A 72,089-nucleotide genomic window follows, 5' to 3' on the forward strand; every position below is an offset into this window, starting at 1 on the left:
TTTTTTTTTAAATTATTATTAAGTATTTATTTGATCATTATTTATGTTAATTATATAATTAGGTTTTAAAAATTTAAGGTTTAGGTGAGGTTGGTGGGTTTTGTTGGGGTATAGGGTGGGAAGTAATTTGATTATAATTAGTTAATAATTATTTATTATTATAATTAATCACTTAATTGATACTTACTTATGCACATTTTATACAAATTTTCTATTTATTTTGTGTTGTTTATGTATGGGTATAGGGTGTGCAGGAAATTAATTATAGTATTTAATTGATAATTAATAATGTAAATTGTGTCATTAAGACATTGTTTGTGTTATATATTAGGTCAGATGTATTTGTAGAGGTAAAGTTTGTGGAGATAATTAAATATAATTAATTTGTTTTTAGTAGTGGCATTAGTAAATTTTACCCTTCCACAATCCAACACATTCCGTACAGTTGAAATTATTGGAGCGGTAATAGTAAATTTGACCCCCTCCCCACCCCCTGCAATCCAACAGTTTCCCAACTTTTACACTGACTGGAGAGGGAATAATATTTTTTACCCCTCTGCAATCCAACATTTTCCCTACTGATGACCTGACTGGAGTGTGAATATTAAATGTCTCCCCTCTGCAACCAACACTTTCTCTACTGTTCTAATGTGCGGAGTGGGAATAGTAAATTTAAACTTTCTGTAATCTGACACTTTCCCTACTGTTGCACTGACTTGAGTGGGAATAGTAAACTATACCCCTCCGTAATCCAAAACTTTCCCTACTGTTGCACTTATTGGAGTAGGAATAGTAAATGTAACTCCTCCATAATCTGACACTTACCCTACTGTTGCACTGACTGGGGTAGGCAGAATGAACTAAATAACAACTCTTGCAAGACAAGAGACAGGTCAGACCACATCTCTCGCTCCTCCACAACTTGCCAACAGGATCACCAACCGCCTAAGACTACTGGGTCAGAGGTCTAGAACCCAATTAGGCCAACCATCCCCCCTCTTACATCCCTGTCCTCCTCGCTCATGCCTATAGTACACACGACTCCCCTTCTCAACACACCAGTGTCGCGCCCACTTTCATACCTACCTAACCAGTCCAACAACATGACGCACAAAACCCCAGGTATCTCTTCATAACCAGACTCCTCCATTACCACTAAATGATGCATCCCTTATATCTATCACGACTACCAACCTTTCTAACCTTCCCTCCTCCCCCTACCACTTTCCTACCTCCCTAACAAGGCCACCAAGGCGCTCATAAACCCCTGGTACTTCCTCACAACCAGGTACCTCCACTACCACCGCATGATGCATCCCATATATCTACCCAGTCTATGAACATTACCCCCCGGTGCATCCCCTTCTCTAAGCACCTGTCCCCAAGGACCAGGAACATGTCCCCACGCCAGACTGAAAGCTAGGCTAGGTAATATCTCACTTACCCTTCAACAACTCAAGGCAGTTGTCCAAAGCCTCTTTCTCCTCACATTGGAACTGTCAGGCATTGAGAAGTCTAGGTGGTCTTGAAGTCTTTGCCAAATACCTACCCTCACTTCTCGAATTCCGGGACTAGGCTGTCTGTGTGTGCCATTCCCACTATGACTTCACCTCTAGGGGCTCCGACTCACCACATTTGGAAAATATCACACTTCCCTAACGACCCCTCTCAACCTTCCAGAGTCAAAGTTTCACTCCAAGATTCGGATATTAGAACCCTTCTTCACTCCTATGACCCATCATTTGTGTGAGCACAGACATGATGTGTCAAATTGAAACAATCCACTCTGACCTGTCTAGGGAACCTACGGATAATGCTAGATCTTTAAATAAGAACAACCTCACCTTAGTCCCCACCTCTATTCTTTCCTCAGATGATCCCAAACCACAGCTTAAATGCCTGCTTCTCAACTGCACAAGCTGCAGACATTGCTGCCCTCATCCTGGCACATGATTCAGACGTTTTAGTACTTAAAGGAACCTGGCTTAACAAATCTTCTGCACCAATAATCAAAATTCTAATGCCCCCTAACTATAACATAATCAGGCTTGATAGACTGAGTGGGCTTGGGGGAGGGATAGCATGTATTTATTGTACCAATCTATCAGTTAGACAACTACATACTGATTGCCTACATGTGTTTTGAGGTCTCATCCAACAACAAGTATGCATGCAAATTCCACTCATTCTATCACCCTCCATAAGACAATCCCCCTTTCATAGAACAGATCATGGTAATCACCTCGACAAATGTGGACGATCACGGCACCCAGATCTTCCTGGGAGACTTAAACCTTCACTGGAATGACCGGAATGACTCGTCAGTCAAATGTCTCAAATCTTTCATATCTTACCTCAACCTCGCCCAAATATGTGATAGCCCTACGCACATCAAGGGAGCTACCTTAGATCTGGTCATTACCAAGAGCAGCTCCATTCAACTGGAATCTATTGGATCATGTGACTGGACGGACTACCATTGCATCTCCTTTCTCATCTCAGAACCGGTGAGAACCATCAAATCACAACCGAAGAAACCAAGATGCTGTCAAAGAAACATGAGAAACATTACCTATATGACCTGTCCTCCGGACATGTCTGATGTCGGTGCCCTGACAGACCACTACAATCACTCGATGTCCAACATACTAGACTCTATGGCACAGCTACTACTAAAAAGAATGCCCTCCAAAATCTCAAAAACTTGTTATAACAGGAGCCTAAATATGGAGAAAAGAAATCTAAGACTAGCTGAACGGATCTGGAGATCCTCACCCTCCGTGGACCATCTTTCTCGGTTGAGAGCTTTGAGAAACTCATATACAAACACATTGGATGCTCTAAAGCTAGCTATTTCAGGGAACAACTAGATCAAGCAAAAAAATGGCCCAAAAAAGTTTTGAACTCATCAAGCTTCAATCTAACAACCAACCAATCACCCTTTCCTTAAAACCATGTCAGCAGCCAAACTATGAAGAGTGAGCTTACTTCTTCTGTGATAAATAAAAAAAAATTAACAGGAACTACTGGCAGCCTGTGAGAATCTTCATATCACCTCCCTCCATCCCCTAGGCTGGATTTCCCCCACAACAGCTGATTCTCCCTCCCAAAAACAATGCCTTTTGGCGCTTATTCCAAACCTTGGATGAGAGCACCATTCGAAAAACACTGGTTACTCTGAAACCTTCCAACCATTTTTGAGACCTCATACCACCGATCCTCTTCAAGGAGATAAGATCATCGTACTGCCTCACTGGACAAAGATAGTTAACCCCTCACTTCTCCAAGGGTCAATCCCAGATTTCCTAAAGTCAGGGCAGGTCACCCCATCCTAAAAAAAATGACTGCTGTTCAGACTAACCTCCACAATGTTCATCCAATCTCCGCCATTCCTACGCTGGCAAAGCTCCTTGAGAAATGCGTTCACACCCAACTATGTAGCCCTATTGAACAATTTCAACTACTTTCCAATCCGGCTTCAGACAGGGGCATAGCATGGAATCAGCTCTTACTCACATTGTAGATGATGCACTATGAATGCTGGACCAAAATGAGTCATGACTTTTGATCTTCCTCGACCTTTCGTCCGCTTTTGATACAGTCAAACACGTTGCCCTCATAGGTATATTGGAGCACAGGATGGGGCTATTAGAGACTTTTCTCAACTGGTTTTCGTGATTACTACACAATGGATGTATGTCGTTACAACGCACACTTTTACAACGCATGCACTTACAACGCATTTTTTACAACGCAACATCCACTACAACGCATTCCATTACATAGCATGACACTACAACGCATGTTTGAAAACTACCTTTACAACGCATTCCATTACATCGCATACTACCTTTACAACGCATACCATTACAACGCATAATATTAAATTGCATTTAAGGTAAGTATTGGATAGTATAGGGGTGCAACAGTAGGGTAAGTGTTGGATTGCATTGTAATGGTATGCGTTGTAAAGGTAGTATGCGATGTAATGGAATGCGTTGTAAAGGTAGTTTTTAAACATGCGTTGTAGTGTCATGCTATGTAATGGAATGCGTTGTAGTGGATGTTGCGTTGTAAAAATTTCGTTGTAAGTGTAGTGCGTTGTAACAGTTGCGTTGTAAAGGTTGTTCACCCTACACAATAGAACCCAAAGGCTGTAAGTGAATCAGTCTCTGTCCAACCCCTCTCCGCTCACTCTGGGGGTTCCTCAGGGGTCCATTCTTTCTCCCACTCTCTTCAATCAGTTCATGGAGCCTCCAACAGAAATTCTGAAATTGTCCAACATACATTATCACATTTAAACACAATGTTGGCTGACTCTCATTCATCTGAAATTGAATGCTCTCAAAACTAAATTCCTCCTCCTCGCCTGTGACACAAACAGTTCCCAGTCATTGCGAAAGATGTGCACCAATTAACAGCCCTCAACTGTACTCCAAACATCATTGATTCCATGAGCTCACTTGGAATAACATTGGACAAACATCTGAACATGCAGAATCACATTAGTGCTTTTACCAAAGGACCAAACGTCCATCTGAGCATCCTATGAAAAATAAAACCGTTCATTCCCCACAAAGACCTCAAGACCACAGTGCAAGTATTAGTGATCTCTAAACTGGACTACGGCAGTGCAACCCTTTGCGGATTTCCGAGATTGATGATGGCTCCACTTAAGGCTTCTCTCAATTCTGCTGCAAGGCTCATTACAGGCTCCAAACGCTATCATCTTATCTTGCCTGAGTTAAAAGCTCTCAACTGGTTCCTGTATGTTGCAAGGATTCATTTAAAAATTGCTTGCATGACCCGCAAAGCTCTACACTTCAACACCCCCTTAAAAATTGCACTAACACCTGAGCTCTCTGGAGGCTCCAGATCCTCTAGGGGATCCCGCACCTTACTACTTAAACCTCTGAAATTCCATAAAAAGAAGAATTCTCAGGTATTGCACCCATGATTTTGAACTCCTTACCTCCTGAAACAAGACTAATTCCACAGCATCCTTCAAAAGGGAAGTCAAACAGATTTTGATGAATAAATTCCTGATTGCCTCCCAATTGCCTCCATGATCGGTACTTTAGCAGGTGCGTTTTTTGGGAACCCCCCAAGCCCCCTTTTCTTTTCGCACACATTTTTGTTTTTTTGGGGGTGTAGACTCCCCAAGCCCCCTTTTTTAATTTTAGCCTTTACCACACATGCTTTTACTACGTATCTCGTAGTAAAGGTATGCATGGTAAAGGCTATTCGTTAGGGGTGGGCGTAATTTGCGAAATCCACTTTCGCAAATTATCGCGAAAATGTTAAAAATTATGGCAAACACGCGTAAATATCGCGAAGATGCAGAAGTTTTTTTCCCGCATGTTCGCAACATTCACAACATCTCATGGAGAACGCAACCGGATCAAGAAAACTTGTCGGCGAACGCATGGATTCAGGTAAGGCGATCGCGCACGCGCGAGAATGTATTATTTTACAGCGCGAGCAAGAAACAAATTATCGCCAAGCTGCGGAATGCGGAAATTTTGACATTTTCGCGCTCCCCGCGGAACGCGAAAATGTCAAATTATCGCAATTTCCGTGCACGGAACAAAATTTTCACCCAGGCCTACTATTCGTGTTAATCACGCATGCGTTGTAATGCATGCGTGGTTAATGTTATGCGTGGAAACGGCCGCGTTGTAATGGCCGTTTGCCGCAAGATATAGTTAACTCAGCTAACTATAACGGGTGAATTTCTCTGGTTTTGTACGAGTGAAATATCAGCCTAAATATAACGTCCCTGTAACCTTTGGGTTTTTAGGTGAATTTCAAACGTTTTTTAAATTCTAGTTGCTAACTATAACCCCCATGTAACCTCTGTTTTTTATAGTGAATATATATATATATTTATATATATATTTAAGAAGAATTGTTAAATTATATCATAATTTCAAATTATTAGTTTAGTAATATTTTAAAATTAAATAAATATAATTAAATGCATATATTAACATATATTTTTGTTTAATTTTTTTAATAAGTATAGCAGTTATATATTTTCGTAAATTAATAAAAATACATGTAATTTTTATTATATTACTGTTACTTTGAAATGTATTCAATGTTTATTTATATATATACATATATATATATATATTTTTACAACGATATTAGTATCATCGATATTTTTGTTTCAATATTTTTCTCATTTGAAGCAGAAGTATAGGATGTCGATATTTTTGTGGTCGAGATTTTGGTGTCAAAAATTTTGCAGGGCGATATTAATGATTTGATATTCTGTAAGTGAACCCTCACAAACAACGTTTTTAGTACCTATTAGATGTAATCAGAGAACCCAATGTTCTCCTAAATGGGAGGCAGACCTCTCAGCAGTGAAAATGAATTTGGGAATTTTTCACTACCTGTGTGGAAATTTAGTTCGTAACTGAACATTATCTGCGCCATTTTAGGCACCCTGGTCTCTCTCCCTGCTCATTTGCCGATCGCCAGCGCGTCCCCCTGGCGCTGCGAGCATTCCCCCACGTGCCGGCCACCCCCGCTCTCTCATACACGGGCCATAAACCCTCTCCTTCTGCGCAACCCTGCCATGGAACCACATCCCACGCCTAACCGACATCCCATACATGGTCATGCATCTCTTTGATAACCCCCTTCCTCTGCGCCCAATTGTCCGAACCGATCCCAGGCCATCACCTAGCCCTGCGGATGCAGTTTATTGCCCCTACTGTAAGGGAAACACCCCCACATCAAAGGGATTACAGTAGATCAAGGCCCCCCACCCCCTGAGACCCGACCGGTCGCACACACCCCCGGGAATTGGCGGAATGTCCAGCTGTGCGATAGCCATCTCCTACTGTGGGTGGGGTGGGGACTTCTACTATAGATATGTGTGGGAACGAGCTTGAAGTGGGGATTCCGAGGATGTTCTTTCATGTATCAAAGCGATCTCAAGAATGTGCCATGTATGATAAACCTGCAATAAAGTCATAAACCTGTGTATAAGAGGCCAGGCCTCAGAGATGCAGTTAGAGCACCTCATGACGATACCTTGCTGTCTGACCTGACGTGTTCTCCTCCGGAGAGAATAAAACTTTGTTTCCTGCCTTCCAGTCTCCGGCGCCTGCCTCTTTGTTGGTTTAGCATCGAATGGTATAAGAGGCGATTACCGCCGGGCAATACTTGAAAGGTTATCGACTACGACTGCCGCTACCATTTAACAATTGGCGTCCCAAGCGTGGGGCCCATCAGCGACACGTGGATCCAAAGAGAGAGGTCCCGACGACAGAGTGAACGACTGCAACGATCGGGAGAGCTCCTGCCCGATAGACCCTCGTCTGGCAGCCGATCATCCGAACTTCACTGGTTCCGAGCAGACCTCTCTCGAGTGATCTACGGTCCTGACTGGGAACAATCAGGAGTGCCGCGGCAATAACGGAGAGTAGAGGACGATCGGGCGCTGGAGGCGGAAGACGAGAAACTGTCCACGCGGTCCGGGTAAGGTCGTGAAACACGACAAATTGCAAAACGATTGATTGATTGATTGAAATACTAGTATTTGCTTATTGATTGTTCTCTTTGAGATATTCGCTGTCTACAAACGGGGAGGAGTAGAAATACTCTCTCTTCCTTTGCTGATAGTGAAGGGTAGGTAACGCAGACTTTTGTCCCCATTGTAACCCGTCGTACCTGTTTTTATCTCCCCACTGATTGATTGTCCGAATATTGATTGTTTTGAAGGATAGTGCTCTTTGAGATATTCTCTGTTTGCAAATAACGTAGAATAGAAATATTCTGTTTAGTCTTTGCAAATAGTGAAGGGTAGGTAACGCAGACTTTTGTCCCCATTGTAACCCGTCGTGCCTATCTCTTTCTCACCATTGATTGATTGATTGTCCGAACACTAGTTGTTCGATATTGGTTCTTTGGAGGTATTCTCTGCTTACAAATAACGAGGAATAGAGATATTCTATCTAGTCTTTGCAAGCAGTGAAAAGATAGGTAGTGCTGACTTTTGTCCCCGTTGTAACCCGTCATGCCTATCTTCTCCCCACTGATTGGTAGTTGGTTCTGCCCGGACCGCTTATTAGAGGCGAACCATCCAGCTCCACTGGAAGACACCCCTAATAAGGACATATTTACTAAATATGGATTAGTCGCTGTAGCTTACAGCAAGCTAGGGCATAAAAATCGCTATAAAGAAACAAAAATAATCTAGTGAGACCAGTAGACCGCTGATGGGACCCTTTTTGACCCTACAAACACAAGAAACGCTAGGAAATAGCCCTTTACGAGGAATATGAAACTAGGAGGAGGAGCCAAGCCCACGGTCGAGGTAGCCACGAGGTAGCTCGGCTCCGCCGCTCTCATTGCCTAAAACATGTCTGCCTTACTGCCCACCCCGCCTGGTAAACGCGACAAAATCCTGCACCAACGGAAGCCTGCTGGTACCCACTATCGACGTCACCGAACTGGGCTAGATCGCGCACAATTGGGCTATGTTATTTTCCGGTTGCACAGTAACATCCTCGTGCTCGTTGCCAGATTGCAAATATATGCAACACTCCAACAAAGTAGTACAATTATAACATTTTAATAACTTATAGGTATAACAACACGCCAACAGGGTAAACACATTAAAACATGTTTTTAAACAACTATTTACATGACAGTCCTCGCCCCTCCTTCTTCGAAATAGCAACATTGGCCTGTTTTGGGCGGTCCTTTTAGTTGGCTTTGGGCTATAAAAGACCTGCAAAATCCATCGGCCTGTGAGGCGGCATCAGTGGCGGACGATTGTGCGAACAGGCCGGAGGCTACACGCAGCGCCGAGGCCCTGGCAGCGCCAAGGTGGAGTCCACCACGTTGTACTGGTCTTCCCGTTCTCTGCTTCGACCGGCAGCGAAGGGTGCCCTGGCAGGGGGGAAGCGACGCGGACGGGCCTCCCCCGCCTCCCCAGGTGGAGGCTCGCCAGCAGAGAAGGCACCCCTGCCGTTTCATTCGCCGGCCAGCTGAGTTGCACCCTGCCGTTTCATTCGCCGGCCAGCTGAGTTGCACCCAGCCGTTTCACTCGCCGTCCAGATGAGTAGGCGCCCCTGCACTCACCGGCCAGCTGCAGCAAGACAGCCATTCACGTCTCGTCTGCCGGGCAACCACTCAGGCGCGAGTCCACTAAGATTGCCATTAGCGTTTGACTCGAGAGGTGGGTCCCCGCAGCAGAGTGATCGGGGGACCCACCCCGGTGGCTGTAACGAAGAGCTGCTGCTGCTGCTGCCTCTGGACTCTGGCGGTCGGTTCTTCGGATCCAGGCCTGGCCCACCGAAAGACGGCCCTGGACTCGGAAGCTTGTCTGCTCGGGCGTGGGCCCCACCCTTGAAAAACACCCTCTCAACTTTGCAGATTCTGCGGGAGTCATTGACGTTCGAGTCCCGTGGACTTCCGGTGGGGGCAACCTCCGGTATTGCTCGATCATTCCACATTAACTTGTCTTTGCCCCGGGCAGCAGCCATCTTGCGTCCCTTTGGTGCCCTGAGAGAGACTGATTCAAGGCGTCGGCAGCGAGACCCGCCTACTGTCCCGCCCTGAGAATGGATCATGGCATTGCTGCGAGACCGTGGTGACGCCATGCTGACGCCAGCTTCTGTTTGAATTATCAAGAGACACTGTAGCCTAGCCGCTCGGATCAGTTCCGGTGGAACCTCAACATGACCCGGTAGGAACAAAAACTGTGCTTCCCCACCCCGAATCACGATTCATGCTGTCTGTTCTTTCCATTGGCTCTAACGAAAGTTCTCGAACTACCGAAAGGGATTCTGGTCTGGCAGCTAGTTAGTGGAAGGACTTAGACTGTACACTGGACCCGCCCGACCTCGCCCCAAAATGGCGCCGATGTAGGGAGGGCCTACAACTCCTTATGGCGTTTCAGTTATTTGACATTTATGTTAAAAGGATATGAACGCGATGTTTTCACACATGATGGGCGGAGGGATGGGGAGGGTACTGATCGAGCATACAAACAACCTTATTGATGCTGGCATTTCCATTTTTATTGTCATTTTTTTTTTTTTTTTTTATGTTAAGGTAGAGTTGCTCATGATACCCAACGCCTCGCACACCATGGCCGGCCTGTAACGGTTGTAGACCCGTATTTGTATACTGACATTGTTTTAATTAAAGGCTCTTCGAAGGAATTACGGAATTGGCGTCATAACTGATCATCTAGGTTGGTAAAGGTTTTGAATAAATGATTGTCACTCTCAAGCAATAGAAGGCAGATAATGCAGACCCTTTTTCTTTTTGCCTAAATTTTGAATTAATGAAATTTGTACCCATCACGCCTGTCTTTTTTTTCAGACTTGTTAGAAAATGGTTTACTATAGCTTAAGGTATCTGCCGAATGCAAGGCACGGTACCTTACCTTATAATATGCGACCAATTGAGAAACAGATACACGACAAGGGAACCCGAATTTAGGAGACGAATAAAATGGAGCGTTTTGTATAGTCGAAGGGAAGGATATAGTAGGTCTGTGGTATTACCCGCCCCTGCAACTAGCCTGGTACGTGGTAAGTAGAGCTTTTTCGTGTCTACGCGCGCTAACGTACTTTGAATGCTGCACATCCCCCCCCCTCTTTTTCCTCTCTATAGGTCACAACGGAGTTCCGACTGAAGAATGGAGTGAACATGGACCGCACCGTGCTCAATATAGGGAAAAACATAGACAAATGTTGTGGGATAGTGCGCGAAGTGCAGACCACCATTGGGAACGTGAAAAACTGTATGGTATGACTGTGCGTGTGTGCGACGATTATACGGTATGAATGTACATGCATTTCATATGCTTGGGTCGCTTGAGGAGAACGTCATCGTATGATTGAAGTGCTTGTCTATCGATCAAAGGGAGGGGAGTAAAAGGTCCAACACCCCCCCCCCAAAATAAATTACGAAAAAAAATACTGAAAATACGCAGCGTGCATAGGAAAGAGGACAGGAAAGGAGAGGTCCCCATACTCAACGTAGCCCTGTGTCTCCGTCTTAAGTTTCTGCGCTTGATGTATGTACTGTCACGCCCTATCTGGTATTTGTGTGTACGTGATCACCGAATTTATGTCTTTCCCCCGCTTGTGTTTTCTTACATAGAACTGACCCGTGCTACTCCATGTTGTGTGTGCACCAAGTAGCCTATTATCGTACACATGTCTCTCTCTCTCTCTCTCGTTTTGTGTCGTACGTATGCCAAATAGCCTACTTGGTGCGCACGTCTCTCTCTCTCTCTCTCTCTCTCTCTCTCTCTCTCTCTCTCTCTCTTACTCTCTCCCCCTCCCTCGCTGAAGGCTCTCTTGCCCCCTTTCTTTTTGAATAAATTAACGACACTATACCTCCTCAGTATGTGTATAATTGGTATCAAACACGGCGGTGTTCGAACAAATTGACAGAAACAAAAACGACCGTACTTTACCACGTTACTACCTCTCCTTTCTGCAAAATGTTGAATTTAATTGGCTGAGAAAGAAAGGACAGGTCAGACGACTGATGTCTCCCAATCTGGCCCTCATCACGGGGACTATATGTCAGTGGTTTTCGTTTTTAGAGCTTTAACGACACCATCGCCACCGCCCAGAATTGCCCCCACCCAATTGTTCCGAACTAGAATGTCCAAGCACCCCGTCCTCCCAGAATCACCCCAGCTCTGTACTAGCCGTCCCAGAGTATTTCGAACAAAACAGCTGATGACTTTATTTTCTAAAGGTACATCGCCTAAGCTGATGAGGGTTACCTATTGTCTCCAGCAAGAAAAATGTTTAGCTTGTGTCCCTCCCCGAAATAGATATCCGTGAATCCATGACAGTAGCACCTCGCACTTTTTCATAAACTTAGCAGTCCTCGGAGGAAAATGTGTATTAACAGAACTTGTGTTAAGAAGAACAAGTCTCTACCGGAGAAGCCGGTTCGAATTTTTGATAGACCAGAAAGTTGACAGATGTCAGGCTTCCTGCAACGATTATAGGGCACAGGAATCGACACCTAGCAGGCCAGACGATGGACAGGAACACCCACAGAAACCTGCACCACAGCAATGATTAATAAATTAGTAACACACACCGACATAAGAGTTAATAGACATCAATCATACAGCGACCGATAAAAGCATTTCCCCAACTACTCGGTGGTCGGGAGAGAGGATGAAGTGTGTAAATGTCTTCCCTGCCAACTCTCTAAGATTTTGTTTCTTGTACTCATTCAAAGATAACCTGCGGCCATCGGAAGAGAGGGGTCGGACGTGACGCACAGCCTGGCTGCGGACCATGGAACATCTATGGCATCGGCCAAGGGGGGAGCAACGAAGCAAAAAGGGCGTGAGACGAGGCACCATTATCAGCATGATAAGCGATAGAACGAAGGGCTATCTCGAGGCCCCCTGCTCGCTGACCAGCGTGCCTGAAGTCCCAACCCGTCGGGCCCGATTGATGGGCCCAGTGCTGAAAGATTCTGCTCTCCTTGGTCCGCTTTTTGATCCGATCCCACTCCACCCCCTCTTCCCTCAGCATCCCAAAGCACGCCACACCCCTCCTCTCTCTCTCTCTTTTATATGGGATTTTGAATTTGACTTAACAACAGAAGAACAAAATGCGGGTACCCCGTCTCAAGGTACCTATGATAAAATGAGTTAGGGAACAGGACTGTGATCCGAGAACAACGAATGGTCACACCCTGCTACGTGAAAACTTGGATTTGAGCTGGACCTTAGCTCCACCGCCGGTGCTCAACAGTGCCAACAAAAGAAGAAGAACAATAAGAGCTTACCAGTGATGGCTCGTTATAATAGGACACTGGAAAGAAGAACTCCCTTCCCTGACTGTAACTCATGTTAAGTTGAATTCCTCTCCCAACCGCTTTTATATTGACTATCTTCCAATCGAGTTTTCGTGATATTGCATCAGTCACTTCCAACTGTACGCTGATAAGTTAAGAAACTCTAACTTTGTATAATGACATTTGTATAACACCAGCCGTGCACATGACTATGCTGACTATTTTTGATCCACACGAAGTCTGGGCCTTAAGTAATATACGAAATATCCCTTGTTTTGCCAGAAACATTTTTACTTTACGGTATCATGTTGGTGCTCAAGCAAGCTTCCCTCCTCCTATCTCTGGGTCTGACATGTGGCGCAGCTGATGTAATTTTGTATGCACTGCCTCCTCGCCTATCCCATCAACTACATGTAATTATGTACAAATGTGTCAGGTTATTCCCGTCCGCCCTAAAACTCGGAACTTTGAAGCGGAACATATGAAAGCTTTATACAAGGTAGAAGCTCGCGGCATTATGGGGATAGATCCGAACTATACAAGCTGGCGAGATATGTTAAAAGGGAGGACTGTGGAAATTTAGTTCGTAACTGAACATTATCTGCGCCATCTTGTCTCTCCCCAGCGCAACACACAGGAATGCGCACGGCAGCCATTTTAGGAACCCTGGTCTCTCTCCCTGCTCATTTGCCGATCGCCAGCGCGTCCCCCTGGCGCTGCGAGCATTCCCCCGCGCGCCGGCCACCCCCGCTCTCTCATACACGGGCCATAGACCCTCTCCTTCTGCGCAACCCTGCCATGGAACCACATCCCACGCCTAACCGACATCCCATACATGGTCATGCATCTCTTTGATAACCCCCTTCCTCTGCGCCCAATTTTCCGAACTGATCCCAGGCCATCACCGAGCCCTGCGGATGCAGTTTATTGCCCCTACTGTAAGGGAAACACCCACACATCAAAGGGATTACAGTAGATCAAGGCCCCCCACCCCCTGAGACCCGACCGGTCGCACACACCCCCGGGAATTGGCGGAATGTCCAGCTGTGCGATAGCCATCTCCTACTGTGGGTGGGGTGGGGACTTCTACTATAGATATGTGTGGGAACGAGCTTGAAGTGGGGATTCCGAGGATGTTCTTTCATGTATCAAAGCGATCTCAAGAATGTGCCATGTATGATAAACCTGCAATAAAGTCATAAACCTGTGTATAAGAGGCCAGGCCTCAGAGATGCAGTTAGAGCACCTCATGACGATACCTTGCTGTCTGACCTGACGTGTTCTCCTCCGGAGAAAATAAAACTTTGTTTCCTGCCTTCCAGTCTCCGGCTCCTGCCTCTTTGTTGGTTTAGCATCGAATGGTATAAGAGGCGATTACCGCCGGGCAATACTTGAAAGGTTATCGACTACGACTGCCGCTACCATTTAACAATTGGACATAAAAATCATAAAAGTACATGTCCAACATTTCAATTACATGGCACTCTGCCCTATTTGCTATTTAAGGCCTACCCTAGAGCCAATTTATATGTTTTAAAAAGGAAGTTCTAGGCTTGGCAAAAGGTTTATTTTCCCAGTTTAAACAGTACTACAGGCTGCACATGGCAGACCTGAGACATGTTTATGGACCTTCTAACGTGGGTGGCACAATAAGTGCTGCACGCCCACTAGTCAAAGAAACACAATTGATGGATGGAATGCTGAACAAATCAAAACTTTCACCCACAGTCAAGAGATCTGGGTTAAATTCATCATTCTTTTGCTCACCATGCCACCCCAGTTTAGACCTGGTCATATGCAAATCAGTCTTGACCCTGCGCCTCATGGGAACAGTCCAGCCCGAACTGCTAAGCCAGGTCCTTCCTGGACCGGAAACAAGCATCCTAGGACCGGTTTCGGGGTTTCACCCCTCACCAGCCAGGATAGCTTGAATCCAGTAGCACAGTGAGGCCGGGACCCACGTCTGGGCATACCCAGCGTACTTAGGGCGGGGAAGCAAAAGAAACACAATTGATGGACGGAATGCTGAACATATCAAAACATTCATCCCCAGTCAAGAGATCTGGATTAAATCCATCATTCTTTTGCTCACCATGCCACCCCAGTTTAGACCTGGCCATATGCAAATCAGTCTTGACCCTGTGCTTCATGGGCAGAGTCCAGCCCAAACTGCCTAGCCAAGTCCTCCCTAGTTGCATTTAATTTACTGGCCGGGGGTATATGGTATACCACTGTACTATGGACTTATAAGTAAATTAAATATGCCAATCAGGTGTAAGCCAATTTTACCAGAATTTAGGGACTGAGCACAAACACTTTAGCATTGGTTAGCAGTCATAAAGTACAGTTGTAAAGTCCTAAGGCTAACAAAACAAATTCAGCAAAACAGGAGGGTAGTAGGCAAAAAGGTGGGGAAAGGACAACCTAAGGCTGATAGGTCTAAAAATGGCAACATGTAATCACCTATAAAATTGCAGGCTGCATTTTTCTATGGTTTTGCATTATTGGATCTGGTTGTGTTTTTGATAGAGCATGTGTGTGTGTGCCCCTGTTGGACCAGACAGCCTTAGCATGGTCTTTCCTCCAACTTTTTGCCTACCTCCTCCAATTTTTCTGACCTCGTTCCTGCTGGCTTTACAACTCTGTGTTCTTTACCATGGCCAACCAGTGCTAAAGTGCCAGTGCCCTTTCCCCTAAACATGGTGATATTGGCTCATCCCCAATTGGCATATTTAATTTATATATAATTCCCTAGTAAATTGCACTACATTTGCCCATGTCCTGTAAATTAAATGCTACTAGTGGGCCAGGAGCACTCACTGTGCCACCCACTTAAGAAGCCCATTGCAGAGCCTGTATATGCCGTTTACACTGCCAATTCGACCTGCAAGATAAAGTTCTTGCCAGGACTAAACCATACTTTTATACATATAAGTCACCCCTAAGGCATGCCCTGGCCAAACCAGGGTGCAATGTATTTAAAAGGTTGAGCATGTAATTTTAAGTATTGCATGTCCAGGTAGTGAAAAACTCTAATTTTCATTACTGGAAGGCCTATCTCTGCCATAGGATAACATTGGGATTACATTTTTCAATTTTTAAGTAAATGATAGCATGATCTGGGCCCCAAAATTCATCCTAAATAATAGTTTATTTACCAATTTACCATCACCTGCAGGGTTAGCCCATAATTCCATGCTGGAACTTTCTCTCCTTCGGAGATGGATCATTTAATATCGTATTATGAGTCAAAAAGCAAATAAGGCATCATAAACTTACATTTCAATAATCATTTAAGTTTAATCAATAATGAGAGTTTAGATAAATTTCAAAAACCTTTATTCTCATTAAGAGATTAGTACAGTTCTTTTGGTCGTTTTTATTTCGATTAGTCCATAAATCAAAAACCTATACAGAAATCTCATTTAAAAAAATGGTTAGATTCATAAGTCAAGTAATACATTTAAGCACATTCTGTAAAGGACTAAGGGGATAATTATGAGTCCGCCAGACTCGTGGGGCGTGGTGGCGGCGGTCTTCCGACCTCCCTATTGCAACTAATCTGGTCAGCCACCCTGGAACCACCACAACTGCTAGGGATCAGAGAACCCTCGTGGTGGCACAGCAGGCTTGAGGCCGCATTATGCTTGGCAGGACCGCCGTTGTCCCACCAAGCATATTACTATTTTCCTCTCTACCGTGTTTTTCTTGGCAGTTCCACCTTCATGAAAACCGTGGTGGAGAGGAAACAATGGGAGCCCTACAGGGCCCCCTGTTTCCTCTAAGCATGTTGATGCATGCATCGGGCACTTGTTGTGCCCGTCTGTGTCCATGCACCCCAGTACCTGCAATGCATGGACTGCAGCAATCAGAGTTGTGCAGGTACTGATTTTGATGTTCCCGTTGCGTTGCCTATTTCATACGCACCGCGTGGGAACACCAGAACCTGGGACCGTGGGCTGACCAGGAGAAAACTCCTAATCTGGGGGTGTGGGAAACTTGTAATCAGACCCTAAATCCCTATTCTAAAGATCAGATCAGAGTATTAGATGCATAGACCCCATAAAAGGTTTGGATTCAAAGGGAAAAGAGTGAGATCAGAGAAGCATAGCGCTCACATCCGAGCTAAAACAGCAGAACTTCCCATAAAGAGTAGCTCATGAAACTCAGCAGAGTCTCAGTAAATCCAAAATAGTTAACATATAGTTGCAATAGCAATCTGTAAAAATCAAATGGCAAGAGTAGGGTGATAGGGGAAACAGCAGCAGCTGCAGTGTAGCCACAACCGATTAGAGTCTGATAAATGGAAGGAAAATCCCTGCATCTATCTAGGAGCACGCACTAATATTAAAGACAAGTAAGGCGTGTTGCAGCCATTGTATCAGGCGCCTTCATCCGCTGACCAACGAAATGCATCTCTCGTCATTGAGCAGGTTTAGCTTCTCCGTTCCCACAAAAAAATACATGCGGCTTAGAAGTTATGACAAAGTTACCTGCATGCATCCTTGCATAGTTAGATTCTGAGAACATGAACCTTAGTTCCCATAGGCATTCGAGCACAAGTTAGCCTTCTACAACATTTTTGTTTCACTGCGAGAACAATGCACTATACTAACTAAGAGACCAAGATTAATGTTAGGTAATGCATTCCATGTAATATGAACAAGAATTATTGTCAGTAACGTACAGCTATCATATTCAAGCATTTACATGGGAACATGAGAAAATAAGGATAAAATGTTGTTTATAAAGTGATACATTTATTAAATTTTGAAAATGTCACTTTTAGAAAGTTAATCAACTATGGGGTTCACTAAAAAAGAACAAAGGTTACAGGGACGTAATCCGATAGTTGATTAACTGTTAGAGCGGGTTTCTGCCCACAAGGGTAAAGCAAATACATTTGCCTTGTCTTAAATCAATGATTAAATCCTCAACAGGTAGGCTCACCATCCTCCCTGTTAAACTGACATGGCTGAAAAAGATACACTTTCATTCACTGAATCCCACATTCAAAATTTGATTTCAACACCTTCCCCCTTCTCGTCCATAACATTAAGTACCACAGCTAAGCAGCATAATGAATCAGAGAAACTCATTAGTTTAAATAAAAAGCACATTCGCACAGAGTTACATGAGCATTTTTTACTAGAACATTTAAAGCTGGCATGATCCCTTGGGGCCTACAAATTAAGAATGTCCCTGTAATCTTTATTGATGATCCAGAGTATAAAAAGGGCTTTAGCTTTATAAGCACCAAATTTAGTCGTGACCTTATGGTCCACACCATAGAAACAGCTCAAAGGCTTTGCCAGAAAGAAGCAGAAGAGCTTGAAAGTTTGATTCAAACAATCCGAAATAACCATACAGTGTCGGAAGTCAAGGAATGTAAGTTCCTCAACAAAAGTCACCCAAGGATTCCTGTAACTTATTTTCTTCCGAAAATACATAAATGTCTTAAGCAACTACCGGGTAGACCAATCGTCTCCAGCTGTGAGTCCGTGTTGGAACCCATAGCCAAGTATGTGGACATCTTCATATAACCTTTCATTGAAAAAGTACCTTCGTACATAAGAGACACAATGGACTTCATTACCAAGATAGAAGATCTGGCTTTTGACCTTGACCATTAATGGATGGTAACCCTGGACGTAGTCTCTGTACGGGCAGGTCCCGCAAGATGAAGCTTTGCAAAGTACTGAGTACTATTTGGAAACCTGGAACAGGCCACATGGAGTACCCACTGAATTCATCCTCCAATTGGCTGAAATAGCCCTTAAGAAAAATTACTTCAAATTCTAGGAAACATTCTTTTTACAGGCAAAAGGGACCGCGATGGGCTGTCTCTTCACCCCCGAAATGGCGGTGCTGTTCATGGCCCCGTTTTGAGGATAAGTTCATTATCAATAATCCCTTTGAGATACATATCCAACAATGGTACCGATATATTGAGGATGTCTGGTGCCTTTGGAACGGTTCAGAAGTAGAACTTCAATCTTTTTATGAATGGTTGAACACAAGACATCCAGATATAAAGTTCAGTATAAAACTAGATTGACTTTCCTTGACGTGGAAGTAACTCCCTATGAACAAAAGTTGATGACTACCCTACACCGAAAACCTACTGACAGGAACACAATTTTACACTACCGAAGTTCCCATCCCAGGAGCTTACGTGACAACCTTCCATATGGTCAGCTGTTAAGAATCAGAAGGAACTGTGTTCAAAAGGAAGACTCCCTAATTCATGCAGGCATCCTTTGTGACCAACTTCAAGAAAGGGGCTATCCCCAAAAAATGCTCAAACATGCAACAAAACGGGCCTGGTACACTCCAAGGGAGGAACTTCTCACAAAAACTATTAAGAAACCTAGTGTGTGTGACCACGTTTGGTCCTCACACTCATATATTCCAACAGATGATTATGAATAATTGGCATCTCCTTTCCCAACTAGAATGCCCATTCAAGCGACCTTTGTTTGCCATGAAAAAGGGTAAAATATTATACGGGCAGATTTGGCATCTACAACCAAAAAGAGGGACCTACATGCTCAATGGAACTTGAATCTATTGGAAGGCCATTATAAATGTGGCAATTGTTCAGCTTGTGAGAGTACAATTAAAGGCATAGAATTCGCCCACGATACAATAAAGTGGAGACATAAATAGTACTTAAATTGTAAAACAAAAAACACAATACATGCCATTCAATGTCCGTGTCCTAAACTGTACATCGGAAAAACAAATCAACAGGTGAAGCAAAGGATTGAGCAACACCGTTCCAGAATAAACAAGCATTTACAATGCAATAGGTCTCGCAGTGACATTGTTTAAAGCTTTTAGCATTGTAAATGATATTGTTTTTTATATTGTTTTTTTTTCTAAAAAGTATACAGTATATATTATCAATTATGCACCATGAGACTGGAGATGACACCCATCACTACAGTGCAATGTGTCAATTATGCCCCTTTTGCTATTTTTATGTTTAATGCAGGCTTCTAGTATTCCGCATCGGGCTCTCTATTTTCGTCCTCAGTCTGAGAATAGAAAAAAATCTTAACTCTGCAGCAGTTCACTAGTTTTGATGTAACTTATATATTGTTTGCAGTTCTGTATTGCTAAACTGAACAAAGACATCTTCATTTAATTTTTGGTAGACACGGAGGATTAAGTGATTTGCCCAGAAACTTCATTTTATTTTTGGTAGGCACGGATGAGTTATACTCTTATTTGAGCGTTTTTAAACGTGTTGGGCATATTCCTGAAGTACAGCCAGTCATTAAGCAGGGCTGCTAAAGTTGAAATTATCATTCATGGCAATATTATTACCCAAGCTGATGCATATCTAGCGCCTCATGCAGCCCACAGAGCTATGCTATTGTGCGCTTTCGTTGAGTGTGTGACTCACGTTCTTAATGCCCCATATGTAGCCAGGTCTGGTAGTTCATTGGCTGAATGCAGCCACTTCCGGAAAATATGTTAGACCTCGCCATCTCAGGTTCAAATCCCGGCAGGTTCAATCCGCCATCCATCCTCCTCAGGGTGATAAGATGGGTACCACTGCGTTGGGTAACAATAAATACCTTCTAGCCTATCGATAGCGCTAAGAGGCCTGCTTCCACAAATATGCACATTATTACCCAAGCTGATGCACATCTAGCGCCTCGTGCAGCCATACAGCTATTATCACTTAATTAGTCATCCTTATTTGGGGCCTCTAGCCAGTGATTTACAACAGCCTCGTCAGCAGCTAAACAGAAAACTCAAGGAGCTATTAACAAGTAGTAATTTGTATGCTCGAATCACTGCTATGTAGAGAAGTAAAATGGCACCTCAGCAGGCACACAACCCAATGAGCTATCTTATCAGCAATATATGCATTCCAGTGATTACGGACTGCCTTTATTAGTGACGGAACCGTATACTATATTCAGCAGGCAGGCCCCCTACTCATTAAACCATCACCCAGTATGCATCTTTATTCTCAAGCCCAATGCTGTGTAGAAAGGAGTAACATTACCCTATTCATGCTTTTAGTGCAATGATAGATTGTGTGCAGTGGAGGGGTCCTGCGAGCATTGTGGGAGTGAAGAGATCTGCAGCACTCCCCGCTTACCTCCTCCCATATAAAGGAGCCAATGCTGTCTCTGCTCCTTGTACCGGGATTTTAAACAAGCTGTTGCCGGTGCGCCCCACACAGCACTTGAGGAAGGGGGAGGGACAGCAGAGAGAGTGGGGTGGGGGTGGAGGAGGGAGGGGAGGGGAGGGAAAGAGAAGACGCGCCTGACTGCCTGGAAAGCAAATGCCTTGGTGAACTCTGCCTGAACCTTAGTTTAGCACGCCTCCTCAGATAACAGAACAACCATAAAACTGAAAGACGCCATAGACTGGGTGTCCCAAGGGTGTGTACAAAAAAGCCACAGGGCGGTAACCAAAAGCCCTGCAGAGCAATGAGAACACAGGGTTTTAAATAAATATTGACACTGCCCAATAGAAAGCATGGGTGGGATTACAAGTCCCTCTCCTAAAATACTTTTACCCCAATATGTCTCGCTATGTGATCAGCGCATGCGCGATGCAACGCTAGACGAAACCTAAAAAACAAGTACTGTCAGCACAGCTGGTGTCCCACTTCATTGAAAAGAAGCATTCGGAGAGAGACTTTGTCTGGATAGTATTAGCTGCCATAAAACAACAGCCTTGGGGCGGAAATGTAGAGACTTCGCTCTTGAGAAAGGAGGCATACCTCATTTTGAAATTCTATAGCGCCCAGAAGGGGCTGAACGAAATGACGGAATTATCCAAAACTTCAGTAGAATAATCCCAAGTGGGAAAGAATTAATTATCTCTCCAAGAGAGCATCTTAGAGCAGTTAAAGGATATGATCTTTGAAAACCAAAATATCGGGCGAAGACCGTAAAGACTAGCTCCCTTCCAAAAATCTACTAAAATCAGGAAATACAATAACCTTCCATACTATATAATGCGAGTCAACCAGAAAACTACAATATCCAGCATTCTTAAAGACACCTTTTTACATCCACATCCCTTTTCTTAAAAAAGTGTGCCGCATACTGGAAATGACACCTAACTACTAATGGATTCAGAGCTTAAAAGCAAAGGAGAGACTCAACAGCGCTCCCGTGTTAACCGAGAAGTAAGTTGCATATTGAACGCGCTTCGATTTTACTGAAGAAACGATCGAGTGAAAATGTGACTAAGCCATGTACTAAACCTCCTACGAATAACCCTGCACCCAGAACATCTTTCAATGAGGGTCCAATACAACCGTCTGCCCCTCTAGCACCCCCGATATGGGCCACCCATTTCCCAACTGGAATCACTCATCACTTCTCAATTTAAAACTCTGATGAGTAAGATTGATCGAGTGGTATCTCTAATTAACAGTAAACCATTTGGGCAACTGGCTGCCCCTTCTGGGAGTGGGGTTTCCCACAAGCCCACTGTAACTTTTTCGCCTAGACATCAAGGTACCAATCCTACAGCGTGCCCTTCTGGTTTTAATGATGGTGGGGCACGAGCACTACCTAGTATGAACATACCCCCTCCCACTCTAGGTCTAAGCGCACCTGACCCCCCCTACCTTCTAGGCTGTCTTTACCTGTTCCTAGTATGCCTCCACCCCCTTCTACTCTTTTTAATCCAACATTGGGTAAGAGGAGAGAGGATAGTGCTCCTATACCCCAATTTAAAGATGGGAATGTTCATAGTACTGGGCAACTACCACCATCACTTTTTCCACACTTGCCTCCGGAGGCTTCGCCATATGTGGTGGTTCTTACTGGTGTTCCCCCCCTGTCTGGAGCTCGCCAGGAATCCTACCACGAATTGAAGAACAAGGTTACCCATTAGTTGAATACTTATAGATCTTTACCAAGAGGGAGTACCGGGGACATTTTGTTCGTCCGAAGGGTGGGTTGGCTGGGAGTAAATCAAAAAGATAAAGGAGGGGATTGTGTTATTATTAATTTCAGGGATCCTAGAGTGGCCAGTTTTATTCTTGAATGGCATGATCGGTCTTCCCAGAGTTTAATTTTACCTTTGCCTCTGAGTTATTTTTATCAACGGCCAGTTGGCTTGGCAAGGTCCGATCTAAGGAATCACCATTTTGGTCCACACATTGTTACCTATAGTATTCCCGTTGCCAACTCTTTTGGTAGTTTGGACAACGAGGCTTGACTAGTTCCCTTTGTGGGGGCAACTGGTCCACTCTATGGTCGGCCTAACATCTTCAAGTCGGAGGGGGAAAGTGCAGAGGGAGGTTTTTCTATGGTTTGTGCAGCTAAAGCACCTGTGACTCCCTCTGGCTCCAATATTGGTATACCTGATGATGATGTAGGTTTGTCTCCAACACCTCATCGAGGTCATTCTGTAAGTTTAGAGATTGTATCTCTTAGCTCCTCTGACGATGCAAACTCTGGCTCCTTAATAGGGTCATGGAATGTAGCGGGGCTGGGTACCAAACTCTCCAACCCCGACTGGGAGGCTCTGATAGATAATTACTTGGATGACGACTTCCCCGGTCAAGGTTGGCTTTGCTTCTTATAATGTCCCGGCTGTGCAGGGTCCCAGGGGGCGACCCTCGGGGAGTCTATGTACTTGGGTGGCTACCCATTTGGGGTGTACAGTTAGTGTTATTGATTCCCAATCCTCGGATATTCTTTGTATAATTTTGAAGTTCGGGGATGGTACTTCGATACTAGTAATTAATATCTACTTACGCTCCACTCCTTTACATTTAGGTTTTACCATTCCTAATGCCCTCAATGACCTTCTGATTTTGTTTTCTGCACTTCCACATAAGATCATTGGTGGTGATCTTAATTGCCACTTTGAACCCTTGGTTGGCATACCCTCTGTTACTTCTGAGGTAGATTTATCCTGGAATATACTGGACTGTTTTATGTACCCTGTTCTGCGTCTTACACCTCTGGCTATTGCGATTAACAAGCTCGTAGTATCTCATTCATTGCGAGCTTGCAATGGTAGACTTGCCCCAGATACCCCCGGGAAGCATACTTATAATAGACTGGGTAAAAGTTCACCCATTGATTACATATTGGTTTCTCTGGAGTTTTGGTCCCATATCAAATCACTTACCATAGTGGACAGGGCTGATAGTGACCATAATCTCCTCAGTCTGGAATTCTTACATCATCTGGATCCAGCTCGAGCCCTAGGGACATTAGTTCAATCCGCAGTGCCCAACCTATTAGCGGTGGCTGGTGGTCGTCGCATCAGGTGGGCTAAGTTTTTGTCTACCCCAAACAAAATTGCGGCTTTCTATTCACAGGTGGTCACCCATCTAGCCGAAGTATCTATTCTTATGGAGGCCGGACAGGGTTCATTAAATTTTGAAGCCTTAGAGACTATCCAAACCAAACTTTTTTCAATGGCCGCTAGCTTTTTTTATATCACGACAAAATCTAAGCTAAATGGGGTAAGGAAACAAGCCAATTGGCATAACTCTAGCTGTAAGGATGCTAAACGGGCCCTCCTATGGGAGGTGAAACATGGGACGTCTCATAGCATCAGAGGAGCCAGATCTCTATATAAATCTGTTACATCTATAGCTAAAAAAGACTGGGAGGTAGACAGGTGGCCTAATATAAAGGACGCCCTGGATAGTCATGATTCCAGGACTTTCTGTAACTTAGTCAGGTATGGTAGAAGCGAAGGATCCCCAGCTATAACACCTGGTCTCAGTGAGGAGGCTTGGTTGAGGCACTTTAAGCCCCTTTTTAGTGTTCAGATAAGTGACACTGTGGTTGAACCTTCACCTATTTTAATTAACACATCTCCCCAAGCCCCTTTTGAAGTAGGGGACTCTGATTCATTTCTCTGCACCTCTTCTGAAATTCAGTCTGCCCTACTGAGTCTTTCTTCTGGTAAAGCCCCTGGTCTAGATAGGATCCCTGGGGATCTATTTAAAAGTGAACCAACGGTTTGGGTTCCATACCTGATGATATATTATAACGCAATTCTTTCTGGTATGGCTATCCCTCATACTTGGAAGGGCGCAGAAATCATCCCTATTTATAAAAAGGCCTCCCCTTTAGATCCAGTAAATTATCGGCCTATCAGTCTCATTGATGTCCTCCAAAAGGTGTTTGCCCGAATCTTATTAACTAGGCTAGAAAGCTGGATGGAAGAATTCCACATTCTATCGTCCTTCCAAGCAGGCTTTCGCCCTAGAGTTTCCACAATTGATCAACTGTTTAGGTTGCAGTTGGTACACTGGAAAACGGTGTTCTTGGGGAAGGGTTCTCTTTACCTGATCTTTGTGGATCTCAGATCCGCTTTTGATCTGGTACAGAGGGATAAGCTCTGGTTAATCCTACTCGAGATGGGTGCCCCCTCTTACCTTTGTGACCTCTTCAAGCGACTCCATTTTGGAACGTTTGCAAGGGTTCGCAATGGTAGGAATGGTGAGATCTCTGTGCCCTTCCCGGTGGACAGGGGTGTTAGGCCGGGGTGTGGGTTGGGCCCCACCTTGTTCACTCTATTCATCAATGGTTTGATTACTCATCTTTTGGAGGCAAAGGATCTCGATTCCCCGATTTTAGCAGCACGCAGAATACCGGTCCTAATGTTCGCTGATGACACCCTCCTACTTTCAAAATCTCCAATGGGAGCCCAGCGAACATTGGAGGCCTTTTGTTCTTTCTGCTCTTCGAGAAATTTGGAAATAAACCTTTCTAAAACGAAATATGTGTTTTTTAATTCCAAACCATCAACCTATCCCCGTCCACATTTGGAGGGATGTTTTCTCGAGAAAGTTTCCACATTTGATTATTTGGGAGCTACTCTGAATGACAGGATGGAGTGGGATTCCCATATGGTCAAGGCTAATCTTAAGCTAATACAATCATCAGGTGGAATTTTAAAGGTTTTTAATGAATGTTCTTACAAACCCGTGGGTCCCCCAGTGGAAATTTATAGGGCTCAGGCTAGGGGAGCGGCATTATACAGTGTAGAGCTCTGTGGTCATGTTAATGCCAGCTCTATGTCCGTTACCGAAAATTATTTTATTAGACGTCTTCTAAACCTCCCTAAGAGTACCCCTTTGATCCCCTTAAGATTGGATTTGTGATTGTGTCCTATCCAGGAGACTATTCTTCATCGACCTCTGTTTTACTGGAGGAGACTTTGGTCTATTCCAGAGTTATTAAGCTACAAGGAGGAGTTAGTCGATTTTTTGTCTATAAGGGGATCGGGCAAAATTGCGTGGCTTAAACATGTCAAACAACTCTGCTACGATATACATAGGGAAGATTTGTGGACCTCACCAGAAACATCTTGCCCTCTGACTAGCAAGAGGGCATTGTTGGGCGTTCTTAAACAGCATCACCGGAATCTCCGAGATCTGGACTCTAGTATGGGCAGGCTGTCTCTTAAATTCTTGGAGGTGAAGGACTATTATGCTTTTGAAAAGTTTTTAGATGACATCCAGCCCTCACTAGCAAAAAAACTTTATCTTCAGTTCAGACTCGGATCGTTACCTTTGAGGGCTTTGACAAACAAATGGATGCCCTCGTCATCCAGGTGGTGCCCTTGCCCTGATTGCGAGCATGTAGAGGAGACTGATGTGCATGTTTTGCTTTTCTGTCCCTCCTATAACAGGGCTCTATTTAAATGGATCATTTCCCTTTGCAAATTAAGAGGTCTTAGGGATTACAGGGAAGTCTTTAGACTATTAAAATTTGATACGACCCCTGTGTTTGTCTTTGCCACTTCGAGATTTCTTCTCTCCATGTGGTTCGCAAGAAATGTAATGATTAAGGCAAACCATGTGTAGCATTATGTTGTTCTATTTATAGATCTACTGTTCCTCTTCCTGGTCACTAACTGTTTTTATTGTCGATATTGTTTTCTAAGCATATTTTAACTATTTTATCTATTGTATTATGGCTGAGTATGTACTATGAATTTTTATCATTGTATTTTTGTACTATATACCTGTGCTTTTATGGTTTTTAACCGAAATAAAGCTGTGAATGATGATGAAAATGTGAATCACACGCGACAGCAGTGCCTTTGGTGAAGGAAAAGATCGGATACAAATATCCCGTTGAGTTGCCAGTAAGTGAAGTGATACAATGTATCTCCCCTCTTTTTTCAGTGCAAACATGAAATGTTTAAGAAGTTAGGAAAAACTATTAGAATCTTGTCTCCCACTTTTTACTACAGATCGCAACACCATAATTGACTCATGTTGAATCCACCGCCTCCACATTGAATGCGGCAGCGTTTTTCATGTAGCATGAACTGAGTAAGAGTTACGCGACCTCCAGCAAAGAAAAATGCGGAACAAGACACCCAGAAGTAAGCCTTTATAAATGTAATCCCAGCCACAAACCTATTTGGAAGTTATTTCATACACCATAATAATGCTGCTTTTTTTCGTCTTTGATTGACAGCAAACATCGTAAAGAATAAAAACGGTTTAAACAAACCGCGAATCTTTGCATAAAAACGAATCCAGGTACAACAACTTTTTACGAGGAAAATAGTGTTTAAACTTTATTGAGAAGGGAGATAAACACTGATTATATTTACATTTATTCCTATTATAGATTACACCGTGTCACTGCCCTGAGGAAAATCCCCAAATAAGCACAGGGATTTGAAACGCGTCGGCACCTTTCTACACAAATACCATGAGGGTCAATGACTAGTTATAGCCTAAAAGTCCTCAAAGGGATATCGAACATTGACTTTATTCTTTAGGACTTAAAAGCTTAAACCCCATGGTTAGCAAACTCTCAAAAGAAATAGAAATTGTAGTATAGAGAGTATTGCAAGGTCACCTGTTGTTGACGGAATTAAATACTGGTGTAATTTACATGATTGTTGTGATCCAAGCGCTAATTGATTGATTTCAAATAATTTGTTAATGGTTTTAGCACTGATCTTTTTGTTTTTAATTGTTGTCAATGATTCATTTTAAATTGAATAGTGTATCATTGAGTTTCAGGCTTGTACATAATATGTCGAAATGAATGTATAAATTGTTTAAAGAAGGGTAAAGAAATAACCGGGACCAAGTAAAATAAAGATACTGGCCTGTAGTCTGCTTAAATAATACAGCAGCAAAATAAAAAAGGTGGTCGGATGATTTTTTTTTTCTTGTAAAACTTTTAGAAAGTTGCCATTTTCTTACTTTAGCCATTTGGTGCCTGCTGCCAGCGTCTGATATTCATCTGGGAAGGGTCACAGCCGGAATTTTTGTATTCACCCTAAACAGCCACACACAATGTGAGCTAACATGTGACTTGATGGGCCATCCTGGGAGGATGAGAGGGAGGAGCTGGACCCACCTTCCTTACACCTGAATAGGCTGTGCTTAAGCCCAACATAAAGGGCACATACTCCCTGTAGTGAGTCTCGAGCCTAGGCAAGAAGGGAGGACCTCTGAGCACTACAAAAATCTGTCTTTGAAGTCTCCGGCATTTCAAAAAGACACCTAGTAATAAGTACTGGACCTTAGACACCACAACTTCGGTACACTTCTGGACCTGTGAAATCTCTGCCAGGAAGAAGGACTGCTATGCTACTGAAGGACTGCCACTCTGCTGGACTGCTGCTATGCTGGACTCCTGTCTTCCTGTGCTGCCCTGCTGTTCCCCTCCCTAGGTGAGAAGAACTGGACCTGAATTCAAGTGTTAACTGGCTTGCACCTTGATCTGAAGTCTCAGAGACATTAATGACTTCCAAACCTTCTACTGCTATACTAGGACTCTGCCATCTTTGAGTGTGCCCAGCCAAGTGGTGCCACCCCAGCCGTGGACCCTTGGAAGTGAGTCCTAAGGTGCTTGCTCCAGTGAAACCCATGTGTCCTCTCTCGAAACAGCGCATCAGCGCCTTTGCGTGAATCAGAACCGTCACATCTCTCCATGTTGTGTGAGCAGAACCGGCTACTTGAAGCGACCCGACGCACCGCCTTCGGAACCAGCACTGGGTGGCACTCTCCTCAAGGTCTTCGCATCTCCGTCGACAGCAGCCTTGACGACAAAGAGATCTACGCATCATAGCTCATGCGCTCATCGGAGCCGAAGTATCACTGCTGCAAACGTATAAGGACCAGCTCATAGTCGCCACTGGGAGGATCAACTCTGACACATCATGTTGACATTGATGCAACTCTTCGGCTGCATCTCACATCCCTATCGTCAACAGGATCTTTGACCTTGATGCAGTCCGCACCAAGGTACTTTTGCTCAGCGGCCCAATCTGAACCCTGTAGCCAGCCCGTGCTCCATCGTGGTCGGCCTGAACTTTTGACTTTGTCCCGGTCTAGCGCAACCAGATGTCCCTTGTTGGCATTTAGTGCTTTTTGGTGCTATTTTTACTTAATTCTTTAAAGATTCATATCTTAAGTTCTACTTATTTCATTTTTGTTGTTTTGGTCTTGTTTTATTTATTATATTAAGTTCTATTTTTCTAACCTAGTGGGGAATCTTTTTGTGTGATGTTTTCACTGTTTTACTGTTTGCTGCAAACATATTTTACACATTGCCCTACGGCTATGCCTGACTGCTGTGTGCCAAGCTACCAGAGGGTGAGCACAAGTTAATTTAGGGTTTGCCTTCTTCTTAACCTGAATAGGATTGTGGTTCTGCTTTACTAGGGCTCATACCCCAGTCAATCTACAACCCAATTTCTAACAGCCCCTCACAAACATGTTGAGATGGTCGATCTCAAGATATATTTTTGCATGTACAGTTGCTTTGGATAGCTACATGGATGCAGTCTAGCCCCGCTCAGCACAGAAGAACGACATAGCTTAATGGTGCTCCATCATCGACCACCATAAATTATATCATAGTACTCTGCATGGGGCAGCATTGCTGTATCTGGTGTCATGACTTGCACACATAAGTTGAAGGGCCATTGTGTGGCACTGCTTGAAAGTTGTATGGAGTTGCAATGATCCTGGAAATTCCTGGATCCTAACTCTTTTGTTTCGGATCACCTATGCAACATGTAAAATTATGTCAAAGAGATTTTGGCTGTTATTTTTATCGCCCAACTAAACGCTACTAATTTTATCAACTTCAAAAAGATGACTGGCTAAATAAACATAGAAAGATTAAAAACTGTGATCCTCAAGGTGAGCACAGATCTTTTACAGAGGATCAAGAGAATCCATTTCATAATGCAAACGTTTCTGATATCTGTTCTATTTTCAAATTTAATTTCTATTTGTATATTTAGACACAGTGGTCAATATCAATCAATCAAACCAATCAATCAGTCAGGGGTTTGTAAGGTGCAGCTACTCACCTGAAAGGGTCTCAAACACTGAAGGCGGCGGGGAGCGCTGCTTTTAGGATGTTACGGTGATTTGTCGAAGAGCCAGGTCTTGAGGTCCTTCAGGAACTTGGAGAGTGTATGTGTCTGTCGGAGGTGGAGAGGAAGGTGCTCCATGCCTTGGCCGCGAGGAAGGAGAAGGAGTGCAGTCCTCTTCTGGTCTTCTTGATGCGGGGTACCGTCCCAAGAGAGGGCTGGACTGAACAGAGGGATCTTTGGGGAGCGTGGAACGAGTGGGGGTGGTTCATGTAGGTGGGTCCTGTGTTGTGAAGGGCTTTGTGGGCTTGGGTGAGAAGCTTGAAGGTGATTCTCTTATCAATGGGGAGCCAGTTTAGTGTCTGCAGGTTTTGGCTTATGTGGCAGTGTCGAGATAGGCTGAGGACTAGTCTGGCGGTGGCGTTCTGGACGTTCTGGAGTTTTTGGGTGAGGTTCTTGTTGATCCCGGCATAGAGCACGTTGCCTTAGTCCAGTCTGCTGCTGATGAGGGCGTGGTTGATGGTTTTTCTGTGCTCAAGGGGAATCCAGTTGAAGGTGTTTCGGAGGAGGCGGATGGTGTGGTAGCAGGCAGAGGTAACAGCATTGATCTGGCGGTCCATTTTGAGTTTGGAGTCCAGGATGAGTCCGAGGTTGCGTGCGTGGTCTGTGAGGGTTACCGAGGGGGGGGCACCAGGTGTCGTTCCAGGCATCGGTGTGTGGGCCCATGATGAGTACTTCGGTTTTGTCCGTGTTGAGTTGTGGGCAGCTGTTCCTCATCCACCTGGCGACTGCTTCCATTCCTTGTTGTGCTTGGAGATCTTGGGTTCATTGGATAGGGAGAGGATGAGTTGGGTGTCGACGGCATACAATATGATGTTAAGTCTGTGTGATCTGACGATGGAAGCGAGCGGGCCATGTAGACATTGAACAGGGTGGGCTGATGGAGGCTCCTTGGGGGACTCCATGGTGGTCGATGTGGGTTTCGAGAGGAAAGGAGGGAGTCTGACCCGCTGTGTTCTGCCGGAGAGGAATAAGCAGATGCAGCCGAGGGCCTTGTTCCGGATTCCTGCGTTGTGAGGCTGTGTTGAAGGTCACAGAGAGGTCCAGGAGGATGAGAGCCACAGCCTCTCCTCTGTTGTGGAGGGAGCGGATGTCGTCTGTTGCAGCGAGAAAGGTGGTTTTGGTGCTGTGATTCTTCAGAAGCCTGATTGGGAGGAGTCGAGGATGTTCTTTTCTTCTATGAAGGAGGCGAGTTGACTGTTGACAGCTTTCTCCATGACTTTCGCAAGGTACTGGCTTCAGGACATCGGTTTGAAGTTCTTGAGGTCGATGGGGTCCGCCGAGGGTTTTTTCATGAGAGGGTTGATCTCGGCGTGTTTCTTGTTGTCAGGGAAGGAGGCGGTCTCGAAGAAGCGGTTGATGATTCGTTGAAGCTCGGGCAATGATGTCTGCTGCTCTGTGGTTGATGTCCTGAGGGCAGCCCAGCTGTCAAGTGTCGGCTGCGTGGTGTAGGGAACAGCAGGTATTAGTTCCACATGAAGGTTTTTTTGTTTTTGTTTGTTTATTAATTTTCAATCAAGGTTAAACAGCATTGCCACCATGCAAGGTGGCTTATGTAGAAAACCTATTAACACAAAACTACATGTGGTTGATTAGCGCCGAGGGCAGCATGAAGTATATATCAGTTCCATGTCTCTGTTGTACATCCGGAGAGCCATAACGTTCCCATGGAGAGATAGTGCCAACATTGCTTCAATTTGCAATTGAGTAGAGCAGGGGAGCATAAGCAACATACATCTGGGCAGGGGCTCCATCACACAACCGAACTAGGGTTCCGCATGAAGGTTGTTGTCGTCGAAGTTGTCATAGATGGTCTTGAGTTTGTGATGGAAGAAGGTGCTGAGTCTGTCGCAGAGTTCCTGGGAGGGTGGGATGTCAGTATTCTCACTATAGGGTTGGGCGAACTCTTTGATGATGGTGAAACGTTGCTTGCTGTTGTGTGCATGGGTGGAGATTCTGTCCTGGAGTGCTTTCTTCCTTGAGTCTCTGATCCTTCATCGCTTTTCGAGGCGCCTGCAGGTTCATCAAGATTCTCAGAGTTCTGTAGAGAACCAGGTGGCTTTAATTGCGTGTGGGTTGGAGGTTTTCTTTAGGGGGCGCAATGGTGTTGGCGCAGTCTGTGATCCAGTTGTGTAGGGTAAGGGCGGCAGAGGTTGGGTCATGGTCTGTGGCAGTGGGAGTGGAGCTGCTGAGGGAGGCGGCAATCTGTTCCTGCGCTGGAGCTGGTGTGGACGTTTGCGGGTGATGTTAGTTTTGAAGGTGAAATGGGTGCAGCGATGGTGCGTCCATGGGAGTTCGGTGGTGTGGCTGAAGGTGATGGAGTTTCCTGCTATGAAGATTGGGTTGAGGGAGTGTCCTGCTGAGTGTGTTGGTTCTGTTACGATCTGTTTGAGTCCGATGTTGTGGAGGTTGTCCACGAGGAAGGTGGAGTTTGGGTCTTGGAGGTTGTCAAGGTGGAAATTGAGGTCTCCCAGCAAGGTGTAGTGAGTGGATGTGATGGCTTGTGGGGTGATAAATCCGGTGATGGAGTAGGAGAAAGGTGTGTTGTATCCAGGGGGTCTGTAGATGAGGGTGCCTCAGAGGGTGGTGGACGGGATGGTCTGTATATTGAAGTGGAGGTGTTCCATCAGGTCGTGGGCCTATCGGCTTAGGTGCTCAGACGAAGGTTGGACTTGTGGGCGATGGTGATGCCTCCTTAAGGGCGGTCCTTCATGGTGATCTTGTAGCCTTCGGGGATGGCGAATGCGATGGCAGTTCCCGATGCAGGGTTTGTCCAGGTTTCAGTAAGGTAGGCGACGTCAGGAGTGGTGCTGTCGAGAATGTCCCATATTTCTGCGACGAGCATGAGGAGGGAGCGGACATTGAGGAGGATGCATTGCAGGGTTTGGGGTGTGATGGAGCTGTTGCTGGGGGATGGAGGTGGATCCTGGGTCTCTGCGAGGGTGAAAGAGTGGGGGCAGTGCTGGCAGGTGAAGGGTCCGTGGGTGTTCAGAGGTGAAGAGAGCTTGCAGTTGTTCTTGCCAACGTTGAGTGCATGGAGAGTCAAGGAGCCGTAGCGCTTGCAGGTCGGACGACCAGGGTCCCGGGCGCTGGTCGGGTTGTGGACGGGTGCAGACGGGCTTGGCTTTGGCGCGCCAGCGGCTTGGACGTGCAGCGGCCACCATTAAGTAGGGGTCAGGGGGAGGGTGGGACAGCTTGGAGGCGGGAGCGGGAACACTCAGGAGTGGGAGGGGCTGCAGAGGCAGCAGTGGCAGGAAATCAGCAGTGTAGAGGGGTAAGAATAAGAGAGGCTAAAAAGGAACTGAGGAATAAAATAAAAGATGGAATGGAAGATGAAAATAAAATGAAATAAAAGCCAAATAGGGCAGGAAAGAGGTGCAAAAGGAGCAGGCTACGAGGAGACAGGAGCGAGGCACAGGCCTCGATCTGTGGTCAGCGGTGGGCGACGGGCGCTGGGGGCGGAGGCACTCTCGGTGGAGTTCGGGGTCTTGCTCGCCTTGGCGCACAGCGGCCACTATTAAGTAGGGGTCAGGAGAGTGCGGGACAACTGGGAGGCAGGAGGAGGAACATGTGGGAGGGGGAGGGGCTGCAGGGGCAGCAGCGGCAGGAAATCAGAGGTGAAGAGGGGAAAGAAATAAGAGAGGATAAAAAGGAACTGAGGAAAAGAATACGAAACAAAAGATGAAAATAAAAGAAAAGCCAAAAAGGGCAGGAAAGAGGTGAAAGAGGTGCAGGCTACGAGGAGCCAGGAGCGAGGCACAGGCCTGGAACTGTGGTCAGCGGTGGGTGCTGAGGGTGGAGGCACTCACGGTGGAGCTGCGCGCCGGGAGAGCAATATCCTGGCCAGGAGGTCACTCAATAAAATACATGTTACAATCAATTATATATTTATAATTAAATCAAGAAATTCATGTTTTTACAATACACTTTAAAAAGGCAACACCGATTACCACCCTATCAGAATTTAAAGCAAATAACTATCTGTATGTCTGTGAAACAGTTATTTGCCTGCTTGTGTGAGCAAAATGTATTTCTTGCAGGCTGAGAGACTGCACAGAACAAAATATGGGACATCTCATGCGGGTTTTTTTAGGGGCAAGTATATTGATAAAAACCTCAGCTTTAATTCCGTGCCACTGTAATAGCAGTCCCAATCAATACGCCACAATAACTTTTCACAAAATAGGGCTGGGACTGCTGAAAAAGTAGCTAGCAATCTTTACATAGAAGCCAAACAAAAGCATTTTACTCTGAATAAAATCTTTATCAATAGCCAAGGAAAGCTCGATGGATTTCTCCCGTAAACACTTTTTGTGAAATGATATTGCTTACTTCCTAATTACAATTCTGGCATCAAAATTCAGCTCATATTTAGAAAATAAATGAAATATTTCTGCCTCCGAGATGAAGTCGGTGGTAATTCGCTAGAACAAATCTCGCTAAAACATGCAACAGACAAAGCTCCCTGGTAGATGTTATTAATTGTTTGTGTTGTCATGCCTGTTGACAAGCAATTTGATTGTCAACTTGTGTGAAATAATAAGGACTCCAGGTGCCCTGAAATGACTTTGCATGCTCTACAAACACCAAGGGAATTTGTGGAGAAATAGCAGCTGCTGCCGCTTCTCCTCCTCCTTGCCAAAGACCCCTAAAGACCCAAGGAAAGAGAGGGAGAGGAGAGTTGGGTGTTGTACCACCACCTCTCCTTCACCTGACTGTGGGCATGATTCTACAGCACAACACCATTAAGAAGCATTGCCTCTTCTTTTTAAAAAATGAGCCAGCCCTGGGCGCCAACTAGATGCCACAAAATTCAAGTGAAATTCGCTATCAAATTCTAAAAATATTCCAAAGGAAAATTTTCAGAAACTAACCATTTGAAAATATATTCATAACATGAGTTAATAAAAAAATTGTTTTAAATCCTGGACACATTGTGAGACTTTGGTGGAAATTGAGCTAAATTAAGGCTGATGCATGCATGTGCATAGTCAGATTAAAGTTGTTGGTTTAGGCTGGTAAAGAATGTTTTTGTCTGGTGTAGTCTGTGTAGAGGAGTAAATAGACGCTCAACTGAATGAAACAGAAGTTTGTTTCTGACCCATCTTCCACACAATCGGATAGGCTGAGCGGAAACAGAAGCTTCGGGAGGAAGACCGTGCAAGGCACAGCTGGCATCCTCTCCTGGGACTCTGCCGGTGTCCTTATCTCAGCCCCTTCCAAAGGGTCGGGAGCAGCAAGTGATGCGGTGAAGATTCGAGATGACCCCTTTGAAAGCGTGCTGGATTGACAGGACTCGGATAATGCATGCAGACTCTGCCATATGGGGCTGCATCGCTCATTCATGTGGCTTGCATTTGTAAACACCTATTGCGTGATAGAATTAGAAGTAAATATAGAGGCCAAAAGCAGATTAGGCGAGATAGACATTAAATATGAGGGTGATGGAAAAACATGTCACAAGGTGCATTAATAGATTGAAAATGTACTTTGCATCAGCATAAGGCAGCACTGTTGCTCAGCGTCATCTATAATGCACTTACAACCCTGAGCGATCCACATGGGACCTTCACAATTCTCCAGGAACTGCTCCTCTCGAAAGAAAGTGTATGCTCTAAGCCCTCAGAACAATGCTGGGTCTGTACCGACAATAACTATATGCACACATAAATGACAGTAAAACGATAGTATCCTTTCTGGGGGCAGGACTTTGTGGCAGTGTTCCCCCATCATTGCTTTGAACGTGCAGACTGTGGCAGTATGGACATGAGCATGCCATGTCTGCTGTGTTAGGGGCTGTGCAGACTAGCAAGATAACATGTGTCGCCCAGAGGGCTAAAGCTGCTGCCTGCAGGGAGATCTGTGGCACCAGGACAGAATGTCAACAGTCCCCAGCCATGACACCATGAGCAGCTCGACAAAAACAAACATCCCACGCATGTTTGAGCAGCACCAGTGTGACGCCAGGATCTCTCTCATTAACAGGCGGGACCTCTGACAGTCAGTGTGGCACTCACACCGTCATGTTATCATCCGCATCTGTGGACATTCGAGCAGCACCCTGGAACATTCAAGCAACAGGCACATATGTTGAACATACTCTGGCATTAATGGTCGCAGACATACAAGTGACTTTATCTATAATATCACAAAATACAATAGTAATTTATTTTCTGGCACTCATATATAATAAGGGATAAAAAGCCCCACGAAACAATAGCGGGCAGAGTGCCTCAGCCCTGCACCTCGAGTGGCCTGATTTGCTGCTGCTAAGAAATGATGCATAAAACCTTGAGATGGCAAGATAATCTCTTTCAAAATGTAAGTGATAAAAATCATGTTGGCCTCAATTTCTCGTAATTTTCTTCAAGTAGGACCTTTTTCTGCCCCATCATGTCCTAAAATAGTTTGACTCACCAGGAGTCATATTGTGTGAAGGGCACATTTTCCCAGTGTGCGCCAAGTGCACCTTAAAACAGATGTGCAGTGCGCAAACAGGGAAAGTGCACCCTATTATATGGAATGCTTTGCCTCCAGGGCAACGGTGAACTCGCGCTGCCTCCTGGGCAGCGCATTCATGTGAAAAACAGAGCGGCTGCTTTAACGCTGCTTGGTGTTCTCACAGCGCAGGCGGCAACCCGCCTGAACTTTTAAAGGGGGTTAGAGATCCCCTTGCAGGTGGATACGGTCAGCGACTGCACCCGCCTGCAAATAGAAGTCTGGGGGGTCCATGTGACCCCCTTTGCCCCCTCCAGAGGGCTTCTCTCAGGCAGTGCACTGACAGTGCGCCCCCTAACAGCTTCTTTGCCTCTACACCTGCGTCTATAATACAGTGCGGGAGCAGAGGAACAGGGATTCCCTCATTTGCATGGGGCACACCCCCATTCAAATGAGGAAACGCTCCTGTAAGCTTGATCCCCTCTAGACACTTCGTTGAAATGAGGAGTTACGATTTGAATACAGGCCACGTGACTTTCAGTCCAATCTTGGCCATGCTTTTTCATTAGTGGCCTTTGGGTAGCACAAACACCATGTGGACTATTTTCCTACAAAAACCCAAGCATAGAGCTAGGAAATTGAGCAAGAGAAGCAAGGAAACACAACTATTAACCAAATGGGGGAAGGTAGGGATGATGACAGTTTCATTTTCATTACCTGTTGATTGTCTACCTTTTGCATCGTCAAATCCCCTACAAAGTAGCCCACGATGAAGGGGGCATTTCCAAGATGGCGGCTGCGGCAGCAGAGTAGTCAGAGTTCCGTGCCTAGCCTGCTAATAATCCTGCTATTCCTTTGTTAAACCTGACAAGACTGCATGAATAAGGTTGACCGGGTGCATCACACACTGCAATGACAACCACCGCTGGGTGGCTTCGCGACCATGAGGTATTATCCCGGCACGGTGGCGGCTGTGGAGCAGGACCTGTGACGACAATCCCAGCTGGAGACCAAGTGAGCTGACAATAGCGCACTAGCCGGCTGCTGCATATCCAGCTGTCTGTGCCTTGAGGGGGAGTCGCCTGGGGCTCGAGACTGCCTGAACCGGCTGTTGCAACCCACGTTGAAGCCCCTGGGATACGGCAGCCGCTAGGTGCGTCGCGCCCCTACAGGGAGGCAAATAGAGTTCTGTGAATCCGGAGGCCGCACTGCTGCTGGGTCTGCCAAGAGGCACTGCATGGCATCCCCTACGGTTAGCCCATTACACCGGATAGGGGCTAAAGGGCTCCATGCTACGGACTGGGCTCCTTCCACACATGGCCTGTAGCATCCCTCTCTCTACCATTCCTTATTGTGGATTGGAACGCCTCCCTAACTGGGCTGCAAGGACTTATCACCCCATTTGGGATTGTACTTCATGCTGTGCGAGCTGCTGACTGAGACACTGCCAAGGCTGCCCGGGGGGGACACATAGGGGACCCTCCAACAGGGCGGCCGCATTAGTGCCACAGGAAGGCACAGGAGTCAGCAGACTAGGCTCCCTGGTCTAGGGACCAGGGGGTCAGCTAATCGCGTCACTTCTGGCCATGGGGGGGGAACAAGGGTACAAATGCCTTCACCCGCCCACTGTGCAGCCTCTTGACCGCTGCCCATCTCGCTGTTTGCTACTATCCAGCCTGCCGTTTGGTCTTGCGTTGTGCTGGTTTCATCCCCCTGTCTCGCGACCGTTGGCTGGCCTCGTCTGGTTTGCGGTGAGTCGTGCCCCTACTTCCCGCAGTGGGGGACAGCCCATGGGGAAGAGTTATTGCACCAAACGAACGCCGTCTGGTTGTCCTCCGGTGTCGCAACGGGTCCTTGTTTCGGGAGGCAGAGGTGCTGTCTTTCCGGGGTGAGTCTCCTCCCTGGAGGCGCTGTCTAGTTGCTGCCCCAGGCGTTTTACCCGGTGCCCGTCGCGGAATACAACCTCCCCCTCTTCCTTCGTACCAGGACAGTGGGGGGAGGCGAGGGCACAGCAGAGCGCGGACCTAAAATTTTAAGCTTTCTGTTTCCCTCTGGGACAGAAGTAAGACATAGCTACCAAGGTTTCAGGTTGCTATGATTTACTTATTTACTCATTTGTATAGCGCAACGAATCATCCGCAGGGGGATCTCTCGGCGCTTAGAGGAATGAGTACTAGTGGGCAGGGCTTCCTAAAACAGCCATGTCTTTAACAGTGTCTTAAAGCTGGATATCTCAGTACAGGACCGGATCTTTTCTGGTAGGTTGTTCCAGTGACTGGGAGCCAGATGAGAAAATGCTCAACCACCCCCCCCCCCCGTTTTCGCTTTGTTTATTCTATGTGAACATAAAAAATTACGGTTGCTAGATCTTAGCTGCCGCATGGGTTGGTACAGGGTAAGTTTCTTTTTGAGGTAGGTTGGGCCTTTCCCCTGTAGAGACTTGAAGACCACACATAGCATCTAAAAATGGCTTGGTTCATGATCGGAAGACAATGAAGTTGGCTCAAGAGGGGTGCAGAAGTGGTACGGCCCGTGGCTCATGACGGAGTGGTTCCGTCATGAGCAGGTAAGGGGTTAACAATGGTTTGATATCTCACTGTGACAAACAAGCATGGGTAATAAACAAACATTGGTAAAATTCAAAGAAATACACATACATTTAACTAGACTCTGCTTATGATTCTACGTGAGGTTGAGCATGATTCTTGATGCAAACCTTAACAGTCGCTCCCCTCAAAGGCCACCCTACCGGACGAGGTTTCCATGGAAATCGTAAATAAAATTGTCTTATCAATTTAGGAGCATGAACAAAAGACGCTGGCTCCCAAGAGTTTTCTGTAGCGTCGTAACCTTTCCAGGCTATTAGATAGTGAAGTTTACCTTGGATTCTTTTTGCATCTAATACCCTCTGTACTTCATACTCCAAATGACCATCTATGGGAATGGGAGGAGGTGGCGGTTCCGACCTTGTTTCTGGATTTTAAGGCTTAAAGAAGGAGACATGAAAGGTAGGATGTATGGCATATTCAGAAGGTAGAATGGTCCAAAGTACCTTGGTAATAATTTTCTAGGTCCCAATATTTTTAAATTTTTTGTGGAGAGCCATACTTTATCACCAATTTGGTATTCTGGGGCCGCAAATCTATGTTTATCTACTTGCCTTTTCATGACGTCTTTATATTTATTCAAATGTTTCCTAGCTTTTTCTTGGATGTCTAATAGATCTGAAAGTCGTTCTGTAACGACTGGTGTTACAGAAGGAATCAATGTTATTGGTAAAACTCTTGGATGATAACCATTCAAAAAATAAAATGGTGTACATTGTGTTGCTGAATGTACATTATTATTGTAAATAAATTCAGCGACTGGTAATGCTTTGTCCCATTCACTGGTAAACTCAGCCATTAAACATCGCAATGTTTGTAGTAATGTTTGGTTTACCCTTTCCGTTTGACCATCGGTCTTGGGATGAAAGGTTATGAAAGAGCTACTTTCATTTTTAAGTTTTTACACAAATTTAACCAGAACTTAGAGGTGAATTGACTTCCTCTGTCTGAAACGACCTTAGTTGGCAAGCCATGCAATCGCACTACCTCTTTTATAAAAATGCTTGTAAATTCTGCAGCAGTGGGTAGTTTAATCAATGGTATAAAATGCGCCATTTTAGATAAATAGTCTACTACTACCAAGATAGTCATATATTTATTTGCTGCAGGCAAATTGGTTATGAAGTCCAGACTAATGGTATGCCACGGACTTGGCGGAGTAGATAATGGTTGTAATAATCCAGTTGGTGCCTTGTGTAAGGATTTATTTCTAGCACAAATAGGACAAGTATTTACGTATTCTTTAATATCAACAATCATTGAGGTCCACCAAAAATGTTTTTTACAATTATCCAGAGTTTTTTGGTAGCCTGGATGACCAGCCAAGACTGAGTTATGATGCCATGCCATCACTTTTTCTTGTAATTCTTTGGTTGTCAAAAACAATAATGCTTTATGGTAAAATAAACCTTCTTGTATAGAATTTTGAGGGTTTTTTAACCATTCGTGTGCACTTAATTTGAGATGCTCTGTCTTGACTGTACCCATAAAATCACTTTGGGGCCAGTATCTTTTGAGGAGGTATAATAGGAGGACCTGTTGTTTCCCTTTTTGACTCATTTGTGGAACAGTACCTAGATAAAATATCTGACTGCAATTGCTGCGTTCCCGGTCTGTAAGTAATAACAAAATCAAATGCACTAAAGAAGTTTAACCAACGCATTTGACGAGGTGTAAGTGCTTTCACAGAACTGAAAAATTGTAAAATTTTATGATCACTATAAATGGTCACAGGACATTTTGTTCCCATTAAGTGGTGCCTCCATTCAGTGAATGCCAATGTAATAGCTAAGAGCTCTCTCTCAGCCACAGTGTAGTTCTGCTTAGCTGGTAACAACTTCTTAGAATAAAAAGCTACAGGATGTAGTTGACCATTTTGAGTATCTCTTTGTGAGAGAACACCTCCTACAGCCACCTGTGAAGCATCTGCTTCAACAAAAAATGGAAGATCAGGATCAAGGTGTCTTAACAAAGGTGCTGAGGTAAATTTCTATTTTAAAAGATTAAGGGCCATATGTATCAAGCGAATTTCGGCGTTTGCGATCACAATTTTGCAAGTGGTATGTATGAAGGCAAATCAGCGTGCAAAATAAGGAATCACAAAATTTGCGATTCCTTATTTTGCAATTGCATTTAAGGAATCGCAAATTCTGCGATTCTTTAAATGCAATATAAGAAGCACCAAAAAAGTGCAATTTGACATTAAGGAATCGCAAATTACCACCAACTACAGGTTGGTGGTAATTTGCGATTTCTTTCAAAAATGCACATGTTTGCGTTTTTCAAAGTGGCATGTAGTGCACCCATGCTTATTTCAGGGGTGCAGCAGGGTGTCCTTTTGACACCCTGGCACACTTGAAATTGCATTCTCAATTTGCGATTCTCTAATTGAGAATCGCAAATTGAGAATGTCTGCCCATTCATTCCTATGGGCCTTTAGGCCCATAGGAATGAATGGGGAGGTATTCCTTAATTGCGAATTGCAATTTGCAATTCGCAATTAAGGAATATGTAGGATTCGCAAAATGTATTGCAAATCCTACATACATAGCGTTTTGCGATTCTCAAATAGCGATTTCCAGAAATTCGCTATTTGATAATCGCAAAACCTAACATTGATACATCTGCCCCTAAAAGCTTGAGCTGCTTGATCTGACCAAGAAAATACCTGCCCTTTCTGTAGCAATTTAGTAAGTGGGACCACTGTCTGCGAAATGAGGTATAAAACGTCTATAAAAGTTGGCAAAACCTAAAACTTTCTGTACCTCTTTCACTGATGTGGGATCTGGCCAATCCTTGATGGGGCTAACCTTTTTTGGATCCATCATCATTCCTGCTGGTGACAAACAATTCCCAAGAAAATCCACTGTGTCTGTGTTAAAAATGCATTTCTCTAACTTTGCAAATACATGATTTTCTTGCAATATGGTTAACTGCTCTTACTTGATGAATATGTTCTTCTTATGTTTTAGAATAGATGAGAATGTCATCAATATAAACAATTACACATACATCAAGAAACTCCTGTAATACTTTGTTAATAAAGTATTGAAATGCAGCAGGGGCATTACATAAATCAAAAGGCATTACGGTGTAATCAAAGAGGCCAAATTTCGTTTTAAAAGCTGTTTGCCACTCATCATTATCTTTCACTCTGATATTAGATCAATCTGACAATCATATGATCTATGAGGCGGCAAAGAACTAGGTTTTACAGGATCAAAGACATCTCTAAAATCTTGATATTCAAATGGAAGATCAGGAGAGGATGTCATAGTACTTGTGTAATGTAAGATCGTCATGGAGTCTTTAGGAGCTTCTTGATAACAAGATGTTCTACAAAAAGAGGAATCTAAAGTTACAGTCCGCGATATCCAGTTTATTTTAGGATTATGCGTGGTCAGCCAAGGTACTCCTAAAATAAGACCAAAAGTAGGGGTGTCAATTAGATCAAAACGTATTCTTTCCGTATGACCATTTTGGTATACCATGATAATAGGACAGGTTCTTTTTGTTATCATTCCAGATGATAACTCTGATACATCAACTACACAAACAGATTCAGGATGAGTTTTCCATTCTGTGGGAATGTGTAATTCTTGAGCCAACTTAATATCTAAAAAGTTTTCTGTGGCTCCAGAGTCTAGCAAGACAGGTACTGATTGTCGGAATTGAGTACTAATGATCAAAATGACTTGAATAACAAAGTGTTGTGTTATATGTGGCACAGTATTTGCTAAATATGAGGAGATCTGTAGTTTTTTATTACTCGTGCAAGCGACCTCTATTCTTGACGAGTTTTTTTAATTTTCCTGCTCTACTGGGTTCTTGACTAGGACATTTGCCTTTTTAGGTAATTTAGGTTTAACAGGACAGTCTTTCGCAAAATGTCCCGACCTGGCTCAATATAAACACAAATTCAACTTTCTTCTTCTATCTTTCTCTTCACTTGACAAAGGCCCTTTAATTCTACCTATCTGCATTGGTTCAGGTTCTGGAATTTTAGTTTCCGTTTCCTTTTTATCATGTTTCAAGACTGAAAATCTAGCTTCCATTTGTGTTTTATCTCCTTTTCTTTCTCCCAGACTATGATCTAATTTGATAACTAAATCCACAAAATCTGAATATTCATCAGTTAAATCTACAATGTGTGCTAAGGCATCTTTTAGATCATCTCGCAAGCCTCTTTAGAACAACGACGAGCGTTTTTCTTCAGGCCACTGGGTTTCTGTCAATAATCTATTAAACGTGGTGACATAAGTTAAGAGATCTTTGTTTCCTTGTTTTAAATTAAGCAACTCATTGTCATTTGCTTGGATGTAAGTATGTTTTGCAAACAATTTAGTCATCGTCCATTTAAACAAGGACCAATTGTGCAACATAGGATCATCTCTGTCTATATATGCTATAGACCAATTCGCTGCAGTGCCCCCTAAATAAGAGAGCACAAAAGCCACCTTGGTTGCGTCTGTGGGGAATAATTGCGGTTTACAAACAAAATGCAACTGACATTGACTTATGAACACATTAAACTTATTACTATCCCCAAAAAAGCGTTCTGGAGCAGATAGCGGAACAACATTAGGTACAGATACAGTAAGTTGCACAGGTGAAGGATTTCATTCTGATACCATGAATGTATTTCAAGTTTTAAACCTATTTCCTGTATCTGGAGATTCCCTAAAAGCCGAAGAGAAAGGAGTTTTCCATAAGGAATCCCTTGGTTTATAATGAAGCACATCTTGGCGTAAAGATAAATTCTCCTGTTTTAATTTATTTATTTCTAATTGCATTTGGTGTAGCATTTCTGTTACTGAATTGTTTTTCTCAATATCTTCACTAAGGGCTTGAGCCATTGCTTGGCCATCAATTCGTTCATCTTCCAAATCCATATCTCTTGAGGAGAACTTAAGCTTTTGTGAAGGCTTACGCTTCTGTTATACCTTCACTCACCTGAAGTCCAGGCTGTTCAACTCGAGAGATTACGAAGATAAGTCTCACCTGCCCCTACGAACCTACTCCTGACAAACTGGATTGATAAAAACAGTTTGACAGAAGTAAACTCCTAAGTGAAGGGGGAATTGGGACAAAATAACAAACAGAAAGAAACAGTCCAAATTCTTGTTCAACTCAGCGTTAGATACTCGAGCGTCTTCAGACGTTCTCTATACATAAAAAAATATAACAATAGAATATTATATCAGATTACAGCCACGTTGGGGCCACCAGGTGGCATTGGCACTCAGTAACTTCCTCAGTGGGTTTCGTGACTTACCTCTACTGGTGACGGCGCGGGAATGTCCGTGCTTGTTTGCTATTCCTTTGAGTCAAAACGTCCGAAGGTAGAGTTGCATGTGGCTGGCCCAGAGGCTCCGGTGCTCCACGTGGGTAAGGTATTAGAAGAGATTGGGCATCAGGAGGGTGTAGAAGCTGCACCCTAGTCCCTGCGTGAAGACAATTGTACGCACCCCTATGGTGATTTGCATTTGCCTAATTTAGACATGAGGTACTTAGAATATGCGCCCTGCTACAAGTGTTAGTAGGGTACACTGCAGTTTGAGTTGATGCATAATGTGTTTTGCTAAGTACAGTTCCTACCAGTAACTACTAGGTTGGGCTAACTGATAGGTAGGACGGTGGTCCGATGGACCTAGTGATTTATTTATTATCTCGGAAGTGTTGACGAGGTTTGGTAGCACAGTGCAAGATAGGCAGTTGGAGCTAAGTTATCTTTTAAGGAGGATACAAAGGATAATTTAAATAACAGTGTATGGAGTCTCCTCTGTGGTGTGCCTAGTTTGCTACTGTGGGTGTGCGGTTGGCACATTGAATTTACACTGCCTCTGGGATAAGCCCAAAGGCTCTGCCGAGCTCCATAGGGGGTGAGCAAATGTTAGCTTAAGTGTGTATTCCCTTCGCCAGACTAGAGTGGTGAGTTCGGTCAGGCTTAGGTGCATATCGTAGTCAACCTCAAGCTACATTTATAATATTGGCAGAGAATGCCTAGGAGTGGTTTGCAGTCCATTCGCAACCGCCCCACAGGGTGAAGGTTTTAGGCCATTTAGATGGTGGTGGGATCTTGTGGGGACACCTGGTTGAAGAGCTAACGTCAGGCAAGGATGTCTTGTGCTTTCATCGCACTGGGAGGTCCCGGTCACAAGCTGATTGTATCAGGGTGACCTGGCAGGGGGTCAGGGAGCACCGATGCATCAGAAGCACTGAGCAGCTTTCAGCCAGGTTGGTAGGGTTGATATGTGATTCAAGGGGCATCTGTTTGTTAGACTAGAGCTGTGTTCAGATGTACCGCCTTCGGTGCTTGGAGTTCTGCTGGCACCGCCTTTTAATGGAAGCCATTGTCTAGCGGGTTGCTCCGAGCGGAGTATTTGCAGGCTTAATTAACATTATCAGCTGCCAGTCTAAACGTGCATCTTTCACTTATTTATACAAGGCAGATCACAAGAACTAGTTCTGAGGCTCCTGTAGCAGGTGCGAAAAAAGGTTGGGGTAACCTGGCAAGGAAACTGCGCCACGTGTGGTAGGTAGCTTGTGTCGCTCGGTTTGAGCAGGAGCATGTCCTGTCGCCGGTGGTTGGCGAAGTTGGTGGCCTGTGCTCCCAGCAGTCATGTTTTGTACGCGCATTTTAGGTTTACATTGGTTTTGGTGATTACATTATCCTTGTACTTGCGATCAGAGAAAGTAGATAATCTGGTTAGATATAGCAGTGCATGATGTGGGACACTTAGCAGTAAAACCGGCAAACATGAAGCGCATATATCGTCATCAAGAAGGGGGATGCAGATGTGTCAGTTCCGTTTGGACAATTGCTACGGTAGTATGAGAGCTCCATGGGTTAGGCGTTCACGGCAAGGAATGGTTGGCTTCCTGGGTTTGTAAAGTTGATCAGATGGGCCAAGCTGTGCTGCAAAGCACCGTGCACAATCTATAGGTCACAGTTTTGAATACTAGCACAGGTCCTATGCACCGTTACTATTAGGTTCTGATTCCTATACGCCTGCACAACATCACTTATATTGTACATTCGGGACACATGTTATATGTTCCACCGACCCCGATGAGAGGTAACCACACATCTTCAGTGATATAAATCCTTACGGGTCAAGAGGGGCGAGTTGTGGTGGCAACAAGACACCTGCAGCAGGGAGTGCTGCCAGGCGGCAAGCGGTTGGTGAGGAAATAGGACTTGAAGGTTCCGCTGGGTGGCTGCCACCTGGCCACTGCAGGTTGTTGATGGTGGTCTCTAAGGGCTCAGTAAGGGTCATGACAAAATACACCTGGGCTGATTCACAGGTGCGATGTGGTGGTGGTGGTCCCTACCTCATTTCACAGGATTCTCCCTGTCGGGTCTGTCTAACGATCATCTCAAAGGGCTTTATATTTACAGCCTCTCTTGTCTCTGCCATACTGTGAGTATGTGAGCGTTAAGCAAGCATTCTGAGCATCAGTAGGTTGGGGTGAGCACGTCGTAGTGGCTGTGATTCCTGATGTGACTCTATTGAGTCCATAATCCTGCTTGCTGTAGGTGGAATGATGCGTGTTGATTACATAACTGGATGCAGAACCTTGCAGCACACTCTGCTATGCAATGTTCCTGGTGAATTTTTTTGACCCAAGGTCGAAGTGAGAGCCTCTAGTGCAGGGCCAGAATCATAAGGCGACTGCTGCACGACAAAGGTCTTTAAGGCACTGGTAGAATGGTGCATGCTAAGTATTCCTGAAGGCCCACCCCCTTGCAAGGATGGCAAGCAGGGGGTCACACGGGGGACCGAGCTATCAGCTGCCAGTCTTTTGAGCATATAACCAGCATGAAAGTTGGAGGGAGGCTGCTGAGTTGCCCTAGCATTGTTTGCCTCGCGTCAGAGCCAGCTATGGTTACTGTTCAGGGTAAGGTTCAAATTCTTGGTTGAGTTTGGATACTTTGACAGGTTGCCCTTACTCATGCAACACGGCGATAAAGTGGTAATTTTGTGGGTGTTGAACTAGGCTGTACCTTACAAGAAACTCATTAGATCTTGCAGTCCCTCCATTGCAGAACATAAGAATTGTCAGCATTCTTCAAGGAAACCATTATTAGCAGAAAGGTGTTGAGCCATGGACTGCCAATGGTTGTGGGTTCTTGCACAACAGTAGTTAGGGAATTACATTTAGTTTCAACAGGCGATTTGTACCATCATTAGCACCAGCAGCGGCTCACAGGGGTCGAAGTTAAGCTTCCTTCTATTTCACCCGGGATTGGGGCTGGCAATGTCATCAAACTTTGCAGCCAGACACGGAATAGGCAAAGACAGACCGGTGATGGTGCAACGTGCACTCAGCAGTAGAGCTAGCTCAGTTTCTACATACCCTGGCTACCGTCAGTGATAAACGTAAGGTATGGGCTACACACGAATAGGCACTTTCTGTCAGCTGGGGCGGGAGTGTGCCAGTCCTAAGAGGGTGCGGGTTGCCTGGTTAGGGCTGATATGGATGGGAGGGAGCACTATTACGGACAACCACGAGAGCACATTTTGCAGTCATAGAAGGTTGAATTGATTAATTGATGGCATGTTACTAGCTGCTTCAGTTAAGCCAATTTTCCTTGTGAGTTGTCAGCGAACATTCGGACGCAATGTTGGTGGTTAGCCTGTTGCCAGGCCTTTTAGATTTGTGTTTTTAACTCAGGCATGTCCAAGTATGGGTTAGGTGCCTGAAGTCTGCCCTGGGATACATGTGGAATGGCAGAACTGAAAGGGGCTTGGGTTCGACCTCTGGTTACAGGTTCAGATCCTGGTAGGTCCACTTAGTCTCTCGTCCTTCTGAGGGCGATGAAATGGGTACCATTGAGTTGAGTAACAATAACATGGGCAATTGCTCCCGCCCTTTAGCCTTGGCTGGCAGCAATGCAGGTTGTGGAAGTTGTCATACAACAAGTGTGCTATGGGTAAAATGTGGGGAATCCCCTGGGTTAAGCACAAATAGGCTACAAAGTATAAAAGGACACTTGGCATTCCCAGTACTCACGAAAGGGCAGGTATCTATACATTTGGTTCCCCTCCGGTCCATACTGTCCTGTCTGCTCCCTGGTATACTAACAGATGTTTGGGAGGGCAGGGCATCACCTGGGATGGTGACTGGCGTAATGTGCTATACACAAATAACTGGGTGAGAGGAATGTAGGCGGGCTTGATAACTCTTACTTCCACCCGCATTGGCAATTCTTGTCAGGAGTGGCTTGTCAAAGATATTGCTCTTCAGCCAGGCAATGTTAACATTGAACCAACTCCAAACTAATTGTTTTAGATCATCCTAGGCGCATATGCATGAAGGGCTGGGCGAGGTGAGTACCTCGGATACTGGGTCCCCCTCCAAGTTGCAGACTCAGCAGGACATGCTGACAGGTGGGGCGATGGGAATCCCAAGGCATTTAAGGAGACAGCCAGACGTAAGCCACCCTGGGAGAGGTGGTGTAATTGTGCAGGCACTGGAACAGCTTCTGTAGAAGCAGCGGCCCGGGCAGGGGGGGTGTGTCTCCTCTCTCATCACTGGGGTCTGAAAGCTGGGAGGCAAGTATTTGACTTTCCAGGGTACGAGGGTCCTGCTGCCAGAATTAAATTCGCCCTGGTGTAAGTTAAGCATCCATCCCTGAACAGAGGGGTTTTGGTTTTATCAGTCTGAAATCCACAGGGAGTTGAGAAAGGATGGTGGCACCTGTCCAGAAGGGGCAGGCTGTCTTCCGGTCCAGTATGGGCTTGAACTTGTTTTGGCTGGTCCTGGGAGAGTCCCGGGAATCAGCATGATGTAGGTAAGATGCCTACCTTGGTGGGGGGCCCTGGTTGCGACGGTGGCCACCCCAGAGCTGTGGAGGAGTTACAGGGTGATCCAGAGTCTGCAAGGTACAGAAGGGTACTATATACAGCAGCACAACAAGGGTGCTAAGCCAAGGATACCCAGGGATGTCTTAGCGTTGTCCCCTGGAAGAACGACAGCGCCCCGTTAGTCTTACGGGCGGTTGTGGGTCTGAGCAACCGGGGCTGCCTGGAACGCTCCGCCCACCTTTTGGGGGGGGGGGGGTTTGAGTAAGGTCATAGACTGGCGGTCCACTGATGAGAGGGGTGGCCCCTCCCAATATTGGAAACCACCGATTGGCGACGGCCACGGTGTAATTTGGCTCATCAGGTGGGAAGGCGGCATAGGGGCTGGCCTGCCCTTGGATCGCCCGTAAGATAACCCACCATGTCGGCATATTTGTTATGCAAATAAACCTGCAGCAATTTTCTCCACTAACAAGGTGTCTTGTGGTTTATTTATGTATTTCGCTGTATGAGAACTGAGGAGTGTTGTCAATATTAGCACTATGCCTGCAGATGAGTGTAAATGGGCCCAACTTCTGTGGGGGTGTACGTGCTGCGGCCTGGCTTGGGACCCCTGTAGGTACATGCCTCATACACGTGAACCACGCGGCTCTCGGATGGCTGGTCTCTGAGTGCAGAAATCCACCAAACACAGCACAGTGATAGAGAACACTTAGGGCCTTGCCCTATAGAACTTCACCTTCGACGTATATGTAGCCCAGTGGGTTGCATGCTGCCTTCTTGGGAACAAGTTAAAATAACATTGGAGTCGGGGACATTTCGGGGATCTCAGAGTAACCCTGATGTGGTGATTTCTCAAGGTCGCCTATACCCTGTTGAACACTCACATATACCACAAGCATCGTGGCTATGCCGGCCTCGGGCCTGGACCCACTTTGCCCTCCCTTTAGTCATTTGATGTAGCTGCTTTCAACGCCATCAATGTGCAGAACCAGACATAACTCGGGATTTCGTTGTAACCTATGCGTTTTAGTACACTGAGGTGTACTGAACTCTGATCACACGCCACAAAAACGATGGTGCGTCCAAAAGCTGATAAGACCCGGGCAACGGTGGCTGGTGTCCTCAGAGATACCGAAAGCGTGAATTCCACTGACGCAACAGGTTCGTTGTTGATGGCCGCGCTGTCAGATCACTCCCACCGATTCAAGGAACTGATGCCTCCAGTGCTGGATATTAAATTCACCCTTGAGCCTAAACTAGACACCTTATGCATAGATATGGGCCTTCTCCTTGAAGACCACAGGAAACGGAAGAATAGAGTTGGGGATGCTGAATCAACACTAACCACCCTGGGGCTTGTTGCGAGCCACCCGGCCACTGCACAACATTGTTGCACATACAACTCCCTGGGCCAGGCTCGGACCAGGGGGTATAAATAAAGGGCGACCGCAGCGCATGTGGCTGACGGCGCGGAGCTAGCATCCGACACACTGTGTCCCCTTATTGCTGCCGCAGCGAAGTTAGGCGTTCCACTCCTCTTGATCCCTAGAAGTTGGCTACTAACCCCCCAGCTGCACGTCCCTGATAGCCATCCCTGTGAGGCCCCTGTTACAGGGCCCACTGTGACACACCTTGACAGGTGCGTCCGGGCCGTGCAGGAGGAAATAGTCTACCTGCTAGGGAAAGTGGTTGATAAGTAGGCCTTCCGAAAAAGGCGGAGGGCCCGAATATGGAGCTGCACCCAGAAGACTGGTTTATGTACAGATACAAAGATCACATACTGCAGGTGACGAGCACCAGGGGGCCCGTGTTAGTCGAGAATGCTCAAGTACACATTTACCCAGATTACACGTTCGAAGTTCAGCGCTGTCGGTCATCCTTCATGACAGTCAAAAAATGCCTTTGTGCTCACGGGATAAAATATACTGTACAGCCACTTCCTTTTTCCTGACCCCAGAGGACACATGGTCCTGGTTGGAACACGGAGGCAGTACGACTCCTTCTGGATCCAGACAAGATTCATCATCTAAATGGAAACTCGTAGCAGTAGGCAATCACACAGCCCAACCAAAGAACAGGTAGCCAAAGAACGAGCCCAAGTGGTGAAAAACGCGCGGTGAAGTACTGGGTATTTCAGACCCAACGGTGCAGGGGCACACACCCTATGACTTCTGGGTTCACCCTGTTCCGGACCTACAGAAACACAGAGTCTTCTGGGTGAAGTCAAAGATTTGTTTATTGGCTGCAGACCAATGACAGGTATCCTAGAAGTACAACAGCGTGTATGTTCTCAGGAGACTGCTGAAAATCATAGGAACGGACTTCATCTTAAATACGCTTTTCCCTGCCTCAAGCATACATTCCTAGGTTTTATGATACGGCAATATACAAGTGTACATTACAAAGAAAAGGCAGAGTCATGATGACCATCCCACATTCCAGTTCGGCCAGCCCACAATGATTTACACAGTAAGATTCAGATCCCATGTTTGATGTAAAGAGACCCCCCAATAAACATGAGCATCTCCTGTTTTGGGAAACAAGTCATAAAGCAGGAACAAGCAGGTGTGGAAGAGATTAGCCGGGGGATTGCATAGAATGAAAGGGTTTTATGACGGGTCAAGCCTTGATGCTAATCACAGGTGGACGGAGGAAGGGGAGCTCGTGAGACCGGTTTGACCCGGGGCAGCAGAGCCAGCTGCCCAGGTCACAGAGAAGTCAGAGGGAAAGCCCATGTACTGTGAGGCCCATATTAACTCCATCATAGCCTATGTGAGGGCAATGACAAGATGGCCACTGCTTCCAAAATGGAACCCACGTAGTGAAGCAGAATAACGTGTACACAGTGCATTCATAGCTAGAACGATATATAAAGCACTCGTACATGCCGCATTTACCATTTGCGGTTCGCTAATATCAAGGTGGACAGGGGTAGGGCCCTGTCCCCTACGCGGTCCCGAATATTAAAGTACGACAGACCCTCCTTTTGCCCTTACATAGGCAATTACTATACTCATCTTAATCCGAGTCTAGGTCAATGTTCACGAAGTCATGGAGATGTTGCTGTAGCATCATCCTATTACTTAGCTCGTCCCTCGATACAGATTTCCTTACACATAAGGTAGTACAGAGGCCACATATCGCGGGAGCACACTGTATACACAGACAGAACAGGAAAAGAATGGCTAAGATTATCCCAATGACCATCAGAACTTTCCATCCCCAGGCAGATATCAACTCCCAGAACCACCCCACCAGTGACCAATCTCCCTTATCCACGTGTATGGCTTCAGATATTTTATGGAGTTTGGAGATGGCTTGATACACTGTTGGAGCATTATCTGGTATGAAAATGCAGCAACTGGATTTGATGACCTTGCATACCCCACCGCGGTCTGCAAGAATAACGTCTAGAACCATGCGGTTCTGCAGAGTCATAAGGCGATCCGCTTGGAGCTCAGCTGTCAGATTACTAAGGGCACCAGCCGTCACATTGACAGTGGATTCAACTACACGAGTCAGCTGTCTCAGGTTCCTACTATTGACCATAGGTCCCCAAAACGGCAGGAAACCCAAGAAGAAGTCTCCCGCTTCCTGACCGGCAGTATCCTCCTTACTAATCACACCTCTCACAACTCTGGTCTTGTGATAGTCAGAGGCAGCAGTAAATGTCGGCGGTAGCAAGTTCGCAATATAACATGTGCCCGAGAAATCAGGGGGCAGCCATGTATATGCTCGGTCATGACAGATGAAATATGTGCCCTTGGCAGCCAAAAACGCAGGGGAAAACTGTGACGGGAAAGTGTACGTTTCAGTACAGTCACTTCTTCCCAGTTGAGCTCTAGGATTCTGACCATTACCCTGTAAGCAGAACCGACCCATGTGGGGTACGACCCAGATTGGAGATGAGATTTTTCGCTGTCTTTCACCCAGACTAATACTATACCCCGTCGCGTTCCATCCTACATAAGGTCTCAACTCTTCTTTGGGAATAGATGAGTATGCATTAATATCCCTACTCATATCGGCAACTCCTTTCATCAAAGCCTTATTATTGGTGATAGGTCTGATGGAACGCGGTTGGCGAGGGGAGTATGTATCTAGAGCATAGAGAAACATGGTTTGGAATGCCCATGACGATCCATTGTAACTGTACGGCAGCACCAGGTAGGGAATACCCTTGTTAATGGTATGTGGCATTAACCCACACACCCAGCAATTGGTCGTATTCATTACCAGTTGGTGCTGGTGCAAGAGCTGGATAAACGAGTTATTTACGAACTCTGATCGTCTGGTCTGTTCGTGCTCAGGCAAAGGGTGAAAAGAGTGAGAGGAGGCAGTAGAAAGAAGTATAGGCTGTTGAGTGGGTGCAATGGGCTTTTGAGCGGAGAAGAATACAAATCCTACAATAAACATTATTATACTACACAGCGTAAAAAGGCACAAAAAGATAAAACATTTACTTTTTACAATTCTACACATCCTTGCGTTAAAGTTCATTTCCTCAATCGGTCTCTCCATCTTAAAAAACTCCATCCTCTACTCGGGCCGCTCGCGGTGGATGAGTTTCTTCTGCTAAAGAGTACGCCTGTCAGTCCAGGGAAACGCCCTAGACCAACCAGAACCGTCGACCTAGCGTCTTCGGCCTGTACCCCAAAGTCTTGGCACCGCGACCCTGCGGCAGAACCCGGATGGTGGTTCGAAAAACAAAAATCAAGAAAGTCCTTCAGATGGGAGAGCAAAAATGTCAAAAGGGAAATAATGAGGAAATCTTTATTTGTCCATGGGCCTTGGTCTCAAATTATAGCGGAGACGGCCAGGTGCTGTTTGGTCTCGGAACAAAAGTTCAGGCTCAGTGGTGTCCAATCGATTTGATGGTGGCACAGCTTCCTGCAGAATATTGTCACTCTCTTGGTCTGAAACTGTGTCTCTTAAGCATGCGTCACTGAATGGTACAAAGCGAGGTACAATGTCTGTCTCTGAGTCGGCGATACCCTCCTTGACCCACTGGTCATATGGCAGAGGCAAAGGGACTATTTTGCAGTGGGTACCATGGATCCAGTGCTTCTTCCCTTTCACTCGCACTGCTGATCTTGTTGAAAGAAGAACAAGATGAGGGCCGATCCAGCGAGGCTCGTCGTTGCTCTTACGCTGGAAATTTCGGACTAGCACCCACGTACCAGGGTTGATAGGGTGTCCAGGAGGTTCAGAGGCTTGGGGAAGAGTATCATGTACCTGTTGGTGCAAAACACGCAGTTTAACAGTCAAATCATACAGGTAATCGAGCAGTACTGGATGTTCTATTTCGCTAAATTTCGCCGGTCTTGGCACGCCCCATACATTAGCCGGGCGGCCAAAGACGACTTCATAAGGGCTAAGTCCCACTCTTGAGTGTATGGTCATTCTGGTGGACAGGAGTGCTAGGGGCAGAGCGTCAGGCCATTTAAGACCAGTGCTCGCCTGGATTTTGGCCAGCTTGAGCTTTAAGGCTCCATTGTAGCGTTCTACTAATCCAGCTGATTGGGGGTGATTTGCAGCATGGAACTTCTGCTTTATCCCTAGCCCTTCACATACATTCTTCATCACTTTACCCACAAACTCACTTCCGTTATCACACCACACCATTCTTGGCATCCCAAACCTAGGGAAAAACTCCTTCACAAGGGCTTTGGCTGTGGATAGGGCAGTGTTATCTTTCAGAGGATAAGCCTCAATCCATTTTGAGAAAGCACAAACAACCACCAGTACATATTTCAGGTTGTTGCATCTTTCCATATGAATAAAGTCCAGCTGCAAAACTTCAAATGGACATGATGGGGGTGCAAAGTGACCAGCCGGAGTTGGGGTTCCCCTACCAGGGTTGTACTTCAAGCATACTATGCAATTCTTGACCACGTTCTCTGCACACTTGGGAATCCCAGCATTCTGCCATACTGGAGCCAACAACTTGCATATACCTTTCGTACTAATATGTGCCATTCCATGTGCCATAGTAACCACTGGAAGCACATATGCATCAGGCAACAACCATCGCTTATGTTCTGTCAGATCAATCCAACAACCATTCTCATCCAACTTACCCATACTTTCTCTCCACTTGCTTAACTCTTCCTCTGTGGCTTCAGCTTGAAGCAACTTCACACTCTCTATTGTGTTCTCACACATTCCCACATCATTAACCCATCTTGCGGGACCTGCAACATACATTCTAGTCTTCACATTCTGTGCTGTTTCTCTCGCGGTCTCATCAGCAAACGCATTCCCACGTCCAACATCATCTGTGACTTTCCTGTGCGCACTACATTTCATGATCGCAACTTGCAACGGTAGGGTCAGTGACTCAAGGAGATCATTCACCAACTTGCCATTCTGAATTTTAGCTCCATGTGACGTCAGGAACCCACGCTCCTTCCACAAACGCCCAAAATTATGAGCCACGCCAAAGGCGTACTGGCTATCTGTGTATATGTTCACTCTCATTCCTTCAGACAACACACATGCTCTCGTGAGGGCGATTAATTCCGCTGCTTGGGCCGAATTATGTGGCACTGGTGCAGTTTCCACGACTGTGTGCAAAGTCGTGATAGCATATGCAGCAGTCGTGTCACTATTAGGGAGCTTGAAACAGGACCCATCTACCCATAAAGTGCCATCACACTCAGTCAGGGGAGTATCTTTGAGATCTACTCTCCCTTTCGTTTCTTCTTCTGTTCTGAACAGACAGTCATGCTGTTCAATTTCATCTGAGTCTGCTGGAATTGGCAACAATGTAGCTGGATTCAGCGTATTACATCTCTTTATGTGTATGTGATTAGCTAACAGTGTAAGTTCGTAGCCTGATAATCGTGCACTAGTCAAGTGTTGTGTCTTGGTCCTATTTAATAATGTGTCTACAGCATGTGGAACCATAACAATCAATGTGTTGTCCATTACCAAACCAGCAGATTGTCGGATAGACATCGCTGCAGCAGCTGTCGCTCTCAGACAGCTTGGCAATGCCCTCGCTACAGGGTCCAAGGTGGATGAAAAATATGCGCATGGGCGCGGTCTGTCGCCAAAAGGCTGTGTTAACACTGACAACGCACATCCATCTTTCTCGTGAACATACAATGTAAAAGGCTTACTGTAGTCGGGAGTACCCAACACAGGTGCTGAACATAATGCATTACGCAATTCCACAAAACTTTTCTGGCACTCTTCAGACCATGGGATAGGATTCGGTGTGTCTTTGCATGTTAAGGCTAACAAAGGTTTTGCTAGCAAGGAAAAACTAGGGATCCAATGCCTACAGTATGAGGTAATGCCCAAGAAAGCACGCACTTCTCTCTGTGTTTTCGGCACACTCAGCTGTGCAATGGCTTGAATTCTTTCTGGGGTCAGATTCCTTCCCTCCTTCGATAAGAGATGACCTAAGTAGGTCACTTCTTGTCGACAATATTGCAGCTTAGAGAGAGACACTTTGTGATGGAAAGCGGATAAATGGCGCAACAGTGACAATGTGGCTTCTTTACAGATCTGTTCAGTATCCGCGGCGATTAGTAAATCATCCACGTATTGAATCAGGATAGCGCCACTAGGTAAAACAAGTGCATCAAGCTGCGCTTTCAGAGCCTGACTATATATGGATGGACTCTCACAGTAGCCCTGGGGAGCGCGTTTGAAGCGGAAGCTTCGGCCTCCCAGACTAAACCCAAAAATGTCTCTGCTCTCTTCTGCAATTGGGATACTAAAGAAAGCATTCTTTAAATCAATCACTGAAAACCATGCAGCAGAGGCTGGAATCATCGTTAACAAGGCAGTTATATCGGGGACAACCGGAAACTGTGGCACAACAATCTTATTAACCTCTCTGAGATCAATCACAAATCTGTAAACAGGTGGCTGTGAAGGATCCGTTCGTTTTAAGACAGGTAAAATCGGGCTATTGCAAACGTTGCCTCTTGTCTCTTCAATCACACCCTTATTAATCAAGTCGCTGACAATGTCTAACAATGCTTTCTGCCCTTCATTAGAGATCTTGTATTGGGGAATACGTGGCAGTCTAACATTAGCCTTTAAAGTCACCACATATGGCGGTATTTCCAAGAGGCCCACATCATTGGGACCAGTAGCCCAAAGGGCATCCGGAAGGGATGACAATTCGGGTGGCATTGTATTTTTAGACAAATACATTGGGGAAATTACTTTCTTGCCTAATGTAAGTTGTACTCCCGAAGGAGAACAATACAATGTAGCATGCAATCTTTTCAACAAATCTAATCCCAGCAAATTCTCACCACAACCTGTTGTCAAGATCAGGGGTGCTTTCAGCTCGCAAGGTCCAACAGAAAGTGACATGGGACTGGAAATCGGGTTCCTAACCGGGGCGCCAGAAAAACCTACTGAAACATTTATATCGCCAGACAAAGGTGCGCCAGGGAGTTTTGAATGCATTATTGAACTCTTTGCAGCACCAGTGTCTAGCAGAAAAGGCTCCGTTACATTTGCTGTAGTCACCTCAACATACGGTCCACTCTGATCCACTGGCACTGAAACAACTCCCTCTCTCTGTCTATGGCTGTCCTAGTAATCATTATTTTCTGTATCGCCATCCTCTGCATAATAATCATTATTATAATACTGGGCCGTATTACTAGTCGCGTTAGCTTGCTGATCAAAGCTATTGATGGTATTTTGAGGCGGCAGAGGACGCGCGTTCTGGGGAACACTTCCACGCCCTCTGCCTCTAGGAGCTTGTTGACCACCCCTACCTCTTGCGCCATACATATTACCGTTCCGCTGCATTAATTTAGGGCAACTATATTTATAGTGACCTTCCTCTTTACAGTATGAACATTGGTTGGGACCTACAGGGACACGTGGTTGATAATACCCATTCATTTGCTGATTTGTCTGGAACTGTTGGGGTTGGTGATAAACACCTTGGGGTTGCCTATAATTATTACCACCTCCACGTGGCGGATAGGCCTGCTGTAAAAGGACCTTTGTCTTTAGTTCCTTCGTTTTCTTCTCCGTTCTATCTTTCTCGTCTTTATCTCGATTTTCATAATACTGTGCAGTAGCCAGTATTTGCGCTGAAGAAGAAACAGCCCAAGAACTCTCTGAGTCTTTCAACTTTTTACACAGGTCAGGGAGTAAATTCTGCACAAACTTATCCACAAATAACCGTTGGCCACCCTCAGTACTCATATCCTGCCCACTGTGATCAATAAATGTTTCTTCAAACCTAGTAAAGAAGTCTGACACTGTCTCATCTTTCTTCTGCTTGCATGCAGATAACTTGTCCCAATTTACGCGCATCGCAGGCATTATTGTCTTCATATACGTGATAATTCTACCAGGCAATTCAGCTACTAAAGGTTCTGGTTTCGCACCACCAGTTTGTCTAGCATCAGCAGCAACAATGTTAGTCCATGTATCCCCTAGTTCTGCATTGTGATCTACATTACGAATTGATCCCCATAGAGGCTGTGGAACAACATTGCCAAACAACATGTCTATGTCGGCCAGATTCATAATGCATGACCCTGCCGTCTGTGACAACTCTTTATAATAACCTGCTGGGTTTTTACGGGGATCAGGCAAGGACTGCTTAAGCGCTAACACCTCAGAGCGCTTCCATGGAACATGCACCCAAACACGCTGGAAATGCGCTGCCACAGCGGGGTTACCACCGGCAGCTGCAACCGCTTCCTTCCATACCGGGGGAACTTCTCTCATAGGGTATTGTCGCGCTTTTGCCTTTTTCCCCACAAGGACCTCTTGTTCAAACAATGACTGTTGGCAATCGTCATTCCTTAAGGACAATACAACTGCAACTGCTCTATCTACTTCGCGGTCCACAATTATACCAGTTCCAAAATCGAACCTCACTCTACACAACTCCTGCGGGTTCGGATTTCTACCACTATCCTCCAATTCTTCACAGAGAATTTCGCACATTTTCTCAAACACATATCTCTGTTTCGGGGCATCCCATTGATGGAAAGTGTTGACAACTGATTCCACATCATACAGTGAAGGAAAAACGATCCATCTACGCGCCATGTGATCTATTACCTTTTTCTCATCGGGGTTAGGCAATTGGCTGCGCAACTGCTTACGCTGTACACCAGGAGTTGCACCAGATGACCCAAAGAGAGGAGACATTAATGTAGTAACCACAGTAGCTAAGCGCTGTCGCGCTGAAGGAGAAGCTGAGGCGAGAACAGGGGGAAAAACAGAGGGAAGAAAAGAGGATGTAGAGACAGGTACTGGAGTGGTGGAAGGAAGAGTGTCAGGGGAGGCAGTTACTGTATTAGGCAAAGTCGCAGGAAGTGCGGGGGCAGTTGGAAGCACAACTGGAGGCGCTTGAGAGGGCTGCGCTACTGGAATAGGAACTGGCTGCAAAACAACTGGCGGTTGCGGCAAGGCTTGCAGTATATGCACTGGAGGCGGCATATTTACAAGTTGGGGAGGCGCCGTGGCAGTTTGAGCATACGGGGGTGGCGAACTCAACAAATGTGACATCAGGGGATCTTTCTCCTTTTCTTCTGACTCATCCGGCTTAGAATGTGGCAAAGCTGGGTAACATTTGTCAATCCCTAACTTACGCTGCCTGTGCAATTGTTCATTCATTTGCTCCTCTTCATTGTCTTTAAATTGTACAGCTGCTTGCATTACTGACATACCTCTCTCTCTCTTATTCTTTTTCGCTAACTTAATTTCCTTCTGTTTGGCTTCCTTTCGCCATAAGCGGAAAGAGTCAAACATCGCCGGCCGGGCTTTCTTCTTAAACAATTTAATTTCCAAATTATCTAAAATATCGGTATCAAAACTACCATTTTGGGGCCATTTTAAAACACCATCTTTCCTGGTGTAGTGGATCCACACTTCGTTATATGCAATGGGGCCTACGCCATGTTTTACATAGAGCTCATAAGTTGGAGTTCCAACCGGAGGAACCGGACATGATTCCTCTAGCTGGAAATCTTTTCCACAACCCAAACAGAATAATCTACCAAATAGTCCAGAACCAGGCATCTTCGCTCACTAGTCTAGATCCAAACGTCAAAGGATTATCGATTACGATAGCCTCGTGAATACACGAGTCCTCTGGTTTTGGCGTTTGCAAACTCCAAAGTACCAATTCAAATGATCCCGAAGGATACCAAAACAAATGGGAGACACTCCACTTATACTTAACTGAATATTGCTGATCGATGACGTCACCAGAAGACTCTCTCGATTGTTTCGCTCTCTCAAACTCGTCAAGGGTCCAAAACAGGTCGATTAATCAGGGCAGCAGTCCGTCGTAGCCGTCGGGACGCGGAGAACCTCGCAGAAAAGACTTTCGGACCACGTCGACATGCAGGGGTCGATGAAGTGGCGGCCTTCCTCCGGAATTTCCACACGAAGCTCCTCACGAACCTCTGGCTTGGACTGGTACCGCTGAAATCGTCCCGAGTTGGGCGCCAAACTGAAGTACTGGGTATTTCAGACCCAGCGGTGCAGGGGCACACACCCTATGACTTCTGGGTTCACCCTGTTCCGGACCTACAGAAACACAGAGTCTTCTGGGTGAAGTCAAAGATTCGTTTATTGGCTGCAGACCAATGACAGGTATCCTAGAAGTACAACAGCGTGTATGTTCTCAGGAGACTGCTGAAAATCATAGGAACGGACTTCATCTTAAATACGCTTTTCCCTGCCTCAAGCATACATTCCTAGGTTTTATGATACGGCAATATACAAGTGTACATTACAAAGAAAAGGCAGAGTCATGATGACCATCCCACATTCCAGTTCGGCCAGCCCACAATGATTTACACAGTAAGATTCAGATCCCATGTTTGATGTAAAGAGACCCCCCAATAAACATGAGCATCTCCTGTTTTGGGAAACAAGTCATAAAGCAGGAACAAGCAGGTGTGGAAGAGATTAGCCGGGGGATTGCATAGAATGAAAGGGTTTTATGACGGGTCAAGCCTTGATGCTAATCACAGGTGGACGGAGGAAGGGGAGCTCGTGAGACCGGTTTGACCCGGGGCAGCAGAGCCAGCTGCCCAGGTCACAGAGAAGTCAGAGGGAAAGCCCATGTACTGTGAGGCCCATATTAACTCCATCATAGCCTATGTGAGGGCAATGACAAGATGGCCACTGCTTCCAAAATGGAACCCACGTAGTGAAGCAGAATAACGTGTACACAGTGCATTCATAGCTAGAACGATATATAAAGCACTCGTACATGCCGCATTTACCATTTGCGGTTCGCTAATATCAAGGTGGACAGGGGTAGGGCCCTGTCCCCTACGCGGTCCCGAATATTAAAGTACGACAGCGGGAGCCCCCTCGTCCACAAACTCGGGAGCAGAGACCCGTGTCGTTGATGCTCTATCAATGTCTGACTCACAGGTAGTAAAATTGCTGGATAGCAACCCAATGGCTATACCGCAGACGGCTGATGAACTGATTTAAACCTCAGCCTCGACAGGTTCAGTGCTTTAAATGGGCCGGTACTCACCGGTACTGAGTACCGGCACTTCCAAATTTTCTAGCCGTCAGTACCGGTACTTTTCTTTTGTCAGGGAGAGTACCGGTACCCTGATTGATGGCACAGCAGGCTCAGGTTCGGTATGTCCTCCAACACAGGGAATCTCGGAATCGCACTGAGGTTCTGAAGTAGACTTTTGCAGGGACGCTGCTAAAGTCTAGAGGCGCCCCTTTGAATTTACCCACACTGCAGGGGGTTGAGAGGGCTTGCATCACGCTGTGATTAACAGTGCAGGGTCCATTCTAGGCAGACCCTGCACTGTTAATTAGGCATGCAACGAGCATTCAGGTTAAAGTGCTTTAGCCACCCCCTCCCCGTCAGGTGCGTGAAATGGCCTAGGCTGGGGCTGCGGTCAGTAATCCATTCCCATTAAAAGGTATTGAACTGACCTTACAAAAGCGAGTGGAAGTGCTGCACAATCCTACACCTTTCTCAAAGCCGATTTTCTTTTCATGTTAGTTTTTTTTCCAGCCCAGGAGCTGCTTCCCTTTGTGTGCGCCTCCAACAGTAATGGCTGCATTTACATAACAGAGAGAGATGCATGGGTGTGAAGATAGCCCTGCCCAAAAAGCAATGAATAGCAGGGAACGCTGCGTCTCCAGGAATGAGCTCACATTACAATTGACAATGGGTCTGGTTGGGGGGAAACCGAGATGAACATAGAAGGAAGGGGGAGGGAGGAATGTAAAAAAGTGATGTGACAGGTGAAGTTAGGATTGACACTTTTGCAAATTAAAAATACCAGATATGTGTTCAGTTCTGAAATCGGAGCTTAGAAATGGAATTTTAACACAAATTTGTGTAAAGTTAAAAATCTGCTGTATTTCTTGTGAACTTTAATAAATATACACACATATATATATATATCTGTAAATTTTCAAATATCATCCTGTTTGGCTTTCATTTTGTGTAATGATTAAGCCTGTTTTGTTTACATAAACACATTTCTCGTGTTTCAATATGTGCTGCAACTTGCATAGAAGTCATTATGTATAATCATGTCTTGCCCTTAGCCCCGCCCTATCCCCGCCCACTTGCCACACCTCTAGCTCATTTTAATGAGTGCCTGCACTTATTTTTTCTCATTTAAAGCACTGGACAGGTTAGAATAGATTTGTAGTTAATTATATATTGCTCCAGAGGTGGCCTAAGTCTGAATGTATGACATTACTGTTGATGCGATGGCAAAGGGCCGTGGCCAGGTAGATACAGGCCTACCGCTACTGTCAAAGGACCACCCCCATTTGTCAAACACAGCTGATATAGACTGTTAATCTTTTACTATTGTAGTTGCATGAATGTGCCGATGGCCAGTCACAAGTTGGCAAACTGGCTTGGGAGTTTGGAGGGTTTCTTATATTTACCATTCACAGTTTTAAATATGGATCTTTATTTTCTTTCAGAGGACAATACGACATACAGTGTGTGATGGGGGTGCTGGGATGTTCATCGTACTCTTAATACAATGGCTACTGATGTTGCAACCACTGCGTCATCGCTACTGTTAATGACTTGGAATGTGAGGGGATTAGCAGGTCCCCCAAAGCAATGGGGTGCCTATCTGTAGACACAAGATTCATATAACACTCCTTCAGGAGATGCATTTGGCCCAGCAGCCCCATCACACACTGCCTGTCGTATTGTCCTCTGAACGAAAATAAAGATCCATATTGAAAATAGATGCATTTGGTCGCTGCGGACTTGGGGGCCATGCACAAACATTGTAAGGGCATGCTCATGGGGACCACATACTCCAGATATGCCGGGGGGGGGGCTTAACCTGGGTGGGATCGGGAGTACTCCTAGAGGTGCTACACACTAAAGTCTACCCGAATGGATGTTATGTCATACTGGAGGGTTTATTAGACGGTGTCCCCATCTCCATCATATCACTGTATGCACCCAACACTAATCAGGCCCCCCTCTTGCACTCACTGACACCAGCGCTGCTGCCTAACACATTGGCACCTTGTTATTGGGTAGGGGATTTAAACTGCACTCTAGACCTACTTTACAACCGCTCCCGCCCCCGCTGAGTGGGGCAAAATCGATTACCCTCACACAGCATTTACAAAGATGGGCCATCAACAATCAGGAGCAGGACGTCTGACGTAGCTTGAACCAGGAGTCCAGGAACTTTTCATATTACTCAAGCATTTACGACATACACACTAGGATCAACCTTATTTATTGGTCTAACGATGCCCTAGCTAAAGTGACAAGAGCCCAATAACCCCAACGCATCCTTTTGGGCCACTGGCCATTACAGCGACAGCTGCACTGGGGACTGGGCAGGCCAAATATACCTACATGGCGCCTTCATTGGAAGCACACTGTGATACCGCTTTCCACGCAACCTCTTGGATAATATTACCTCCTTTTTCCAAGATAATGAGGGCTCAGCTTCAGGGGCCATGTACGCAGATGATGCCTTGGTATCCCTACGTGAGGATGCTGCGGTGCTTCCGAACCTTATGGCACTACTACCCGTTTTTGCACTGAGGGTGAACTGGGACACATCTCAGCTGTTCCCAATGACGTTCTTTTCACCGAACCAACTGCAGATGCTGCCAAGCACCTTGGTCCCTTGGTTCTATGATTTGTTCAAATAGCTGGGGATCCGGATCTATCGCTCTGATTGAGATTTACTGCATACTAGATCTTCTTTAACATTCAGGACTACACTGCCACTCTCCCCTACAGGCTGCTAGTGCTGCCTAGACAGTTATATTTCTTTGCGGCCCTCCCCATTTTGGTGCCTCAAAAATTCTTTGAAGAACTAAGAACACTCCTGGTCGCATTAATATAGCCTTATAGCCCGCCGTAGCGGGCTATACCGGCTGTTAAAGGCCCGCTGCAGCGTTAAAGGCCCGAGCCGAAGGCGAGGGACTTTAACAAAGCAGAGGGACTTTAAAAGCCGGTATAGCCCTGCTACGAAGGGCTATAAGGCTATTAGAACATTCTGCCACTAGAGGGCAGAATGTTCTAACAAAACAAAGCCTTCAGGGAGCGCGAGGGGATTGAAATCCCCTCAGGCTCTCTGAAGCCTTTGTTCACAGCCAGAGCTGTGAACAAAGACACATTGGAATGTTGGTGCTCCGGGCTTATACCAGCCATTATAAGCCCGGAGCACTCCATTGTTTTCAATGGAGCTCCCAACATTCCAATGTTCTAATATGGGGTAATGACAGGAAATGAGTATCTCTCACTTCGCTCTATGCCCCACATGCGGAGGAGGGCCCTGGTGCCCCGAGTTATGAGAATTATTATGCGCTCAACCAACTACAATGGCCTGCTCGTTGGTTTGCAGGCCAAAATATGACAGAGCCAGGACACTGGTCAGGCAGGTTGCCCCCTTCCGCACTACTGGAATGGTTCCTGGGGTCCCAAAGGGTGATCCCTTAAAGGACCGAGAATAAACGTAAGACAATGCTGGAACACATACCTACTCAAAAAGAAACCATACCCATGTATGCCCCTGAACTATCATTGAGGGCACTGTTGATTGATTGATTGATTGTGGAACTTATATAACGCACAATTGCCCAGTGGCGTCTAGGCGCATTTGCGGAGGAGAATGCCGGAGATGGTATATTTTAATTAGAAAAGAGCCATGTCTTTAGAAGCTTTCTAAAACCGAGCAGTGTTGGGCAGCTTTTGATATTTAACGGAAGCAGATTCCACAACCTCACAGTACCCTCCCCAGCTCGCTTTCTTGAATTTTGGTGTCTGGAGGAGTTTGCTCTGTGCTGAGTGTAGGTGCCTTAATGGATGGTACCATGTGATGTGTTGCTTCAAGAATGCTGGTCCGTTTCCGTGAACAGCTTTGTATGCTAGACATAGGGCTTTAAAATCTATTCTTTTCTTCATAGAAAGCCAGTGGAGTTTTTTCAAGCCTTCAGAGATAGACTGGAATTTGGGAACGTCTAGCAGCATTCTGGCGGCAGGGTTTTGTGCTCGCTGGAGTTTAACCATGTGCTGTTTCTGAAGGCCTAGGTATAGTGCATTTCCGTAGTCCAGTCTAGCCATGGCTAGGAGGACCATCACTAGCCTTTTTACTGCTTCTGGGGGGATGAAGGAGCGCACTTTGCAGATTGATTTTAGTGTGAGAAACACCGAAGAGACGACTTTATTGACCTGGTGTTGGAAGGTCAGTCTGTCATCAAAAATGACGCCCAGGTTCCGCACTTTATGGGCTGGGGTGGGGTGAGCACCCATGCTGGGAGGCCACCAGTTCTGTGACCAGAAGGATGTGTCAGAACCTAGTAGGAGGATCTCTGTTTTGGTTCCATTAAGCTATAGACAGTTTGTTCCCATACATTGGTTTATGTGGGACATACATTGGTTGAAACACTCAGCTGTTTCCTCAGGCTTGCTAGAAATGGACACCACAATTTGGGTGTCATCAGCATAAGATATAAGTGTGAAGCTGAATTACCTGATGACCTCAGCTAAAGAGTTCACATAAAGGTTGAACAGGGTGGGGCTTAAAGAGGAGCCCTGCGGCACACCACAAGTCAGCGTGAACTGCTCTGAACAGGAGTCCCCAATCTGAACATATTGGTATCTGTTGTTCAGAAAGGATTTCAGTAGTTTTTGGGTGGAGTTCTTGATTCCCAACTCTTGGAGCCTTCTGATTAGAATGTCATGGTTCACGGTGTCAAAGGCCGCCGACAGATCCAACAGGATGAAGGCAGCCTTGGCACCTGTGTCCAGTATTGCCCGGATCTCCTCTGCTGCTATGATCAGGGCGGTTTCAGTGCCATGTCCTTGTCGGAAACCGTATTGTGAGGAATCCAGCAGGTCTGCTGAGGAGATGAAGGTCGTAAGTTGGGAGTTAAGAATTTTTTCCAGGGCCCTTGCCGGGAAGGAGATCCTTGCTATTGGTCTATAACTGCGGTTGTCATTGGGATCTAGATTGGGGTTTTTCAATAATGGGAGAATTGATACTATTTTCCATGCGTCTGGAAAGATACATGAGATAATTATTTCTTTAAAAAGTACACTAAGTTGTTCACTGTTTGTATTCAGTGACATATGAAATATATTGGGAGGGCATGGGTCTGAGGGTGCTCCAGATTTTATTGATTTATACTTTATCCTTAAAAAACCCTGCTAGTTGGTTGCAGAAATCCACGCTAATGTCCTTTTTTTGTGGTTCGGGAAGTTTGACTAGCTTCTTCAATGTTGAGAATAGTGCTTTGCTGGAGTTAACTACCTGCTGGATTTTATCTTAAAAATAGTTACTTTTCTTGTCCAGTAACATCTTTTTATATATGCTCAAAGATTGGGTGTATAGAGTTTTATTGGCTGTTGAGTAGGTGCTTCTCCAGCGTCTCTCTGCCTTTCTGAAAAGTTGTTTCTGTTTGCGCAAGGCATCACAGAACCAGGGCTCGGATTTCCTTGTGCGCTTGTTAGTGATGCTTTTTTCTGGTGCCAGTAAGTTCACTGCGGATTTAATCCAGTTGGTGAAATTGCCTGTTGCTTGATTTGCCCCATATTTTATCTTATTGTGTTGACCTGGGCTCGAGACCTGAGTTCAAAATCTGGAATAATTCAGGCCTTGCTACATGGGGTAACATCTTCTCAGACAAAATTCTTTGACCATTCAAAAACTTGTTGATGACTATGGAATCCCACCTGGGTCATTTCTCCTCTATGCTTTGCTCACCCACCAATTACACATGGTATGGCATAGGATGCACGACGAACCAGACACATCTAGATCCCACCAGGTCATGCTCACACATAGGACTCATCACCGTGCTATCACACTACTGTATAACTCTTGCCAGACGAAGGGGGGTGACTCTACCTGCCCATCGTAACTCCTGGGATCTGGCATTATCCACTCAACTTCCTGACAAACAATGGTCACAATGTTTGTGTATCAATGAGTGCAAAACTTAAATAAACCGATTAAATTATCTTCATCATGCATACCTCACGCCCATAGACTGGCGCCTATGTACTAGAGTACCTCAGACTCCTGCCCAAGCTGTAAGGCCAACGCAGCCAATTTTATTCATATCGTATGGTTCTGCCCCCAGTTGACCCCCCATTGGACCACAGTGACAGAGGTACTCTCCGAAGCGGTAGGGACTACACTACACACAGATAGCCTTCATTACCTCCTGGGGCTAACTTACCATTCAACTGCTTGAAAGGCTACTAACAAATTCCTTGTCTTGGCTTTGGTCCTGGCTAAGTGTAGAATAGCAATGTGTTTGAAGTCAATGTCATCTCCACCCATTAAATTATGGCTGGTATCCTGGGGGAAGAATCAGTACCAAATGTTGAAGGTGCAAACTGACCGCATCCGTCTCACACCCCCTAAACTGGCAGAAATATCTGGTGGGCATTGGGGCTCGGCGAGGGCAGACCTAACCCTGAATGGGGCACCAATTGTACCATTATCAGGCCCACACCTAGCAGCGGCACGTGCAGGTAAGAGCCATGGGGTGGTGGGGCCGGGTGGGGGGGATTTCAGCAGACAATGGGAGATTAATTATTCATTTAATTTTCCCTCATCATCATCCGTCGAACTTCTGGCCCCATCTCTCTGAGCTGCACGGGCTGTGGATTCCTGCGTCGCGGGTTGCACTCCACCCCCGCTCCTGAGGGTGACGATAATGAGTCAGAATGTTCGCCCTGAATGTACAGCCTGGCCCTTCCTGCACCCCAACTGCTGCACTGTGCTGGATTCTCGAATTGTCACACAATGTCTCTTCCACACTTTCAACTGTTTTTAGGTTGTTTTCAGGTATGATAAATGTTGAGTATTTGTAATAATAGACACGCAGACTGGCAAGAACGCCTGCAACAATGTGTCACTTATATACACTGTATGAAGCAAATCTCCTTCAGTGAACTTAGTGTATGCACCTTAATTGTATTACTTCGTTTGACGTACGTATTCAGTGCCGTCAGGTACGATGTAATTCAAAATGTCAATAAAGATTATTATTTTTTTTTTAAAGTAGCCCCAATGAATTTTCCCTTAAAGGCTCCTGTGATTTAAGATTCTTTGAGACATACACACAGTTAGCCCCTCAACAACAATTCTGTATATAATGATCCCAGCTTTTGTACATCTGACTGCAGGGCATATTGATCTTTTCTTGACTGTATCACTGAAACTCCTGCTGATTTTGCACGAGGATGTTGCAATAGAACAAGTCGGAGGGAGCTAGGTGGCGGATGAGGGCGTGGGGGCCCCGACAAGGGCATGGGGTCCCCGGAGCATAGCTTGCAGGTGGACCCCTAAGGTTTTGTTGTGCAACTGGGGGAGGAAAGGGACCCGTAGGGTTTTCAAAAAGAAAAGGTCTTGGAGTACTCTGCCAGTGGTCTGCAGAAGGTTAGATCCGACCAGTAAGTCTGCAATGAATCCCCCAATTCCCACCACGTGAGGCAGCTGTTATCTGATCAGTAATTTATTTCCTAGATACAGGGTCTATGCTCATAGTGCTTTAAATTGTCTTTACCGGGCTTCCCATGTGCACCTGGCCCCTCTTCAGATACAGTAACTTCCAGTTCATGATTAATAGGTTGCACTCTTTTGCACTGGATTTGGATTTGCAGCACTTTAAAGTGTTTTAATAGATTTATCATGTGGACTACACCATTCACGTTCAATACTGTATCGCACTGCTTTTGGGGGCACCCCTGTAGTAGCATGCTCACTGTTCACTGCATCCTCCATCATAGGTTTTCAGCTTTCCCTTTCTGCCATTGGCAGGTTTTGGATGTTACTTGAGGGGGGTGCAGAATCCAGCTGTCTGAAGGTTGAGGATCTGAGAAATCAGCACATTCTGACTTGTTTATATTGTCCGGTCCCAGGACATGTACCAATTTTAATCCTTAATGTATGTGTCAGCCTATTTTTATGCTTAATTTTAAGCGTTCTGCATCTGTGACTTGCCATTGTATTGTATAATAGATTCATGCTCAATTTAACGTGTTATTAGTTTGTGAGCTGTTATTGGCATGTTTTAATATTTGTAACATTTGTGAATACATTCTAAATTCTCCTGGTACATGGCATTAGTTGATTCGTTAAAGGATTACAGAAGTGCCCTCAACTCAAACAGACAATTCTGATTTGCTCAAATAGGCAATATTGAGTTGCATCTAATGAGGGTGCAAACATCTAAGCCACAATTGTCACAACATGTGCTGAACACATTTTGCAAGGCTTCTTCCAAATAGGATGATGCACTCCCCTATCTTGGTGGGGTGGTGTCTTTTGTAGATGGGTGAAACTGGGTTTCCTTGGACCCCAATCAATCAAAGTATGTAAAAGTGACATACTCCTGTCAGTGATAAAACCACCCAACAGTAAAATAGAAGCAGCAGCACTGGGAAAAATGAAATTCTTGTTGGTGGTTTTAATTGAGTCCACTTGATAGCAACCTCCATGGGCCCATCACAAGCTGCACAGCTCTTTCCACCCATTCTGCCTCTAAAACTCAAGGACATCTGTTTTCAGAACAGTGGGGAGCACATTTCTGACTCATTTAGCCTTCTCTGAATTTGGCTTTGGACCACCAAGATTTTGGAATATCACTAACTGAGTCTCAATCACTGTAAGCTCTGTTAAATTAGTTTTGAGCGCTAACTGCCCGTGCCTGCATCCTAAGGTAAGTTCTGCTGCCACGCAGCTGGGGTAAGAGGCCATATGCTGCTTGTGCATGACCATGCACATGGGAGTGGGTTAAGACTTAGGGGTGGGCGGAATTTGCGAAATTAACTTTTGCAAATTATCGCAAAAATGTAAAAATCTCCGCAAACACGTGGAAATATCGCAAAGATGCAGAAGTTTTTTTCCCGCCCGTTCGCAGTATTTTCTGCGTGGTCACGGCTCGCCAACTTACCCATGCGGTTGCTCGCGGGCGCGGCCATCTTGTTTTCACTTGTCTCGCGGTGCATGATCGCGAGAAGAAAGACGTGATCGCGCGACGCATGACGTTACTGCGGGCGCGAACTGTCGCGAGACAGCGCAAATGGCTACCAACAATCCAACATCTCGTGGAGAACGCGACCGGGTCGGGAAAACTTGTCGGCGAACGCGGGGATTCAGGTAAGGCGATCGCGCGCACGCGAGAATGTATTATTTTACAGCGCGAGCAAGAAACAAATTATCGCTAAGCTGCGGAATACGGAAATGTTTACATTTTCGCGCTTTCCGCGGTATGCGAAAATGCCAAACTATCGCAATTTCCGCGAACGGAACGGAATTTTGGCCCAGGCCTAGTTGAGAGAGTGTTGCTACTGTCTCTCTCAGCCCAGTGCATGTCCACAGATATCGTGTAGCAGAGAGGATCTTCAGTAGAATTTGTATGGTCTGTATATGCCTTATAGTCTAATTGAGCAGTCAAAAAGAAACATTAACTTTTATTTTTGATTATAGTATGACTATGTAGTGCTGTACTGTATTTACACTATGTGCAAACGTGACACCAAAGTAAAAACTTCACATTGGCTGGACCTGCAGAAGTGTTTAATGTCTCTTTCGATAGGTAAACAAATGTCTTGACCATATTTGCACTCCTTCATATACTTTGAGTTTGGACATATTTTTTAAGTGTCCCTTTAATTGCAATTGGGCTTAGAATAACCTGGCTGGGCCAAGTTAACTATTCTGCCGGATAACAGATAGATTAAATCTTTTGCCACACAACAGGCCATCCACAGTGGATTAAGCCTTGTCGTCCAAGAGGAAGAGGGTGGGGGCAGAATCTGCATAGGTTAAATACATTCAGGCTGACTGACAAGCATGGGAATACCCATCACATAGAAACAAACAGAGGCAGATAGACGTCTGGCACCACTCACAGAAGAGGCTGCCTTTTAATGTTTGGTTGGACGGAGCTAGTTCGGCAGGTACAATTGAGGGCAGGGCATTAAGCTCTCAGAAAGTTGTGCTCACTGACCACTTGAAGTTGCTTCCATGAAAGGTCCCACAATGCTGCGTAGAAGAGATGGGACGTGGATGGAGCAAGGATGGTTCATGTTTGGATTATGTCCACTTTCTGGAAATGTCCACCCCTATTTACTATTCCAGGCCCAGGAAGAAACTTATGTGAGCATTGTGGGACCTAGGAAAACTACACCTATAGAAAGCCCAGCTGGAAGATATATGAAGCATGACTCCTGCTGAAGAAAAGGACTCGGACTCCTGATTCCTGCTTAAGAAAGTGGTTCAAGGACTTTTAAATCCAGCGGGCACCCATAGACTAAGATTTGTCGTCAGGGCCAGTTGCACTTTCTTCTCCACTTCTCCTTTAGGCAGCTGAGGAATGGACTTGCTGGAGATACTAGAGGAGAGGGTTCCCCGGGAATAACTATTGATCAGCCATTGTGGTGAGAGACCCCTAATTTGGCACCCTCTGAGTCCTGCAGGATACACAGGCACCTTGTAAGTGATCTAGAGGCAGTAGGGCCTAAGGAGTGTAGGCAAGGAAAGCAATGTGCCTTCAGGGCCATGGGGTGCCACTTAAAAGCACCCAGACCCTGGAG

This window comes from Triturus cristatus, chromosome 5_1, assembly GCF_964204655.1.
Source record: "Triturus cristatus chromosome 5_1, aTriCri1.1, whole genome shotgun sequence".
In the NCBI taxonomy this organism is placed as follows: Eukaryota; Metazoa; Chordata; class Amphibia; order Caudata; family Salamandridae; genus Triturus; species Triturus cristatus.